The sequence below is a fragment of the Sorghum bicolor genome, chromosome 10 (genome assembly GCF_000003195.3).
Source record: "Sorghum bicolor cultivar BTx623 chromosome 10, Sorghum_bicolor_NCBIv3, whole genome shotgun sequence".
In the NCBI taxonomy this organism is placed as follows: Eukaryota; Viridiplantae; Streptophyta; class Magnoliopsida; order Poales; family Poaceae; genus Sorghum; species Sorghum bicolor.
In genome coordinates this window covers 53302441-53374373 of record NC_012879.2, presented here as the reverse complement: position 1 = coordinate 53374373, position 71933 = coordinate 53302441, and the positions used below count along the sequence as shown (strand labels likewise).

Sequence of the window (71933 nt, the reverse complement as noted above, 5' to 3'; positions counted from 1 at the left end):
GGAAACAGCAACGCTACCGAGGGTCATTTATTTTGCCGAGGGCCGGATTTCGGGCACTCGGCAAAGGATATTTTTGCCGAGGGCCAGTCCTCGGCAAAGAGCGACCTTCGGCAAAACCTCTGAAACCTGTCATGTTTAAATGCCACTGGTTTAATCCTCGCGAAACGAGACTCACCCCTAGTCTTGGGCTAGTCGAGGTGCGAGAAGATTCTGTATATCCGGGAAAGGATATCTACATTGTGGCTCAACAGGCCGTGCAGGTGTATTACACGAGATATGCGAATCAAGCCAAACAAGAGCTTCAGGGGTGGGCTATTGTGCACCAGGTTTCTCCACACGGGAAACTCCCAGCCCCAAACGATGACGATTACAACTTTAACACAAACACATATGATGGAGAGTTCTATCAAGAAGATGGGCTATCGGGGACACTTCAGATACTCCTACCTCAGGCCCTCGAAATGGAAGAAGACAACGAAACGGTTGATGACGAGGATGATGGAGACGTGGTGCAAAATGCCAAGGACATACAAATGCTTGAGCGATTACTTGTCGCTGGTGATGAAGACGAAGACGATGACGTAGGACCTTCGGATAGTGTCGTTTATTTGGATAATATTGACAGTGATGACGAGACCTATAATCCCAACCACGAGGACTATTCGTAATACATGTAATACTATGTCTTTTTTAAATTATTGACATTTTTGTTTTGTTTATTTATTTTCAAGTCTCTAATATGCTTACTAATAAGTCTTGTTTCATTCTTTGTGTGTGCAGGTGTTTGATCAAAGATGGCGAGCAGGCGGCCACGACGTGACACACCCTTGGCCTACGCGAGACGCCCTTCCCTCACTGGCGAGGCAGAGTCGTCAGGGGCAGCCACCGCAGGACGCCGCAGGAGGGAGAGGCCTTCCACGACGAGTACCAGCCAGGGGCGTAGGAGGCCGCGGAGTCCCACCCCAGACCCCGTGGCTCCGACGCTGGAGGAGGAGTACCAGGAGGACGAGGACCAGGACGAGGACCAGGTCGAGGGCCAGGACGAGGGCCATGACGAGGAGCACGGCGCGACGCCCGAGGACGAGGGAGGCGCGGCGTCGGGTGTCTACCAGCGAGGTCCCGCGAAGCTCCCTCCATACCCACTACCTCAGGTCGGGCACTGCTTCGCCCTGTACCGCCCAAGTAAGTAAATCTAAATGATGTCACAACTACCTCATCTGATAGGTTTGAGGGTTTAGAGAGAAACTGACTATTTATTCTAACTTGTGCAGGTCTTGGGATCTGGTGTCGGGTACTCCCGTGCGCGCTCCCCCGACCATCCTGGGTACCCTGTGCCGGAAGTACTTCCCCGGCCTCGTGGAGTTGGCGTCGGGGGCCCGCGAGCCGGCCACCACGGGACAGGTACGCTTTAGGGGAGGACGACACGTACCGCAACCCCAGGAGAGGATACTGGCCGAGTTTTGGGTAAGTTCCTTTCGCACAACAATAATTCATCAATTACATTAAAATCTATTTTTTTAAAATAATGATTGGATGTATTATCTTTTGTGCAGAGGTACTTCAGGGTGGAGGACGAAGACGTGGCCCTGGCTGAGTCTGTGGCGCACGCCTCCTGCAAGAAGTATGTCACCGACATGCACCACGAGGCGCGCGTCCAGGCAGTGATAGACTTCTACGCGTCGGCGCGTAGTATGACTATCACGAAGGCTCAGGCGCGGACGATGACGATGACCCAGGAGCAGTACCTGGAGGTAGATGAATAACATTTAGATTGTCTCTTTTTTTAATTTAATATATTCAATTATATCTTCATATCTGTCAAACACTCATTGTCTTGTAGGTGATTCCCTGGTGGTGTCGGGCGCATGCCGATACCTGGGCCGCGATCGTGGCTAGGTGGTTCACGCAGGACTACCTAGACAGGCACGAGTCTCAGCGGGCACTGCGTCTGCAAAGACCAGCTGCCACTCACCACCAAGGCAGCAAGAGCCTTCCCGCCTTCAAAAAATCATATGTAAGTGATTTGTCTTCTATTTAGTTTCGCGTTTAATGTATGCTTGATTACTCACCCTCTGTCGCTTTTCTCGTAGGAGGCTGCGCACCCGGACGAGGAGGTGTCCATGTTCACGGCTTGGGCTGCGTCTCACCAGACTGCAGGCCAACGCACCTGGGACGCAGCTGCCCCTCGCGAGGCGTACTCCGACCCCAACGTGTACGATAAGGTCCAGGAGTACACGTCGGCGGTACGGGAGCGGCACGGGCCAGAGTACGACGTCCGCACCGAGCCACTAGATGCCGAGGCCGTCATGAGGCTCGGTGGCGGTAGGAAGCACGGCCGGGCCTGGATCGCAAACGCCGCCATCGACCCCAACACCACCCCCACTCTCAGCCAGCTCAGAGCACAGAGCACGAGCTCCAGCCAGCCCATCCGTGCACGGCCGACTCCGACAGTGAGCATGTTAGCTTCGCTCCAGGTAATTCTAGGTTCACTCATAGTAAATTAATATTCTCGCAACTGAATTACATTTGCATTACTGAAACATTGGAGTGTAATCTTGCAGGCCGACAACGCCCAGAAGACGGAGCAGATCACGACCCTCACTGCTCGGCTGGAGGCTGAGCGTCTCGCGCGAGAGGCCCACGACCAGAGGATGGCTGAGATGATGAGGGTCCTGGCCGCTCTGGGGCAGCATACAGGTGTGGACGTCACGATGTCAGCTCCAGCGCCTCAGCTTCCGACGCCGTTTAGTTCTACTGTAAGTGTCAAAGTTAACTTCTTTGTAACTGTAGTGCAGAAATAATTACTGCAATCTCACATAAACATCTAACTGTTTGTGCAGCCTCAGTCGACAGCGGGATCCAATAACCCGCCTCGTACGTCACCGGATCCTGGAGCCTTCGACACACCACCCTCGACGCAGAGGCAGGACGGTTGGGGACGATGGTGAGTTCTCGCAGCCCTACGGTGCGTACGTGTCGGCGGTTTGGAACTTTGGTTCAATTTGGTGAACTTGTGGACTACTGGTGTATATATATATATATATATATATATATATATATATATATATATATATATATATATATATATATATATATATATATATATATATATATATATATATATATATATATATATATATATATATATATATATATATAATGTTCGTGTATACATCATGTTCGTGATATATATATGTGATGTTCGTGAGATGTATGTGCTCGTTGTGGACTCTCTGTGTGTGATGGTATATATATGTATCTGTCTATTGTCTGGATGCAAATAAATAAAAAAAAAATTTAAAATTTCTCTGGTCTTTGCCGAGGGCCTTGACCATAGCCCTCGGCCCTTTGCCGAGGGCTATGGTCAAGGCCCTCGGCAAAGAATTCTCCAGAAAAAATAAAAAAAATGTACTTTGCCGAGGGCCTGCATGGTAGCCCTCGGCAAAGAATTTACCCAAATAAAAATTAAAATATTCTTTGCCGAGGGCCGAACGTTGGGCCCTCGGCAAAGACGCCGTCAGTTGCAGCTACCGGCCTAACGGCATCTTTTTTTCGCCGAAGGCCGGCGTGAGCCCTCGGCAAAATCTTTGCCGAGTGCCCGACAAAAGGCCCTCGGCAAAGACCCCTTTGTCGACGGGGAATTTCCCGACGGCTCTTTGCCGAAGACAGCCCTCGGCAAAGACTTTGCCGAGGGTTTTATAGCCTTTGCCGAAGGCCGGAAGCCCTCGGCAAAGATCCTCTCTGCAGTAGTGAGAGCTTTTCTCTAAAAAACATGACAATCTCTCAAATTATACTTTGACCATTTATTTAAACTATACTGTTCATACTTATAAATTTGTGATAATTGGATGGTATATTTAGTAACAAATCTAACCATATCAAGTCTGCATTATAAATTTATAATGATTAAAAATTATTCATCAAATTATTAGGTCAAAGATTTTAAAGTTTAAATTTTGATATGTGTACGCCTCATAAAAAGACCAAAGGGAGTACGAACTAACTTTTAATCACTATAAGTTTAGTTCCAGGCAATCTAAACGGGTGGATTAATTTTTAGCCTAGTCCAACTAATTATTAGTCCATCTTAGTAATTTATGTATTCAAACAACATAAAAACTTTTTTTCCTTTGAAAAAAGAGTTTGAAGCAGAGCTCCCAGTATTTTTATTGCCTAGATAGAAATTCACTCCCACAAAGTGTCAAACGAGGATTTTTTTAGACCGATCTCTGCCCTCAATGCAACTTTCAACTGAACCAGACAAAAGGGTAACTCCGTTCGCCAAGGAGGGCAATGCTTTGGACACCGGAACCTTATACAGACTGCTGAAAGCCCGTGGGCAGCAACCGGATGACAGAGCGGTTTTCGTCTGGCAGAATCATGCACCACCGCGTGTACAAATGTTTATGTGGTTACTCACTCAAAGGAAGATCCAAAGCCGAACTAATCTGCTCCGAAGGCATGTCCTCCCAGATGCGACTTGTGAGGTCTGCAATGGAGCGGATGAATCACCGGAACACATAATTGGAGGTTGCACCATCGCAAGGCAGTTCTGGGATAAGATAGGTCTTGGCTCCATGAAAACATCGTCGATGGAGGCTATACACAACCTTAGCCCGCCACTTGGGATGCCCAGCCAGGGTTTCTCAGCTTTTTTAGCGCTTGCCTGTTGGCAGCTATGGAAAACAAGGAATGCAGCGGTCTTCCGAAATGAGTTCCTGGGACTCAACCAAGTAATAGCAGCTTGCAAGGCCACAACAAGACAATGGCGCTGCAGGTTCCCGCGACGGAAGAGGGGAATCGTGGATCAGTGGTGCCTTTTCCTGGACTTGGCCAACTAGTACTACATACCTCCATATAACTTAACCTTGTAAACTACCTCTGCTAAATCACCACCTGGGTGATGCTTTTCTTCTTTGTAATGCTCTACTCATTGTAAACTTACCATGGGCCATTTGGGGGCCATATAGAATAAAATTCAGGTGGGGAACGCCTCCCCCCCCCCCCCTGACCATCAAAAAAAAAGTGTACTAGAGCCACCTAACCAACTCAGCTAAAGGCATATTCGCAGCATAGAACTAAACTTTACTGCCTAAACTTAGTTGTTACTACTTGAGGATCTAGACTAGCTGTTAGTCTAACCTGTTTGAGCATTTTACAGTCACGCCAATTGCTTCCAGCTTGCCACTGGTACAGGTATCGTTCTCTAGGTTGAATGCTGGTTAACTACTTTAAGAAATGCTAATAAAACCCAAACTAAAACTAGCTCATAAAAACATCAATTTGCACTCATTTACTTCTGGTGTATTATCCAAAATAAAATATTCCTAGAAATCACTCTGAACCTGTACCACCTGCAAAAAATATCATAAAATGCCATTTAGTCCCAACACCCAAACTGGGATCACAGTGAGAAAAATCCGGCATCACAACCAGAGTATTAGATATTTGCCTCCTGGCTCTTAAATCCTAGACAGAATTTCTGGAACTCCACTCTTTGATAGAGGATTATCGATTATGAGTGGGTTCTCTTGAAAAATGCATTTTGGTCCTCCTAAATCCAAACTAGAAAAATAGATAGTTCAGTGCAAACATGCCAGGTAGCTGAAACAATCATAATTAGTAGTTCCATATGATTGCAAATGAGCAAAACAAAATGATCCTCCTACATCAATTGGACGGGAAGTAGGGATTAAGTTAACCCAACACTAAAGTTTCTCAATACTATTTCCCAAATCATTATTTAAAATAAACAGGAGACCATGACTGCAATTGCTGTGGCTAAAATAAGTGGTGTGACACAAAATCTGATACCCAAAAAGGCACAGAGGAATGGTGATCTCAACCCACAATCCCCATTTTGCACACATCTATACCGCAAACCAATAACCCGATCATGTTAATGAACAGAGTTCTAAATCAGCCAATAAGGTTGTCTAAACCTTCATCCAATCATCCTAGTACTGCTGAAATAAACAATCTAAAACAAACCAGAGAGGAACCAATGATAAGTGCCTTCACCCCAACAGGCCTATAAAATACAGAGTAAGAGCTATGCAATCAAGTCCAATTTTAAGATAGCAACAATTTATGGGGATCATATACAAGGTCCCAAATTAAGTTCAACAAAGATCCAGTGACAGCTACTTCTCATGATCTAACATTTTAGTTTCAAGCCGTACCTGCGAGCTCTGCACTTGTGAGTTGAACTTGGAGATATTGGACTCCTGCAGCACCTCACCCTGCAAAAAGCCAACACTAGGAAGAACTTCGCCATGCAATGTGAAAGCGTTGTATGACTTATGAATTCTGAATGGAGGTTAATATCAGCATTCAGGGTTTCAGCCTTTCAGGCTGCTGAAATTCTACATGTTTTTTATTTTATTTTAAAAAAAGAGATATCGGCAGCTTAACTGCCAGCTTTAACCGTTTGCTACTAAAATGTGTGGCATAATCAGCTCTTAATTATTACTTTGCAAAACATGGTTATTTTCAACAAGAGTAGATCTATTTCACTGCATAAGTACTGTTATTTTATTAGTAAATGAAAACAATCTATGAAACATGTTGTAGCTGAACAATGTTTGAAAACGGAGAGAAGCCTGACCATCTTCAGTTGCCATAATCATAACCGCTGATGCATGAAGATGAACAGGTTTACTCGTTTTTACTCTAATATTGAGTTTCCATATAAATCTAGAGGAAATAATAATCAGCTACTGGTACAAATCACACCAGTAGGAAGTTCTGCAGTACTTCTTGTCCTTTTACTAAAAGCTAAACAAGTCTGCACTAATACTCCTTCCCATTCACTGTTCACTCACAGGTATGTAAACAAGAAATTTAAACTGCTAAAGCTGCTGGTGTCATATAAGACTTGCAGTACTCCTTTTACTAGGAGCTAAACAAATCTGCACTAATACTCCTTCCCATTCACTGTTCACACACGTATGTAAACAAGAAAATTAAACTGCTAAAGCTGCTGGTGTCATCTAAGACTTCAGACCACACAAGGCAAAATTGAAGCTACCTCAGCGCTTGTCGGTTAATCCCCAATCGAAACGGTTTGAGGGGGATTTTGACTTGTAGATGATAAAATCCCCTTAATCCTCTCAGATCAGGGATTAACCAAACATACACAGGACAATAGAAAGCTGCTCCTGCCTGGAAAACTACAAGCTGCTTGTCTGCGGCCCTACTATTGCTGTACGGAAAACCATACACACAGAAAAGAAAGAGGTGTAGATTAGAGGAGCAATTACATTTTGAGAGTATATGGAATGGAATGACCAGTCGGAAAAATTTTAGGCGGCTGACACAGCTAGACAAATTTATGAACCAACCATGCTCTTTGTAAAATAAATCCATATGCAAACAAAACAATTAACATTCTACAATTTTACACTTATATGATATAAAGGAGACAAGAATTTGAGATCACAGGTCTGAATAGATCACTACCACCAGGATATGATACAAACTCCACCAGGAAGCGTCATTGGTGTTGAAGTCAAGGATGTTTGAGTTTTGTATAATTAAAATAAAAATGCCATTACCTTTCTTATACACAAGACTATCAATAGAGGTACAAGAATCATGAACTGAAGGTTCCTTCATGTCCTGCACTACTTTTATTTGGCTCGGAATATAGTAATAAAACAACGGCACTAGTGTCGCACTTATTCTGTTTGTTCTAGTGTTTCATACAAAAAGATCTCGGCTATCAATCTAATTTCAAGAAATAGCAGCATTTCTGTCATGTGCGGCCACACCTATACAAGGAAATGGCACGCCCGGGACACGCGCGGGGCTGCGGCCGGTGCAGCCACACATGCAGAGAGCGCAGATCAGGAAGGCACCCAACAGAAAGTGGCTAGATGGAAATAAGATCCAATCGTGTCTGTAAATTTAGGACCGTTTAGCTCTAGTCTGTTAGGGGGTCTACGGCCTATTTATACTTGTAATTGGGACCTTGAGAAATAAGCAAGAATTATCTTCAATCTACCAAATCCTTCCCTGCTGAAACTATTGGGCGCTGAGGAGGAAAACCTCGCCCCTAACCACAGAGCGCAGCTACGAGAACTACGTAGCTGCGGTCCTCCTTCTCTATCCCTCAACGCCCTTGACGATTTCGTTAAATAAAAAATAGATGAAATACTATAGTTTAAATAGTCCATGAAAATAATATCACTAGATAGGTAAAACATACAAAGAAACTAGATCTATCTGACATAACTTTGTCTACGATCACAACTTTAAAAAAGACCCCCTCCACCCCCACCCCACCACCCAAGAGGGGCTAGGTTGTTTTATATAAATCAAAAAATGACCAGCAAAATTCAAGCAGAGAGGAACACATAGGTCAGGGGTTGGCAAGGGTGGCAAATCCGCACCTCCCACCAAACTTAACACCAAGGCCTCCTTTGGCAGCCCAATATCCCAGAGGGATCCAGGCCTTTTCCATGGGCCAATCTGGCCCGTGGCAATCTCCCCTGGGCCAAAACTGTGCGCTCTTTGGCAGCCCATGAAGTCCAGGATTGCGGCCCGCTTCCCTGTGTTTTCCTCGAGGAATAAATCCACGACTCATTGCGTCAGGAGAGTTTCCCCGTGCGACGCGAGCCTCGCGGCTCGTCTTCTTCCACTCGCGAGGTCGCTCGTGAGGCCGCCGTCGTCACCCAGGTGCTCCGGTCTCCACCGACGAGCTCCATCCAGATCGAGATGGGGAAGCGCCCCGCATCACGTTGAGACGCCTCTGCCTCGGCATCCCGTCGACGCCGCCGCTCCCCGTCATCCCCCATCGACAGCGCCCCCGGCATCCCATCGCCTACGCCTCGGCACCCCGTCTCCTCCGCACCGGCTTCCCGTCGCCCGTGCCATCTCGTCGACTTCTGACTCCCGACTCCACAGGTGAGCTCGCTTCCATCTACATCTCTCTGTACCGCATCTAGGGTTTCCTCACCTGTTTCTTGTGGATATTTTGATGTGCGTGCACGCCAGCTGCTGAACCTCCTCCTTCTCCCTGTACTGCGCTAGGCAGATGCAGCACTCCTGCACTCGCAGTTTAGTTCACAGAAAGTTCAGAAACTCGCAGTTCAGAAACTCGCAGTTCAGTTCACAGAAAGTTCAGAAAACAATGTTGTGCTGCCTATGCCGCATGACTTTAAGCAGTTCAGTTCACCAGTTTGAACATGACAGCGATCATGATAGTACTATCTGGCTATCTGCAAAGCCAGGATTAGTCTCCTTGCCTGCTCGGTTGTCGGTCACAAGAATAGCATGATGAAGCGGCTAAAGTTAGTTTAGCCTTTCCTTCACTTATTTAACGTGCATGTGTACAATTATTGCTAGTTTACTAATTAGAACTAGAAAATTAGCCTAAATAGACTGGCTGGTTAAAGATTTGGCAAAAAAAATCGTCCATCTATTAGTCCTTTCCTTCACTTTGTGCATGACCATTTGCTGCCTACAAAGCTAGTTTAGCCTTGCATCACAGATTCACAGCACAGTACATAAACTACAGCACTTGGTTCTATTCAATGGTCATACCTTTAATTTAGGAACGAGGAGATTACGGAGGTACTAGTAGTAGAAATTGAAATGTCAAAGGAACAGGAGCTGCAAGTTTATTCAAATAATGTTTGTACTGAATGAACACTGCAAAAGAAAAGAGAGAGGGATCAGAGGGGAGAAAAAAACAGTGCCTGAAGCAGCCAAGGAGTTTATTCAAAGATGCTGCTGCCGCTGGCATGCTGATGGTCGATCGGCTGCTGGTTGCTGGTTGCTGCAGCCACACATTCATGAGATCGATCGGCTTGCATTGCTGAATGCTAATATTCTTTTTTCATCAGACGGGTTTAATTAGTACTAAATCAATACCATGCTCCAGAGGGGACTGACCGTATTGCCGGTATCTTTAATCTGTAATATAAGAGCTTTTTCAGAAAAGTAAAATTTATGATGAAAATTGCTAGCTAAAGTTGCCCTGGTGAGAGTAGACTTCAATTTATATTCTGACAAGTGCAGATATGATGCTACTTAACCACAGTCAGCACAACTTCCTTGCATTCTCAAAATGCACAAAAGGCTTTACTGTTAGTATATAGTAACACTCATTGCCTAAGATTCAACAATGATTCAATCTGGTTTAGTTATGTGTGCCTTGCAGTAACAGCAAGTTGTGGTTCAGACAAATTATGTGTTTCACTTTGTAGATTATTTACGGTTTATGGATTGGGACTTATTTAGCTAATATTCCTATTAGTATGCTAGTCACTTCTTTTTGGGTCTTGTATGTTTGATTATGCAGTTGTATTGACTTCATAGCTTGACGAGCATTGCAGCATTGCCTGCAAATATGTGCATAGTAAACCTGTGGGTTCTATTATTTGTTTGTATAGTTTTGGAATGTTAGTTCCCCCTCTTTTTCTATCAGGCAATTTAAAATTCACTGAATCTAACTTACATGATTTCTTTCGTGAAGGTTCAACTTGACTAGAGGCAGGCCATATCTCCGAAGAAGGCAGAAGATAAAATTACCAAAGGTGAGACAACATAATTAGCAATGCTTGGCCACATTTGTTCTGATAGACCTGCATTCTACTGTTTTAGGATTATTCAAAGCATTACATGATTCTTTATGTGGTTATTTCATACATTTATTCAGTGTTTCTGCACTGTGTCAACATGTGTACTGAAACATCATTAGATGGTTGAAACATCAGTTTTGAAATCAGCATGCCCACTCTATAGTACACTGCCAAAAGAACTCTTATCTTGATGCCACTATGTGCAAACTAATTATGTCTTGTGGAGCTTAGATGACTAAGCTGCAGCTGCACCAGTACTTCACAACTTGTCCACATTTGAAACTTGCTTGTTGTGGCATGCCACATGTTTACCCTTGCTTCAAGTTGATGTATCCTAGCAACAATAGATCAGTTTACTTTAGGTATGTCTCTAACTACTAATTTTTTCCTTGTTTACCTGCAGGGTTCTAGTGTGGAAGCAAATGCATGATTTAAAGAAGAAGATTGTTTTTACTAGTTGCAGTGTCTATGTGATAAGCTTATGCAAAGGAGTTCTTTTTTTTTCTCGAGAACACTGCTTATGAATGGAGTTGAACCATAATTCCTTTTTTCATATATGTCTTGGATATCTGGATGGAGATGATCTATGATTTGGTGACGAATGGATTAGCTAGGTTCAATTTACCACTGGAATTAATTTTTCAATGTATTGGACTATGTCAAATAATTTTGGTCTTGTGATTTTTCATGCATCATGTGCATGAAAATAATGTGGTTGGCATTTATCTGTGGTGATTTCATTATATTATTAAAAAAATATGTTTTTTCTTGATTTTCTAAGACATTGTTTTTTGTTGCATGTGCATCGGCAGAAGTAATTCCCAGTTCAAAAAAAAACTGTGTATTTCTAGTCATGAACTTTGTCTTGATTCCATTTGTGACGAACTGTGTATTTCTGCTCAAGTCACTCTCAGCTAGCACGTACTTTGGTTGGCTTTGCATGTACGTTGGCAGAAATCAATTGGCAGAAGTCAACTTCCCTGCGCGGGCACCTTGTTGCCAAATAGCAACAGGAAAGCTATCCCACACATGGTTTTCTGCCCTGGGAAAGAAGCGGGAACAGCAAGTCCAAAAATTTCCACCGGTGGGCAATCTTCCCTGGGAAAATTTCCTTTCCGTTGCCAAAGTAGGCCCAAAGGTTAAAAGCTACAGCTGGTTCAAAAGAGAACCACGACTGCACTAGAGAAACATGGGGATTCCATCCAAGATGGCCACCTCCTAGCTAGCCTGCTACAACTAGTGCAAATTTGTGCATACAACATGCAGGAACCATGAATTGGTTAGCAGCTGGGCACTGCAGAAACATCTCTTTTCCAGAGATGACGTCAAGGGGAAGACCCCCAGTCCCCATCGATGAAAGGACCACCATTGTTGATGAAATCCTGCTGAAAGAAAACCAGTTCAGTTAGATAAACATCATATAAGCAGTAGTCATCAATTCCACATGCAAAGCCAGATAGTATAGAAGGAATAAATTTATAATAAGCTAGCAAATGGCCGAGGCCTACGACAGGGAGACCCTCTATCGCCGCTCCTCTTTGTCTTGGCCATCGATCCTCTCGTAACCATTTTGGAACGCGCCACCGACCGAGGGATTCTAACAAAGCTCAGGGGCCGACGGGCAAGGCTGCGAACCTCCCTCTATGCGGATGATGCTGTCATCTTCTTATCACCAACTGCAAATGATGTTGCTGCACTTAAGGAAATCCTTCACCACTTTGGCCAGGTGACTGGCCTTGTGACCAACCTTATCAAGAGTTTGGTTGCGCCGATCAGATGTAGTAATATCGACGTTCGAGCGGTTCTTGCTGACTTTCCAGCGGCTATTGTAGGCTTCCCTTTCAAATATCTTGGTTTGCCCCTCACTCTCAGCCGCTTGAAGAAAGTAGACTGTCAATCGCTTTTAGACAAGGCAGCAGGCCGCCTAGCACATTGGCAAGGGAGACTACTCAACCTTGCAGGACGCAACACTCTTGTGAAATCTGTCCTCTCCTCACAGCCTATCTATTTCCTAACTGCTCTCAACCCTCCAAAGGACATACTCAAGAAACTTGACTGCAAAAGACGCCGCTTCCTTTGGGTCGGGGCTCATCAAATTTCAGGTGGCAAATGCAAGGTAAATTGGAAGCGTTGTAACCGCCCTACCAAGCTCGGAGGGCTGAGTATCCTCGACCTCTACAGGTTTGCAAGAGCGCTTCGCCTGCGCTGGCTGTGGCATGGTTGGCGCTCTGAAAATAAACCATGGGTAGGAATGGATGTACCCTGTGATGAAACTGATCGACAACTCTTCAATGCAGCAACAAAGGTTACTCTTGGGAATGGTGCCAAGGCTCTTTTTTGGCATTCGGCATGGCTGGATGGCGCATCACCAAAAGACATAGCTCCAGACATTTTTTCAGCAAGCAAGAAGAAGAACAAAACAGTACAGCAGGCGCTGCAGGGCAATTCATGGGTGCAAGACATAAACATTCCAGCGATCAACACACATCAGAAGTTGACACAATTTGTCTCCCTTTGGGATCGTCTACAGCATATACACCTCAATGTGAACACATCTGACCATATTGAATGGATGCTAAACACCAGTGGTGATTATTCAACAAAATCAGCTTACATGGCTCAATTTCATGGATCGATAAACACTGAACTAGATACTCTAATTTGGAAGCCCTGGGCACCAGCAAAATGTAAGTTTTTTGCTTGGTTGGCTATCCAAGATCGTCTTTGGACAGCAGATCGCTTGGCTAGAAGAGGTTGGCCAAACCAACGGTTTTGTCCACTTTGTCATAGCACAGATGAATCAGTGGTACACTTGCTTGCACATTGTCAATACTGCCAAAGAGTTTGGTCTGCAGTAAGGACTTGGATCGAGGGACAGTTCCCTAACCCTTCAGGCTGGGCTTCCTTTGAATCTGTGAGCATTTGGTGGAGAGCGGTCAGAAAGGCTGAGGGCATGCCTTTTAAAGCCATCCGGTCATTGACAATCCTGGTGGCTTGGGAGCTCTGGAAGGAACGCAATAATAGGATTTTTCAAAGACGTCATTCTACTTCGGAAAGCCTAATTTCAAAAATCAAGGAGGAAGCGAGGACCTGGTGTCTGGCAGGTGCCAAGAGGCTCAAGGAGATCTTACCTCTCGAGTAGTCCTCTAGGGGAGCTCCTTTGACTTTATGTTTTTCCCTTCTTTTTGAATTTTCCTTTTGTTATAAACTTACTCTACTTCTCTATTAATATATGCCGGGCAGAGCTCCTGCCGGCCGTTTCAAAAAAAATAATAATAAGCTAGCAATTTAACATGCCTTATGGTCGAGTTATGCATGAACAAGCATGATGATTGATGAGCAATGCGCTAAGTACTAACAACTAGAAGTAATTAAACCAACATCAGTTAGGTAAATTCTTCATGTGTTAATTTACTTTTGCACAAAAATGTGGAATGAATTAAGTGAAAATCAAGACAGACAGATTTTATGCATAAAAAAGTGGAGAAAGTATCTTACTTGATTAAAGTAAGCAAGGAGATCATCCCAGTCATCGCTCTCCTCATTCTGTGCCTCACTTGTTCCCACGACGAATTCATTGATGTTATTCACTTGGTCACTAACAGCTTGCTGAATAGTGCTACCTACATGGAGGTTGTCACTTGCACCATCGCCATTCAGCACCTGGGTCGGCATGGCAGAATTGTTGTCTATCTGAAGGTCAGGTCTCGTGCTTGAAGAACTAGCCAAAGCAGAATTGCCAATCGGCATCGCTGTAGAGTGTGTGTTGTTTCCAAAACTAGATGTTGCCACCTGCTCTCTGAAACCTACCATTGGTACAGTGTTTCCCATGATTCCTGCAATTTTCCTCTTATACTCATTTCTGAAAGTTGAAATCTGTCCAGAGGAGCCTGCAAATCTTGACAACTGGTTGATCTTGAAAATGTTACCCTGTGAAGGATCTTCAGATGTTCCAACATTATGACCAAGATCAGAAAACCTTGACGGCACAGCAGCTTTCGAGGAGTTGCTAGGTCCTGCAATTTGGTGAGCTTCGCTGGCAACCTGGTTAAATTTGCCAGCAGAACATGATTGAAACTGAATCGAAGGCTGGTTCACCAAGTCAGGAGACTGCAATGGTAAATGACCAGGAGGAGCCAATATCTCACCATCTGATATGTCTTCAAAAGGAATACCTCTGCTTGACCCCAAAATCTTGCCAGGCAATATACTCGCATAGGAGCTGCAGGAACGAGACAAAGAAAAGGACATGTTCGAGGTCAATGGTGGACTGTCATTTGAGATATTTGCAAATGAACCCCCAGATATATCAACAAAGAAAGGTTTGCTTGCGTTCAACACCACACCATTTGAACTATTTGCAAAGGAGCTTCCAGAAGGACCAGAAGGAAAGCACTGGCTTGCACCTGGCAGCCATCCACTCGATACAGGTGCGTAGGACTTGCCAGAAGAGATGAATCTGCTGATATCCTGCACTGCCATAGGCACACCATCTTTGGGCAGGTTGACACAGTGGCCAACTGGTTCCATGTTTGATTGAGGAATGCCCAGGTTTTTCTGAGAGCTCATGACCTGAACTGACCCTGTGTGCAGCGAAGCTTGCGTTCCAATTGCAGATGAGGAATTCATTTTTGCACAATGGTTGCTTGAGCTTGGAGAGCCAATGAAGGATGGGAGGCTCATGTTTCTCCGCAATGCTTCAGTTTCATCAGCAAATGGATTAGAATTCTTAAGTGTGCCCTCCCTGAGCTTTCTGAGAAAGATTCGGTACTTCTGAAATCACAAAATAGACAAGTACATTTTGTTAAGAAAAAAAAGAGAAGGCCATAAAATGAGTGAAGTGAGCTTTTAATCATGGGGTGAGGCAAAAGAAATTCAGGAGAGAAAAAACTAACTCCAGAAGTGTAAATGTGTATAACATACCAAACTCAATACATGTGTGTATGCTAGTAGAGCTTTGTGTGTGGCAGACATGTGCTCCAGTTGAATTGTTGAAGTGTCAGACACACAAATTCCATTGACATAAACACAATATTGAGTTTGAGATGGAAATGGTGCAGAAACAAGTTCTATCGAAATATCTTTAACAATAGTATAGTGGATGGGAACACAAGCATAATGATTGAGCATAAGAGTAGAAACAAAACCTGCAGATGACTGGCGACATTCTGTTTAGTTAGGCCTTCCACATTCATGACTTCTAATATCTTCTTAGGAACAGCCCCTGCATTTACAGCAACAAAATATTTGTCAAGAGAAACAGATTTAACATAAGAATTATTGATAGATAAAGCCATGAAATGTGAGAACTTACTGTCCATGCCAATCTGATTGACAGCTTCTACAAACTTCCGGTGTAGTTCACCACACCACTGGACCCTTTGCTTCTTCTGGGTTGATGTGCTCTCATTGTCCTCATCAGCAACATCCACAGCCTTTTTGTTTTTCCTTGAATACTTCTTGGCGTGGTTTGCTCCAACCTTCTCAACATTATCACCATCCCCAGATGGAAACTTCCTATTCTTCACCACATGTGTCCATATGCCCCTAAGCTGTTCGAGGCGCACTGGCTTTACCATATAATCACAGGCTCCATGCTTTATCCCTTTGATTATAGTTTGTGTCTCACTGTTCGCGGATAGCACTGCATGACATAAGGCAACATAAGTCAATTATGGTATAAAGAAGTCAACAAGCTCAATAAACTAGACATTAAATGATCTAGCGGCCTTCATGTTCAGTTGACAAGGCATATTTTTCAAATTCAGCTTTTTTTAGGCATTACATGTGTCATTTACATTCATTTTTAAGCAATAAATGCAATTCTCTACCATTTCCACTTTTGTCATTCATAATTTCATAAAAGAAACTTTACAAATTTATTAGAATGGGGCATTGTTCACATCCTAATGGAAACAACTAGTTATCATGAAAACCAACGATAACGAGCCAACCTGCAATCCACAAATTCAAAAGTTATATGGGTTGCGCCTAGAGCTTACTAATCCATGGGAATGTATGAACCATACCCCAAATGACAAGATTCAATGTTAGATTGATTGCTCTATTACTTAAATATGAACAATCGGTAGCACATGAAACTACAAGAAACAATATTTAGTAGTTACTGATTGCACCTACTACATATGAACAAACAGTAGCATATGAAATGAACTACAACCAACAGTTCAGTAGCTAGATTGATTCAGCAATTTGGATTTGGATTTGATAAAAATATCTTCCACAGCTGAAATTAATGAAATTCACAAACTTTCGATCCAAATTGCAGTAAAAAAATTAGATGAAATCTGAAAATGTGAACTTCTACACTCCCACACGAAAAATGGGGGACAAAACTTCTACAGCACACCAAGACAAGGCACACATCCTGCTACAATACTACACAAACCCACCAAGGATGAACACATTGAACTGGGAGAGTTTGAACATACAAAGACACGATCTGGAGCAGTTGGCAAATTGTCAAGCACGACTTCACACGAACTGGGAGAGTTTGAACATACACAGAAGAAGTTAAGAAGGTGATTTTTTAGGTGCAGCCTAAAAAAGCCTCAGGCCTCGATGGCTTCACAGGTCTGTTCTATAAAACATGTTGGCAAATTGTCAAGCACGACTTGATGTAAGCCATCCACCAACTATACAACCTCAGAGCTTCACACTGGAACCTTCTCAATTCAGCAAATGTCATCCTAATACTGAAGAAAGGAGTCATAACAGCTGCTGACTATAGACTGATAAGTCTTATGCACAGCATGGCCAAAATAATGGGATAACTGTTGGCAAACCAATTGTCTCCGGATCTTAACAATATGGTCTCACATAGCCAGACCATCTTTATCAAAGGAAGGAGCATCCTAGATAATTTTCAGTATGGTGCAACAGGTACTGTCAACCATTTCCACCGCTTGAAAACGCCAAACTGGACGTTAGCAAGGCCTTTGACAGTATCAGGTGGGATTATATGTTGGAATTCTACATAGGTTAGGATTTGAACAATGCTGGCAGGACCTCATTTGCTTAATCTGGTCATCCACCTCATCTCGGATCATCCTCAATTGTTTGCTAGGATCACCCATATGGCACCAATGAGGACTTAGGCAGGGGGATCCACTCTCACCGATGCTCTTCATCCTAGCAATTGACCCAATTCGTAAAATATTTGAGAAGGCAACTGAACAAGGAATCCTATCCCCAAATGGATCCAACCCAATCCGGATAAGAACCAGCTTATATGCAGATGACGCATCACTTTTTGATAAACCCACACAGCAAGACCTCACAGCCGTCCAGAGGATACTAGCAGCCTTCAGGACAACAATCGGATTGGAATCAAGTATCATACGGAGGTATAATAAATTAGATGTGATGAATCTGCATTGATGACAGCATTCTCACCCTCCAAATGGGCTATTAAGCGTATAGATAGAATTAGAAGAAACTTCTTATGGAAAGGGGCAGATGATGCAAGGAGGGGCCACTGTCCAGTAAACTGGATTAGAGTATGCAGTTCAAAAAAAACTAGGAGGACTGGGCACTAAGAGCTTAGCTGCATTCAATAGAGCCTTGCGTCTCCGATGGGCATGGCTCAAATGGAAAGCTCATAAACCATTTGCTGGATTACCAATCAGCCTCAACAACACAGAAAAAGAGCTATTCAAGTGTTGCACAGAGATACATGTTGGCAATGGTTCAAAAAACAAAATTTTGGACAGACAATTGGCTCAAAGGCACTGCACCAAAAGAGACAAAGCACCAAAAGCTGCTTCAAGCTTGCACTCCGCAAAAACCAAAGTGTCACCAAGGCTCTCACGAACAGGACATGAATGTGCAGTCTAAGGTGGATGACCACAGACATAGAACTGTGCCAATTCGTGCATCTCTGGGCACAATTGCAGGATGTCACCCTGACTACAGTGGAGGATGATATAATTTGGAGGTTTACAACATCAAGATCATACACAGCTAAAATCAGCATATGAAGTGCAAGAAATTGGGAAACATCCAGACTTGGGATAGAACAGGATCTGGAAGCGCAAGGTCGAACCAAAATGTAAATTCTTTCTGTGGCTGCTCCTACAACAGAAACTACCAACTTCAGATAGGATAATCAAAAAAGTGGAAGAATAGTTCGCTCTGTGCCCACTGCCGTATCCCATCGCTAAGGCACTAGCAGACCTCACCTAGCAGGTGGTGTCTCTCTGTGCGCGTTTGGAGGCCTAAAATCCTAACAATCGACGACCACCACCGTCACCATAACCGGTACCCAGCAGATCCAAGCCGAGGGTGAGAAGTTGGCAGCAGATCGAGCAGCCGACAGACATCGCGACGGAGCCAATGGAGAAAATGCTTAGCCGTGAGGTGTTAGCAGTGGTGCGGCTGCAGGCTGCTGTGCGCGGCCTCCTAGCACGTCGGCAGGTGTGGGAGATGCGAGATCTGTAGCTGATTCAGCGTCGCACCCCTTCACAGATCCTTCAAGTTGTCCATTGCCATGCAGAGGACCTCGATCTCATCCACTGCGTCAGGGATCTTGAGCATGTGGTTTCCCCCGCGGGCGGCGGACATGCAATTTCCCCCACGGGTGGCAACCTCAGAGTCTGTAGTGACAAGGGTAGGGGAGGAGCACCGCTCCTCGCCGTTCTTCATCGGAAGACCTCTCTTCCCTACGTAGTGCGGAACAACAACCATCCAGCGCGGAGAAGGCATAGGGTCATAGGCAGGCGTGCACCACATAGCGCTGCCACATTCCACCACCGGTCACCACGATGGCGCCTCCACCAGTCGATGTTGTGACCACTCCCAGGTCTCGACACCCGCTAGATTGCACCATGGGATTTAGATGGCTGTACATGTGCAGGTCCAGCATGCGGATGGTGTCCACCTTATGTTCCGGAGGCAACAAAAATAAAGAGTCCAAATCTATATCGGGATGAGGATAATAAAATGAGCCGAGATTTGAATGGCCTATTTTTACAGTAGAAGCCTCTGGCTCCTCCTGTTTCCTCAAAAAAATGAACGCTAATGCACAAAACTACAAATAACAAAATTCAATATAGGGGAAACCGCAACATATATGTAACCTAAAACTGAAAACAGTGAGAGGTCGACTTGGCTATGAACAAATGGTGACACATACAAGTACAAAAACAATTTTACTTTTCATAGGGCTAATGAAAGCGCTGTAACGTATGAAACCAAAAGCAATATCATTAAGAGGTCAATCAACACTATCTAGTGCTTATGAACAAACAGTAACAGTCTAACGGACCAAAAACGGATAAAATTTTTAGTTCCCATATGCAGTGCTTACAAACGAACTGTAAGTATGAAGCTACAAATGACAAAAATAAGTAGCCAGCTCCACTGTACTTGGCACTTAGGAACAAACAGTAACATACAAAACTAGAACACAAACGGTAAGACAGTCATTGGCTTGATTGTATCTAAACATAACATATGCACCCCTGAAGTCAAGACTTATATTGATTGGCATATGTGCCATTTATTGATATCCTACTCAAACATTCATAACCAGCAGCTCTAGATACCGCATGCCAACCTAGTTATAAGCCACTCAATGCATCAATCCAGAATAACATCCAAAAATGGTAGTACTATAAATTCTCATAATTGCTATTCTCTCCATGATCAGAAGAATGTCATGCATAAAAATGGGGAAAATGAGTTTGAGCAAGGGCTTTACTGATGACTGGGAGATCCATCTCCAGGCCGATGAGCTCGAGGAGCTTGAAGCCGTCCATGTTGGGCTTGGGCATGGCGACGTTGCTGATCACCAGGTCGAACTGGTTCCCGTATTCTTTCCTCTCCCTGAGCATGTCCAACGCCGTCTGGGCGTTCGTCACCATTGTTGCTGTGTCCACCAGAATCCAACCGTAAAAATAAAATCATCCAAAAAAAATCATCGTCTGGCCTAAAATAGTATCACAACGGAATCGGGGCGAAATAGGGGCGGCTAAGAAGGCAAGAACACAGACCGTTGTAGTTGCAGTACTTCAGCTGCCTCTCTAGGATCTTGCTGCAGACGCGGTCGTGTTCGACGGCGAGCACGCGCAGCCCAGCTGGGAAGGTGTCCGCGGCCATTTCTTCCCCTATATCAAAAAAGTATACGATCAGTCCCATGAAAGCAGCCGCCGACCACCAAATCCCAGCAAGGAACCCGAGAAGACTCTAACTTGCTTACCTGCTGCAATGGATTCCGTCCGAGACGAACCTCCGGGGAGCAAACGGAGACAGAGAAAAACCGAAGTATGCGAGGCGATTTCCGGCTGAAGCGCAGCGATGTGGAATTTCCATCTCGGAAGGGGGATTTATAGCAGGGGCGAGGGGGATTGGGGGAGGAGCGGGGGTGGGAATTCGAATGCAGGCGCTGCAAAGATGGAAGGTGTTCATCCCTGCGAGCTGGAATTTCCCTAGCATTAATTCCTGCCTTCAGTTACCCTCTGCTTCCACCACCGGACTTGCTGGCATTGTTCGTCGCTTGTGTGCTGCTCGCTTCAGCTTCTTGATGGGTGGAAAACCAGCCAAACCACTCTAGAATCGCCCGCGGTTTAATCCCTGGAGCTTCTAGGTCTGCAGCGGCCGGACTCACCAGTCTTCGCCGCCGGTCCCGACGGCGAGGAGCTGCCGGGAGACGTGGATTCGCCGGCCATGGCGTAGGCGACGTGATTGGAGAGCTCCGACCTGCTTTCATGAGAGTCTCCATCCCCACCTATCTATCGTCCACCCTATTGGGTTTCTGTTGCTGCATCTGCTGCATGGAGGTGCCGGCGAGGGAGGCGAGGGGATCCTGGTATGGCAAGCGCTGCTGACCTGGTGTGGTCCACGCCGGTCAAACTGCCAAAATCTTTAGCTCATTTGTTTTTTATACTAAAATACTATTAGATTATTATTATATATTTATATTATTATTATATTTATTATATATGTATAATATACGTCCAAAAAATTATTATATATGTATAAAAATAAACAGGGAGTTAATGAATATATTTATAATCTCTATCTCTACGTCTATCTCTATCTAGCTAGCTAGCTATATTCTATTCTATATATATATATATATATATATATATATATATATATATATATATATATATATATATATATATATATATACCTAAAAATATCTTAAAGTCATCATTTGTCCAGTGATACCAAATTTTATCCCTACTCCCGCGCCCGATATGAATCATACTCCACTAAACGTTCACATGTCTGTGTGCTACCCGATTATGATACGAAAACTAGATCCACGTGTTCGCATCCGATATGAAAGTCCTTGAAGCTCATGTGTCCGTGTGCGGTCACTAAGGTTCAATTAAAAAATGTACGACTTTGGTGCAACCCACTGACATATGTTTATTATCTTTAGGGTAAATATTTATGAAGTACATATTATGTTCTGTTTGGCATAGTTTTAACTTCAAGATCCTTAGAGGAAATAAGTCTGTACGATAAATAAAAATAGTTTAAATATATATTTAATCTAAATTACTAACAAAAATTGCTTAATCAAATGTCTTTATCATACCCATAACTCTATAGCCCCAAAGGTTTTTAGAGCTATGAATGACCAACTCCAAGAACTATTGGAGCTAGAAGCCTAGAGCTATCCCAAAATGGGTCTTATAGCTCCAAGGCAATGTAAGGATCATTGCAACAATGTATCTACGATTTGATCTAATATCCTTCTAGAAGTTATTGCATGGAGAACATCTTCCCAATGAAAGATCTTGTCACTAATTGGAAGAGCATACACCTCACTGGAGTTCAATTTCAATCCCTAGTGGTGATGTGTACAATATGTTTTGTGCTCTTATTTTCTAAAGTTGAATCACTTTAGCACAATATTAAGATGCTTAAAACTAAAATGCAACTCCCATTCTATCATACACTTGATCACAACAAACTGGCTAAATGTGATTTCAATAGATAGGGTTTTTAAGTTGACATTAGATATGTATTAATAGAAATAAGAAACTACAATAGGGCTACCATCCATACATGGTAAATATTTAGAAATAAAGAGATTCAATGGTCTTCTAGCATGAATATGTAGAGGAAGCAGAAAACTCTAATACTCCATCATGGTTATTTGTGATATGTGCTTATTTTCATCACGAGCAAAATCTATGCCTATATAATTAGTAGAACAAATTGCTCTTGTCTAATAGCTTTTCTCATCAAACAAAATTCATCTACAATGATATAGGAACATTTTCTCAATCTTTTTCATTATTTATGTAAATATTCATTTAAGCCAATTAATTAGCATGTAAGTGATGCACGTGAACAACTGATCTTGAGCTAAATCGTTGTTCAGCCTACTTTTTGAGTAACAATGGGTAGTAGTACTTGTTTAGCATCTAATATTTAGGTGAAAATGTTGTTTCCTTAAGAAAATGTTAGAACAATATAAATTTTATTCTCAAGAAGGCTAATATCCAAGCACAAAGTAGAAATAAGCATACAAAAGTAATGGGCAAAATTAAATCTTGAAAAATAATAGAAATTATTATTTAAATGTAGATATATAGAGGACTAAGAGAGATGGTAGCAACAACCCATAATATTTTCCCAACATTGATATCACAAATGTTTGTTTGGTTAGTCTCTTCATCCTATTATATTTCATAGTAATTTGTCTATGATTTAGTGTATTTATATTTCAGAATTGAGACAAAACTATATATTTTAACACATAAGAAATTAAGTTTATGGGATGAAGATATTATATTCAAAGGTAAATAATCACAACAAGCTAGAAAATAGAGAAACCAGTGTTGGGATCAAATTTGCATCTTAAAAACAACAAGGTGCAAAAAAACATATTTAACGGAAAAGTACAAACAGAGTGTAGCAGTAACTAATAAACTTTGTTGAATAGTGTTATCACTAAAATTTATTAGTGACTCTCTTGTCCTTTTTATATTTCTCTTTCAAAGTTAAGATTGGATTGTATTGCCACCAAACAAAAAGGTTTTCCTCTTTTTATGTTTCATAGGTTGTGTAGTACAATGGCGCGCGTTGAAGTGGGAATTTGAGGAAACTAATTTTTAGAAAACTTTAGGATGAAAGAAACGAACTTTAAAGTATTACCCATATTATGTTAGTAGTGCAAATTACATGTAGGTTGAGAGGAAGGAAAAAAAAGTTGTATAGTACATGCAAATGTTGTATTTGTTGGAAGGAATTTAATGTCAATGGAAGAGAAATCTTTAAAATAGAAGAGCCCTCTTCGATAAAATGTCTTAGAGATTTGATATCCATTTTTGATGTAGTGAACCATGGCAACTTGATGATCATATATATTTCCTTTGGAGAACTGAGGAGATGCAAAGGATGTTATGGTTCCTATAAGCATGCAAGTGTTACCATTATTGTTAGATGAGAATATAGACATGCATAAGGAAATAAAATCATAGAAAATAGATAAGATAACAGTACATGCTTAGAAAATAAAGTATTACCTTGTATGCTTGCACCAAAGAAGAATCTATTTATTGGTTGGTAATGGTCCATGTGTTTTGTGAGGAGATAAGAAGAGTCCTCTTCGATGGGGGAAGAGAAAATTGTTGGTATATATATAGGCATCCTCATTCATTAGAATGGTGAAACGGCAGATGTAGGTGAAGGGTCTAGATATAGTTATGGAAGTGGAATATAGGGTTGAAAATTGGAAGAGAAACTTTCTTGCACATAATGAATCTTAATTGTGTGGGATAGGAAAGAGGCAACTTTGCAGAGTTGTATATCATGAATAGAGTGAATACTTCAGTTGTGCTTGGAAGACATGAGGGAGGTGGTTGAGATGATGTGGCTTAACGATTGATGGGGCCCTTATGATGATGTGGCCTCACAAAATCACAGAGAAATGTGGTAGTGGAATTTTGCTTTATAAGAGTATAGGATAGTGTTGACACTTGTTAACTTATAAAATTTATTAGCATTTATTCCTCCACCAGAAATGAATATCCACTAGAATAGGGTTATCACTGACAATTTCCACGAGTTGCGTATATTCTGTGTTTTCTAGGGATTATTTTAGAAAGTGCTGAAAAGAGGGATTTAAGTGCCAATTAACCATGAAACTTATCCGCGACGGAAGGAGGACACCGGAGGGATTAGGAAGACTCCAGAAGACTCTCGGAGCAAGGGGACCGGCAGACACCACCAGGTGGGGTCGGCTGGCCCCACCCTGGCGCCGCCTGGCCCCCTAGGGTTAAGGTTAGCTCTCCCCTTCTAGAAGCTTCCTCCACCGCCTCTGATGAGCCATCTCGACCTCTTGTTAAGTCGGTTTGATCCAACGGCGCGCGTTCACCCCACCAGGCTATAAATAGAAGGCAAGACCCCCTTGGAGAAGGCCAGATCAAGAGATGAAGAGCCAGAGCATTAGATAAAAGTCCACTAGATCTAGGCTAGCAATCAAGATAGAGATTAGGGAGAGATAGAGTAGAGGAGTAGAGATTCAAAGGAGTCCCGGCCTGTCGGAGCTTCCTCAGGAGCTGTATTCTTCGGGATTCGGCTCCCTCGCACGAAACCGCGTTCTGAGGTACTTTTGTATTTACCCTTCTGATTCAAGTAATCAACTTGTTTATATTCGTTCTTTGGTTTGCAACTCATATTATATTGAGTACTACGATTTGGGTAGCTCCTAGGTCGGAGTAGTGATTTGTAGCGTAGACGTGGTGTCTGGGCTATGGTTGCTTGTGAATGTCTCCTGATCAGCCGGACAGTGGTACTTCGCGTAGGTGACTTTATAGCTACGTTGATTCCTCTGTAGTCCATCCCGTTGGTAGGATTGATAGGCTTATAGGTGCCTGGTAGGGGATTACTCTGATTCTTTCCCTATTTGGGTTACTTGCCCGATAAGACGATACTATACAAAGTTTACTGGTTATTGGAACCAGAGTACATTAGTATTTTCTCATCATCAATAGTTTCTAGATTGTTTGTGCCCCCTTAGATTAAGAAATTATAGGCTAAGTCATAAATCACCTACTGTTCCTTTGGGTTCGATATTAAAACTAGGTTAATCTTGGTGAACTGCTGATCAGTATATATCTATGCGCTTGCGGATAATCTGATTATAATCATTATTAGGGTGCAGTTAATTTATACCAACAAGCATTTCTGGCGCCGTTGCCGGGAAACGGTTTGCTGATTTTTGACATAGTCTATCTTAGTCTATAGTTATCCTTTTATAAAAAATAAAAATAAAAATAAAATATATATACATATATATCGATAATACATAATGGAAATTGAATCTCAACTTTTATATCAATATGGAGCACCATCGGGATCGTACCTCCAGCGAAAGGAATCTTCTAAACCTATCGCATCATCCGGCTATGAGCTACGCCCGGGACTAATCAAATTAGTTCAAGAACATATTTTATCTAGTAATTCTAGCGAAAACCCCTATTCCCACTTAGCTGATTTTGAGCAGACATGTTCATATCTAAAAATTAAGTGCATGACCGATGAAACCCTAAGATGGAAACTTTTTCCATTTTTATTAACGGGTCAAGCTAAGAAATGGTATAATCGCCATGTTGAGGATAGTCAAGTAGACTGTGATATATTACGAAAAGAGTTTTGCATTAAATTTTTCTCAGTAGAAAAGGTCGCTAAACTTTGGTTTGAAATTATAGGATTCAAACAATTAGACAAGGAATCGCTAGGCAAGGCTTGGGATCGTTTTGATAGCTTGGGATCGTTTTGATAGTTTTGTAAACTCTAGACTTAATCTTGCTTTACCAGAACTCATGCTTTTACAACATTTCTTTTTAGGTCTGAATGATAAAAATTAAGAATATCTTAATTTAGCCTCGGGAGAAGCATTTATGTATATTACTGTTGATCATGCTAAAATTATTCTTACTAATATTTTAAATGATCTCCTTGAAGAAAAAGAATAGTTGTTAGAAGAAGAATCTCAGTTAGCTGAAAATAAACCTTTACCTAATTCATCTCAATCTATAGTTGAATTAGCTAATGAGACGAAGATAACTCCAAATTCTAAATGGATGTTTGAAATTGAAGATGATTTCTTTAATGATTTTGGTAATTTATCATGAACTCTACACAGAAAAGTTAGCACAAAATATAAAATATTATAATTTTTAATTACTCAGTGCTATAAATTAGTGCTATATATATAATACTGTATATGATTATTGTTCTATTTTTTCTAGATGAATTGAGCTTACTTTAGAGTTTAGAACAAGGCCTTAATTTTTGCCAGCACGGCCCTGAATGGAATGCTGCAAACATCTCGCTCAAAGTATTCTTTTCTATAATAGTACAACAAGTGTGTTTAAACCTGAGTTATTGTGTTATTATTTTTTCCCTGTTGCAGCATACAGACACGATTCTAGTAATTATTGCTAATCTGAGTGAAAAATAATATATAACTAAAAAATAAAAGATAAAATCAAAATAACTGGCCTGCCTGAATGAGAAGCCCAGTCGGCCAGTCTCAGATCAGCATCTTTATTGGGCTTATTCTGTTGCACAGTATTTTCCAATGGCTATGACACTAGCAGGCCCATTTGTGTCTCAACGAAACCTGGGCCTTATTCATGCTTTGGTGGTGAATACATGTGAATTCATCGCATAACGATGATGCAACCATTGGATCATCCGCTTAATCAGGCATACTTAGGCCCCTGGTTTGCCATCGAGAACCTGAAATAGCATTGCTAAAAAAAAAGGGAATAGCAGGGTCTGAAGTCTGGAGTGAACACATTCGAGCTCAGTGGTGGCGAGATGATATGGGAATATATTCTCGGTTTGCTTTTTGACACATTTGAGCTGCCTCCTCAGCAGGGAATAAAGGTAACTTCCGTCTGCTTCCTTGCTAAGCTTATACACTACACTACTACTACATGCCATGTGTGCTGTAGCAATTACGGTGTAAGTAACCCAGAAATTCTCCGTAGTACTTCCTCTGGTCAAGACATAGGCGACCCCTGCGTGGGTGAAGATTGAAAGGGGGAAAAACCAGTAACATGATTAACCCACAACTTCAGTTACTGTTACTTCGTTGTAACTAGAAGTTAGTTCGAAATGCAGCTCAACCTCTGTTGCAAGATGAATCCTATATATGTACAGGTTTCCTTTATTCAATCTGAATAACAATGATACTAGGGATGAAAACAGTACGGATACGGATATTTTCTGCTGTATTTGATACCGAGTCTGTTTAGAGGAGTTTAAATCTGTATCCGAGTTCGGATATTCAACACCCATATCGTATCCGTATTTAAATATTCAAAATCGCTTATTTATGATATCAACATCCAATCGTATCCTATCTGGCATAGGTCATACTATGTGTATTCAAAACATGCACGTGTTCTAAATTGTTATTTCCTCCTTTCTTAGATAGGGATGAGAATAACCAAACTCTAGAGATTATAGATTAAAGTATTAAGATATGTCACGTGACGAACATATAATAAAATTTATCGTGAAAATATAGTTATGTGTTTAGAAAATACGAAACATCTTATAATTTGAAACGGAGTACTAGTTAGTTTACTATTTTGTAAAAAGAACCGGTTAGTTTACTATTTTATAAAAAATCAGTTAGTTTAATTTTTTTTGCAAGACCCAGTTACAGACGCAGAAGTCATATACATGAGCGTATACTCATCTCTATGAATGTATGCACGCACACCCTACCTTATGAGTACCTCTTAAAAACCGAGTTGGACCAGCAAATCTTGAGATTGACGAAGTCACCACAGGTGTCTTGCTGTCGCGCCGTTAAATCCTGAAATAAATCAAGGAAAAATGCGAGCCTCCTATGTCAAGTCGGGAATTTGAATCTGAGTGGACAGGTTCTACCACAAGGAACCCAACCAATCGATTTATTATTAGTTCGCCAGTTAGTTTACTAATATAGGCAGTACTTATGTTATGAGTTTCTTAAAACAAGATTTTGCATAAACAATAAGCTCAATGGCTCCCTGTGTGTTCTTTTCTACTTGTGTGTCTGAGCGCGAGCGCAAAAAAGCATGACTTTTGTTTAAAAAAAAAGGGAAAAGGAAAGAAAGACATCTTTTTGAACATTTCTTTCCTCGATCATTTTGTTGCTTACAGAAGAGTAAGCAGCACTGCAGCAGCAAGCAAGCCGGAAGTTACCTTGGCAAGCAGATGGGTCCTTGTCCGTGAACTGTGCAAGGTTCTTTGCCCCCTAATCAGAGGATGAGATGAGAGCACGCCAATTCAAGCGCGCATAAACAAAGCCCACTCGGCGATCCAAAGAATCGATTCCCCCCGCAACCGATCGATCGCCAGCTTTTCGATTTTACTTACCACTGACACCGTCGCTCAATCAATCGCCTTTCCACACATGATCCATCGTGCTTTCGATCACCCCCTCTTCCTCCTCCTTTCATTTGCCAGTGGCTGCTCTGCTCAGCCTGAAAGAAAGAACCCAAGAAAGGTTGCCATCGGACACCTTCCTCTGAAAGAACTCCGTTCAGGTTCACCACTTCAGCTGAAGCTTCATACCATACCCCCCACGCTCTCTCAAGAAAGCCGCAGGCGCGCTGCAGGGTTTAGCTCAGCTAGCTCAGCTTGGTAGACCATTGGATTTCTGTCGACGCCGCTCGTATACCTTCCTTGTCGCCGGGTTCACCGCCGACGTGGCCGCGGCGGCCGCTTTGCTTCCTGGCGAGGCTTGCCACGATCCTCCTGCAGCCGCAGCAGGGCCGTCACGGCCATTGGCCAGACGCTTGCCTGCCCCCCCAAAAAGTTGCTCTGCTCGCTGCTGCTGCTGCTGCTGCTGCTGCTGCTAGCCCCCCCTGCATGACATCAAAGCCTCTGCTCTTCTGCTTCTGCATGACAACTTAACACATGCCGTTTGCAGATGAAGCAGCTTGTTGCATTAGTTGCAGGATTCTAGATATCATATAAGTGCCTCGCGCGCCATTGTTACCGAGCCATAGTGCTACAAACCAGCTTCTCAACTTCACACGCTTGAACAGTAAGTGCGAAAAATCTATCAGTAACGAAATCTATGGAGTTTGTTCATGGAGTTTTTCTGACCGATTTGTTATGTTTTTTTTTTATTACCCGGGCGGCAATGGAGATAGGTTCGGAGCACGCACGTACGTCAGTGCAAAGTCGGGGCTCGCAATGGCCCAAGCTGGGCACCGCGGTGATCCGCACCACGAGGACTTCCAGCTCAAGGACACCAACCCACTGCTGGGCGAGCAATGGCCCAAGGGCGCGGCGGGTCCGGCGCGCCCCTCTGGCGGCGGCGGCGGCGGGCTCGCCGGCTGGCTGGGCGTGGACAAGCCGTCGAGCACGTACGACCTCGTGGAGCAGATGTTCTTCCTCTACGTGCGCGTCGTCAAGGCCAAGGACCTTCCTCCCAACCCCATCACCGGCGCGGCCATGGACCCCTACGTCGAGGTCCGCCTCGGCAACTACAAGGGCAAGACGCGGCACTTCGACCGCCGCGCCAACCCGGAGTGGGACCAGGTGTTCGCCTTCTCCAAGTCCCGCGTCCAGTCCAACGTCCTCGAGGTCTTCCTCAAGGACCGCGAGATGCTTGCCCGCGACGACTACGTCGGTAAGGTCACCTTCGACCTCGCCGAGGTGCCCACGCGGGTGCCGCCCGACAGCCCGCTGGCGCCGCAGTGGTACCGCCTCGAGGAGCGGCGCGGCGAGGGGGGAAAGGTGCGCGGGGAGCTCATGCTTGCCGTCTGGATCGGGACGCAGGCCGACGAGGCGTTCCCGGAGGCGTGGCACTCGGACGCCGCGGTGGTGCGCGGCGAGGGCGTCGCCAGCGTGCGGTCCAAGGCCTATGTGTCGCCCAAGCTCTGGTACCTCCGCGTCAATGTCATCGAGGCGCAGGACGTGCAGCCGCAGGAGCGCGGCCGCGCGCCGGAGGTGTTCCTGAAGGCGCAGGTGGGCAACCAGATCCTCAAGACGTCGGTGTCGCCGGCGCCCACGCTGAACCCGCGGTGGAACGAGGACCTCGTCTTCGTCGTCGCCGAGCCGTTCGAGGAGCAGCTGGTGCTGACGGTGGAGGACCGGGTGTCCCCGCGCAAGGACGACCTGCTGGGCCGCGTCGTGCTGCCGCTCACGCTCTTCGAGAAGCGGCTGGACCACCGGCCCTTCGTGCAGTCCCGGTGGTTCGACCTCGAGAAGTTCGGCGTGGGCGCCGCCATCGAGGGCGAGACGCGGCGGGAGCTCCGGTTCGCCAGCCGCGTCCACGTGCGCGCCTGCCTCGAGGGCGCCTACCACGTCATGGACGAGTCCACCATGTACATCAGCGACACCCGCCCCACGGCGCGGCAGCTGTGGAAGCCGCCCGTCGGCGTGCTCGAGGTCGGCATCCTCGGCGCCGCCGGGCTGCAGCCCATGAAGACCCGCGACGGACGCGGCACCACCGACGCGTACTGCGTCGCCAAGTACGGCCAGAAGTGGGTGCGCACGCGCACCATGATCGGCACCTTCGCCCCCACCTGGAACGAGCAGTACACCTGGGAGGTGTTCGACCCCTGCACCGTCATCACCATCGCCGTCTTCGACAACTGCCACCTCGGCGTCAACAACGGCGGCAACAACGGCCAGCCGGCGGCGGCGAGGGACGCCCGCATCGGCAAGATCCGCATCCGGCTGTCGACGCTGGAGACCGACCGCGTGTACACGCACGCGTACCCGCTGATCGCGCTGCAGCGGTCGGGCGTGAAGAAGATGGGGGAGCTCCGGCTCGCCGTGCGCTTCACCTGCCTGTCGCTCGTCAACATGGTGCACCTGTACACGCAGCCGCTGCTCCCCAGGATGCACTACCTGCACCCGTTCACGGTGACGCAGCTGGACGCGCTCCGGTACCAGGCCATGGGCATCGTGGCGGCGAGGCTGGGGCGCGCGGAGCCGCCGCTGCACAGGGAAGTGGTGGAGTACATGCTGGACGTGGAGTCGCACATGTGGAGCATGCGGCGGAGCAAGGCCAACTTCTTCCGCGCCGTGTCGCTCTTCTCGGGCTTCGCCGCCGGCGCGCGGTGGTTCGGCGACGTGTGCCACTGGAAGAACGTGGCGACGACGGCGCTGGTGCACGTGCTGCTGCTCATCCTGGTGTGGTACCCGGAGCTGATCCTCCCCACCGTCTTCCTCTACATGTTCCTCATCGGGCTGTGGAACTACCGCCGCCGGCCGCGCCACCCGCCGCACATGGACACCAAGATGTCGTGGGCGGAGGCGGTGCACCCGGACGAGCTGGACGAGGAGTTCGACACGTTCCCGACGTCGCGGCCGCAGGACGTGGTGTACATGCGGTACGACCGCCTGCGGAGCGTCGCCGGGAGGATACAGACGGTGGTCGGCGACATGGCCACGCAGGGGGAGCGACTGCAGTCGCTGCTCAGCTGGCGGGACCCGAGGGCGACGTGCCTCTTCGTCATCTTCTGCCTCCTCGCGGCGGTGGTGCTCTACGTCACGCCGTTCCGCATCGTCGCGCTCGTCGCGGGGCTCTACGTGCTGCGCCACCCCAGGTTCCGGAGCAGGCTGCCCTCCGTGCCCAGCAACTTCTTCCGCCGACTGCCGTCGCGCGCCGACAGCATGCTCTGAAGCATGAATGCATTATGCATCGTCTGGTCACCCGAGAATGCTACAGATTCAGAAAACGCTCTGTTCTTCGGTTGAGAATGTTTGATTCGTTTTCCGCTTTATTATTTTATTATCTTTGCATTGAGTGTGAAAGCTGCTTTTTGGGTGTCTTGAGATTTGATAAAGTTCCAGTGTAACTATATCTCGAGAATAAGGATGAAATATGAATGGAGAAGCGCATTTTTTGAACCTTAAGGGTTTCGCACAGAGTTTGCAGGGGAGATTAAGTCTATTTTTTCACACATGAACTATTGCCTTTGCCTAGTTTCAAACCTCAACTACAAAACCATTAAACTTTGGAACCTCAACTATATAAAAATAATAATTTTGGCATCTCAAAACTACCTCAGAGGTCGCACTTAAATAGTTTGAGAATTTGGTGTTTCTGTCCCTGCTTAAGACTCCAATAGCGATTTTACCTTTATTATTTTAACTTTATAATTTTGCCTTTCTTATTTTGAAATGAAGTGGCCATTTGCCCCTACTTTGTAACACCGTGAAGCTTAGGTGAATTAAATGAAAAAAAAAAGAAAAAAGAAAAATCACCACTGTCACAATGTTTCCTTCTAGGCTCACGTGCTTGGCCTTTCCGCTCGAGCACGCGATGGAGTCCAGGGTTTGGTTGCCAGCGTCCTTTAGGCGGTGCCCCTCCAGGCGGTGGATCCCGACGCCTCCCCATCCTCCCCTCCCCCTCGTGACCCCAGCAGTAGTCTCTAGCTGCACCTCACAAGCACTATCGATGGTAGTTAACACTCATCATAAACCATCAATATAACTTGTATAAATGCTTGAATATGATCACCAACATAGATTTGGGCGTTTAACTGATAAATTCCACAAGTTTCATTGAATCCATGTCTCCAGCATGGTTTATTCAGAAAATGAGCAAGGTGGATCCAATCATCAGATCAAATCATGTTTATCTACGATGAAACCGACTTAGGAAGACTCCACAACACTCCAAAAAAGGGGAACCACTGCGGTCCAACCCGTATGGCTATTGGGTGGGGCCAGCCTCCCCTGGCCCATAGTCAACCTCTACCTCTATGATTGGTTCTTTCACCGTCATTGAGGTCCAATCTACGTCGTTGCTCAAAGTTGGTTCGATTGGAGGGCTCAGATTTGACGTTGTTATGGATTTATGGCCCCCACAGGGCTCCTAGTTCCCCCTTATATAAGCCCCCATACCCCCCTCCTGAGGCAATCCTCCTCATTCCATTATCAAGAGAGATCAAGAAGAAGAAGAACCTGAGAGCTCCACAAATATTCATAGGTATAGCTACCTAAGTTAGATCTAGAGAGAGGCAAGCTCCTTGCTTGGATTCCTAATCTTGTCAAGTGCTTGGCTTGATAAAGCCATTTTGTATCCTCTCATGTTCATATGTTTGCTACATTTACTATGACATTGTTCTTATTGATTCTATGCTTAGTATATCTAGAACTATCAATATGTTTGTGCATATGATCGCAAATCGCTCATTCTTGTGTACGTATGGGGTGAGCGCTCGATATTGTGTAAGTGTGATGCTTATACGTTGTTTACCTACAGATGCACCCTATATTCTACGCCATGTAGTAGATCACGAGTGTGACAATCTTGTTGAGTCCTAGTCTGCTCCCCAAATATAGGTCAAGTAGGACCTAGTTGCGAAGGAAAACAAGCTATGTTCTTAATTTTTCTTAGTGTCTCTTATGCTTAAAAATGAAGTTAACCTTAGCCATGATTATTAAATATAATTGTACAATCAATGTATGCTTTGACTTGTAATTAAGAATGACTTAGGAATTAGTTTCTCTATTGTATCTACTTAGTCTTACTAATACTATCATAATTAATACTCTAAGTGTTCACTGTTCATTTATTATACATATATATCATATTTATTGATTTACCTATGTTGTGTGTAGAAGATTGATTGTGGTCTATTTCTCCATCATAAGTATGAAGTTATCAATATATTCCCTTTGTTAGGCCTTGTTTAGTTCCCAGAAAATTTTACAAAAATGTTTCACATTCCCTGTCACATCGAATCTTTAGACGCATGCATGAAGTATTAAATATAGACGAAAATAAAAACTAATTGCACAGTTCGATTGGAATTGACGAGACAAATCTTTTGAGCCTAGTTAGTCCATAATTGGACAATATTTGTAAAATACGAGCAAAAGTACTACAATGTTGATTTCTTAAAATTTTTCGAAACTAAACAAGGCCTTAGCCCTTTCTTGAGATAAAAATATAAATAAAAATACCTGAAATATTTTGCTACAATGATATATTATTTGTGCGCTTGTAGAACTCTTTATATATATATTCTGAATCATATTAAAATAACACTAACACTTCTGGAGCCATTGCTAAGGACTTAAACTTATTAGTTAGTGACGTTAAAAAATATCATCAGACACACGGACGGCAACTGGCTAGGCCCTACCGCGGCCCGATGTAGGGAGGCGGAGCCACCCCGATGAGAGGTGACAGCACTCCGAGCCTTTCCCTATGCGACCCGGCCTCAACGGTGGCCCAAGCACGCCTCCACTTGCATCCACGGCGACGGCCCAAGCGCAGGCCCGTGCGGCCTCGGTGGCCGGCCGAGGGGCATCAGGAGGCCCCCATGGATGCACTCGACTCCGACGTTCTGGCGGCCTGCTGTTTGCTTTGGCGAGACCTTGGCGTTCCTGTGTCTGACATCTGGCCCTCGGAGGCTCGGAGCCACCACCCCTGCCCATTGGCTTCGATGCCGTGACGTGCAGGTGGGGTATGGACCATGGTCTGTGGTGGTGGGCGTGCGTCTGGTACAACATACGGGTAGAGCAGCCACGTGATGTGATATATAGTTTATTGTTCCTTGTGGAAAAAATAAAAATAAAAAAACGGTTGGAGCTATTGATTGGCACATTCTAAAATATATTCCTGCACTGATTGAATTGTATATTTCTATATCAAAATTGCCAAATTGCTGATATGAAAATAGGAGTAAAAACACAAATATCAAAAGAAAATAGGGATAAAAAGTCTTGGCAAAGTTGTCTTTTCGTCTAAATTAGGCCTCGTTTAGGTAACCCAAAAAACCAAAAACTTTTTAAGATTTCTTATCACATCAAATTTTGCGGCACATACATAAAGCATTAAATATAGACAAAAATAAAAATAATTGCCCAGTTTATCTGTAAATTATGAGATGAATCTTTTGAGCCTAGTTAGTCCATAATTAGGCAATAATTGCTAAATAAAAACGAAAGTGCTATAGTACTTAAAACAAAAAAAAATCAGAACTAAAAGTTTGTCTTCGTTGGCTTGACTCGTAATAAATAGATATTGCTACCGAGACGCGGAATAGATATTTCGGCGGAGTAAAAATGAATTAATAGATATTTTGGCACAATATTTGCTACCGAGAAAATAAATTAACTAAAAAAATGCAAAGCACTATTAATTCCTTTTTACTTTATGATCCCTTGACTTGACTTGTAATATAGGGCCCATTGTAATAACCCCCGAAATACTTGACTTGACTTAATTCGTTGACTTATAGATCTGATCACACGATATCGACGACGCGAACGCGATGGTATATCAGTCACGCACGCTCCACTCATCCACTTGACTCACCCAGCTGTCCCCAGCAGCCGAAGCTAACAGCCCCGAAAATGATACAGTTTGTCTGTAATTTGCGAGACGAATTTTTTAATAGTTAGTCAATGATTAGACAATAATTATCAAATACAAACGAAAATGCTAGCCAAAGACAAAAATTTTTACAAACTAAACAAGGTCTGAGTTCCTTAAAAAAATGCTAAAATTTATATTATCAAATTAGTATCATAGAATATTTTTTTATAAGATACTTATTTTATGCCATAGATATTAATACTCTTTTGTATAAGTTGGTTAAACTTACCGATTCTCTACGACTTCGACAGAGAGAGTATTTGCTACCGAGAAAATAAATTAACTAAAAAATGCAAGCACTACTAACTCCTCTTTACTTTATGCTCCCTTGACTTGACTTGTAAAGGCACGTTGTAATAACCGCCGAAAGAGACCTTTCATCATGGTCCTTTCAATTCAATATTTCAAAAGGTCCCTACAATTCAATAATTTCCAATGTCATGTGTGAACATGCTATCAGTACGCGGTAAAGTTTTCTTTACTATTGAGGGCATGTGCCCTCACTCTTCTACCATTGAATTCACTTTAAGAAGTATGCAAACACACATCTCAATACGAAACTGCTTTGAGATGTGTGTTTGCACACTTCTCAAAGCGAATCCAATGGGTGGGAGAGTGAGGGCATATGCCCTTAAGGGCAAAAAAAAAAAAAAAAAAAAAACTGCGTCCGTACACGTAGATCCTTAATTCGTTGACTCATAGACCCGATCACACGATATCGACGACGCGAACAGCAGCAGAAGCTAACAGCCCGAAAATAATGGCGCGATCGAACAGCTGCTGGCTCACCCTCCTCCTCGTCATCGTCTTGTTCCTCGCCCTCAGTTGCAAGTGCGGCTCCGAACCTGCCGTCACCGGCAACCTCGAAAAGCTGCTCGCGATCAAGGACGATTGTGTTAGAAAATAATTTAATAATAGATCGAACACGAGACATAAATTTTTACGTGGAAAACTTTTGCGGAAAAAAACCACGGACGCAGGTGGGGTATGGACCATGGTCTGTGGTGGGCGTGCGTCTGGTACAACGTAGGGGCAGAGTAGCCACGTGATGTGATATAGTTTATTGTTTATTGTGGAAAAAATAAAAATAAAAAAACGGTTGGAGCTATTGATTGGCACATTTTGAAAAATATTTCTGCACTTATTGAATTGTATAATTCTATATCAAAATTGCCAAATTGCTGACATGAAAATAGGAGTAAAAACACAAATATCAAAAGAAAATAGGGATAAAAAGTCTTGGCAAAGTTGTCTTTTCGTGTAAAAGTTAACACCGTTAGAGGGACTTTGCAATGCAGGGAGAAAGTTTGTCTTTGTTATGAAATCACAGGGGTAAAATCATAAAGTTAAAAAAAACAAGGGCAAAGTCACCATTTTGCTTCAAAACAGGGGTAGAAACGCTTAAACCCCAAATAGTTTTGATAGCAGAGCCGCAAAAGTTAGACAAAGACAAAAGTTGAAGGATAAAAAATATAGATATTTATGAAAATTTTATATATTAAATTTACTTATTGTTATATGTATTGAAATATTTATCTATACTTATTTGGATTTTCATATATTGTGTTTTTGTTCTGAATACAAATCTAAATTTATTTAAAATAATCTATAAGTTTGAGATTCTCTAATTTTGAAATTCAAATGAATCAAACTGATTGAATGAGCTCGGATGGAGAAATGATGATATCAAGTTATAGATCTTGACAAGTACACAACTTTATAGTTAACAACTATTTTATTTGAAATCATTAGGGTCTGAAAATCCTGTTTAAAGTTCTTGTAATTTTGAATTCAAATTTTTTAATTGATCAAATAGAGAATTAACCAAAAATAAACTTGTAGATCTTCGTGAGATATACATGTTTGTAGTTGACCACTATTTCAGACAAAATCATTTATGGTATCAAAATTCTGTTAAAAATTCTAATTTTTTGAAATTTAAATTTCTCAGAATGTTTGAACGGACTCATATGGAGAAACAACCAAAACCAAACTCATATGGAGAAATAACCAAAACCAAACTTGTAGACCTTGATGGAATATATGACTTCATAGTGGATGACCTTTTCATTTAAAACCATTTATGGTCTGAAAAATTTATTTGAGGTTCTCATATTTTAAATTCTAAATTTTTAAAAAATTATTCAAACGAACTCGGATAAAAAATGACAAAAACTAAATTTGTAGATCTCTATGAGATGTACAACATTGTGGTTGACGACTGTTTTGTTTCAAATTGCTTAGGTTCCAAAAATTATGTCTAGAGTTCTCATGTATCAAAATTCACAAATTATGAATTGTTCTAACGAGTTCGGATAGAGAAATAATCCAAATTGAAGTTGTAGATCTCAAATAAGATTGATTATTTGTTTTACAAAAATTTGGTAGCAAATTTAAACTATGATAATTTTAAAACTTCTTTTTTGATACAAATCCAATAAAGCGTAGATAACTATTTTAATACATATAAATACTCTACGTCCATAAAAGAATGCAATTATAGGAACCATGTTAGTCAAAATGGCTCCAGTTTAACCAAACTTATAGTAAATAACATCAGCATTTATGTCTCTAAATGAATTTTTTATGAAAATATATTCTATAACTAATCTGATGATACTTATTTTATATCATAAATGTTAGTATATTTTTATATAAATTTATTCAAAGTTGAAACATTTTGATTTTATGAAAAGCGAGAATTGCATTCTGTTGTGGATGAAGGGTATATTTATCAATAAGTAAATTTAAATATGAAATTTTTCTTAAATACCTAAAAAGGTACTTGATAAAGTTGATTTTTGTCTCTCAACTTTTATCTTTGTCTAATTTTAGCACCTCAGTTGCCAAAACTGTTTAATTTTTTAATTTTGAGGTGCTTTTGAGTAATGTTGTGATGGCACTGGTGTAAAAGTTTTGATACCGTAGTTATGAACAAACGTGCCCCCTATGTCCGTGAAAGCTTCGATTTCTACAATTGTCTTTAGTCATTTTTTAAAATTTTGACAGGGCCTGGTTTAGTTCTCAAAATTTTTTAAGATTTTCCATCACATTGAATCTTTGATGTATGTATGGAGTATTAAATATAAATATAAATAAATAATTATACAGTTTCGCTGTAATTTACGAGATGAATCTTTTGAGTCTAGTTAGTCTATGATTAGACAATAATTGCCAAATACAACGAAAGTGCTATAGTAGTCAAAGCTAAAAAAATTTACGAACTAAACAAGGTCCGAGTTTCTAGAAAAAAACGCTAAGATTTATAGTATTAAATCATTATTATTAGATTTATCATAGAATATATATTTTTATAAAATACTTATTGTATATCTTAGATATTCATAATCTTTTCTGTAAAGTTGGTTTAACTTACAGATTCTCGAGGACATAGAGAGTATTTGCTACCGAGAAAATAAATTAACTAAAAAATGCAAAGCACTATTAATTTTTTTTTTACTTTATGCTCCCTTGACTTGACTTGTAATAGAGCCCATTGTAATAACCGCCGAAAAACTTGACTTAATTTGTTGACTTATAGACCCGATCACACGATATCGACGACGCGAACGCGATCAGTGGCGGAGCCAAGGGGGGGCTGGCAGGGGCCATGGCCCCCCCCTAACATGTGTCAACAATTTTTTTACTAGTATAAATTTAAGATTTTTATTTATGTTAAGAGAGAAGTATTACAGTTTTTTGTCATATATACTTATTAATATTCTTAAGATAATAGAATTGTACTCCCTCCATTCTAAATTATAAGTAATTTCAAAAAAAATTGAGACTCAAATCATCCTAAATTTTACCAAATTATATAATAAGATAATGATATTTATTATTAATTATATTTTTACAGTATATCTATTTGATGACATAAATCTTTACAATTCTTTTTATAGTTTTGATCAAACTTGGGATACTTTAACTCTCTAAGATTTTTAGAATGATTTATAATTTAGGATGGAGGAAGTATAAAACATAAGTAGATAATACTATGAAACACGTTAGAAAAATTTGAGACGCATATCTTAAGGTTTACAAAATCATCTTAAACATCTTCTGTTAAGGGTTTATCGTATACCACCGAAAGAATAACACATTTGATCCTATACATATAGAAAATACGAGCACATGTGTCAAGTTGATGAATTGAGCTAGACGGTCACCAGTTGTGCTCAGTTTTGACAAATTAATTTTTTTGATTGGCCCCCTTATGCATGATTTCTGGCTCCGCCACTGAACGCGATGGTATATCAGTCACGTACGCTCCACTCATCCACTTGACTCACCCAGCAGTCCCAGCAGCCGAAGCTAACAGCCCGAAAATAATGGCCCGATCGAACACCTGCTGGCTCACGCTCCTCCTCGTCATCGTCTTGTTCCTCGCCCTCAGTTGCAAGTGCGGCTCCGAACCTGCCATCACCGGCGACCTCGAAAAGCTGCTCGCGATCAAGGACACGATTGGAGCAATCCTCCTCAGCTGGCTTCGTGTTCGTGGAACCCAGCCATCGCGACCGACCACTGCAGCTGGAAAGGCGTCAAGTGCGCAACCTCCCGGCGTCCGTGTGCGAGCTCAATAACCTGAACCGTCTCGACCTCTCCGACAACAACCTCACCGGCGCCTTCCCCACCGCCTCACTCTGCGCCTGCAAGAAGCTCCGCTTCCTTGACATCTCCAACAACGGCTTCACTGGAAGGCTACCGATCGATATCGACGCCTTGTCACCGGTGATGGAGCACCTCAACCTCTCCACCAACAGCTTCAGCGGCGAGGTGCCAGCAGCGGTGGCACGGCTCCCGACGCTCAAATCCCTACTTCTCGACACCAACAATTTCACCGGCTCGTACCCGGCGGCTGAGATAAGCAGGCTCGCCGGGCTTGAGTTTCTCACGTTGGCCGACAACGCGTTTTCACAAGCGCCCGTGCCGCTAGAGTTTGCCAAGTTGACTAAGCTCACCTTTCTCTGGATGGGGAGAATGAACCTCACCGGGGAGATTCCGGAGGCGTTCGCCGGCCTCACGGAGCTCACGCTGCTCGACATGGCGTCAAACAACCTCACCGGTCCAATCCCAGCGTGGGTGTGGCAGCACCGGAAACTCCAGTACATCTACTTGTTCGAGAACGCCCTCTCCGGTGAGCTCCCACGTAACGTCACAGCGGTGAATTTGATTGAGCTTTGTGTGGGAATGAATCCGTTGACCGGGGAGATTCCGGAGGCGTTCGCCGGCCTCACGGAGCTCACGCTGCTCGACCTGGCGTCAAACAACCTCACCGGTCCAATCCCGGCGTGGGTGTGGCAGCACCGGAAACTCCAGTACATCTACTTGGACGACAATGCCCTCTCTGGTGAGCTCCCACGTAACGTCACAGCGATGAATTTGATTGAGCTTGATGTGTCAAGGAATCAGTTGACCGGGCAGATACCTGCAGTCTTTGGGAATCTCAACAACCTGGAGCTGTTGTCTCTCCACACAAACCAGCTCTCAGGCGAGCTCCCACCAGAGCTTGGTAAGCACTCGCCGCTGGCCTACCTCGTTGTGTCCAATAACAACCTCTCCGGCCCGTTGCCGAAGACACTCTGTGCTAATGGGAAGCTCTATGGCATTTACGCTTTTAACAACAGCTTCTCAGGCGAGCTCCCTGCGAACCTAGCCGACTGCATACTGCTGAACAACCTGATGCTCTGTGACAACCTTTTCTCAGGTGACTTCCCAGCGAAAATATGGTCGCTCCCCAAGCTGCAGAGGCTGATGATCCAGGACAACAGATTCACTGGCACTCTGCCAGCCGAGATATCCATCAACATCATACGGATTGAGATAAGGAACAACATGTTCTCTGGTTTCATCCCGTGAAAACATCGAGGATTGGGTGGAAATTGTGTCCTTAATAAAAAAAAAAGATGCTCATCATCTATCGTAATTTGTCTTTTTAATTTTCCCTTCAACCCACACATCAAACAGGGGATGTGAATTCCCTCTTCAATTCACTTTCTTATTTCCCTTCACAACCCAAACAAGGGATCGACTAAAAGTTACTTTCCTACCTTAATTTCCTTTATCAACTCTGGACTTGTTTAGTTCACTCCGAAAACCAAAAACTTTTCAAGATTCCCTGTCACATCGAATCTTGCGGCACATGCATGGAGCACTAAATATAGACGCAAATAAAAACTAGTTGTACAGTTTACCTGTAAATAGCGAGATGAATCTAATAAACCTAGTTACTCCATGATTGGACAATGTTTGTGAAATAAAAACGAAAGTGCTACAGTCTCAAAAACCAAAAAAAAAAAAATTTCGGAACTAAACAAGGCCTCCCACCACAAATTTCTATGCCTCTCTGACGTAGTTGCCAAACAAACCAGTAGGGTTTTAGGCACGACACTTGACTTTTAGTGAATAGAGAATTCTTTATGACCCCTTCGATATTTCAAGCCACCGATTATGATTATGATGTACCCCCTCCATCCTAAATTATAAGTCGTTCCATGAATTTTAAAGAGTTAAAGTATCTAAAGTTTAACTAAGCTTATATGACAATATAATAACATTTATGATATCAATTAAGTATCATTAGATTCTTTATTAATTATATTTTCATAGTATATCTATTTGATATCATAAATCTTTGGAATTTTTTGATAATTTTGGTCAAACTTGATATGCTTTTACTCTCAAGATTCTTGAAATCTTACTATTACTAATTAGAGGCCCTAACGGAGGCACCACGTTAATTCTCACCAGATGCGCTAGGAAAAAAGATAAATCCTTGAAATTCTCACAATAATCAGAAACATATAGCCTTTGATTTGGTGGAGTCTAGTCATCATCACAAATATTAGCCATTGGGCCTATTGTATTTTAAAGAACTACCCACCATTGCCATTGTGAAAAATACATAGTAACCCTCTAATTTTACATGTAAATTACCCCCCACTGCCATTATAAAACATACATAAAGTAACCCTCTAATTTTGCATGTAAATTACCCACCTCTGCCATTATAAAAGATATATTACCCATCTTTTCCATTATAAAAGATATATTACCGACCTCTGCTATTATTAAAGATAATTCAAAATAACCCTCTGATATGTATATATAAATTACCCACATAATTTAAAACCTCTAAATTTGCATTTAAATTACCCATGTTGGCCATTATGAAACATAATTTAAAATAACACCCTAACATTGCATCTAAATTATCTAACTTTTTCATTATAAAAGATAATACCCCGTAACAATAAATTTTATAAGTTATTACTTTAAGTAAGTTTAGACAATTTTACTGAAACATTATGTCATACCAATATTATTAACTTTATGCATATATGATATACAAATATACTACGCAAATATAATCCTATAATATAACAAAGATGCAAGCTGAGTTTCAACTTATGTGGAAACAATACTACTAGGATATAAACTCTTTTTAATAAAATAATCTTCAAATAAAAGATAAATAATAGGAGGATATCTAATTAACATGTAAAAAATGTAACAATTTGATTAAAAGTTAAAAGGTAAAGTACATATTTATGAAGATAAAAAAGTTTGTATCAAGAGTTTATATATCTTAAGATTAGATTTTAACTAAATTATGTCACACTAGAAAAATATAAATATTATAAATTCTAAAGGTTCATGCTGGAGCAAGGATGTTAATCCTCAGAAGACTTGATTTGGAAATAAAAGATAGATCATATAAATTCTCATAAAAACTAGAAACATCTTATCATCAATTAGACATGACCTAATCGCCATTGATAATAACAATAGCTAGGGAGCGCTCCACCCCTCTCTCCCCTCTCCGGCGATCATCGTCGTTCCCTCCCCCTCTAGCATCTAAAAAGTAGGAGAGATTCTTCGCGCTTGCGCGCTCTAGCGTTTGGTCCGTGAAGTTCCTCTGCATTTGGGCCATGGGGAACAGAAGGCTGACTCTGGCGGTTCCGCCTTTTGCGGTGGCTCCGCAAAAGGATCAGGTGACCTGGAGATCGGAGAGGCGAGGAGGAGACAAGGTCTATGCGGTGAGTACTCCGTCTCGTTCATCCAGTTCAGTTCGTGTTTCACCTCGGAAGTTAGAGATGGATTTGGAGGATTGGATGAGCGCGGAGCACTTTCCACCTCTGTGCTCGCATCGCAACATTATGAAGGTTGCGTTTGGTCTTCCAAAAAATTCTCTGCCTTGTGATGAGATCATGGAGAAGCGGCTGCAGAATCAACATCTTCCCCCAATTGCAGCGATAGTTTCTAGTTCGATTGTTGTGGGTTCTGTTCCGTTGAATTTTACTTGGCAGAGTAGAAATGCTGAGGAGAATGACATTTCTGAGAGTTCGATGGTTCAATCCAATGAGACCCTACACTTTTCTGGTAACTCTGGAGTTCCTGATCAGAATTTGGAATTCTCTCTATCCTCGGCAATGAAGCAGAGTAAGCCTGAACGAGGCTTCGAGGGGAAGACGACGACTTTGAAGGTGGGAAAGGAAAAAGCTAATGGGCCGGCCCATAAAGGGTTATCTGTTGAAGAGCTGTTTGCCCACTCCTATACCCCCCCGTCTGGTAACAGGTCCAACCCCCTCCCTGCCAAATCTCGCTCCCCCTCTTCCCGATGGGTCTGGGTCGCCGCCGCTAGGGTTTGGGATTCCACGGCGGAGCACTTCCCGGCGTGTGCGAGCGACGTCCGGAGGTTTGGATCCAAGGCTAAGTTTCTCCGTAGAGTTCAGCCATCATCTACTGACACCAGGTTGTTTGTAGAGGTTGTCCAGAGCTCAATGGAGAAGCGATTCTTCCAAGGGCGGGAAGGTAGAGATGCTGACCGGTTCAGGGACAATCGGGAAATGCAGGAGAGCTTCCAGCGCAGAGACGGTCGTGAGGGCTACCAGAGGAAGGGGCGTGAATCTTATCAGAAAGAGGGTCAGTCGCAGTCTGGGTCGCAAGCACAAGAGGGCCGTGAAATCTTTCAGAAAGATGGCTGGGGACAGCGTGAGATGCAAACTCAAGTCGATAGAGATCTCAAAAATCCTCGCCAGTTACCTAGAGATCGTGAACATAGAGATTTCCAAGGCCGAAAGCGTGTGGGCAGTCAACAAGATGAAAGAGATGTTCGTCAGATGACTGAAGCAGACCTTCGCTATAAGCTTGAGGACCGACACAGGGAGTCTCACCAAGGTCAGTACTCGGGACACCCGATGAAATGTTTCAATTGTAATCAAGAGGGCCACCATTGGTCGGTTTGTGGGAATCCACCGTTTTGCTATAGTTGTAGAGATGTTGGTCATAAATCTAATCAGTGCCCTATGAAAGCTAGCAAAGGTTTACACTTGTGTGGCTTTGGTATCCCGGGGCAGTTGTTTTACTCCTTGACCATACCAGAACCAAAAAAGGAACAGAGGCAAAACTCAGAGTCAGAGGCACCTATTAGAGCTATTGTGTCTGTGTTAGAAGGCAGAGGTACTAAATTTAGAATCACAACAGAGCTACAATATCTGATAGATTCTAAATGGAACTGGAATGTGATTAGGATTTCTGGCAGTGAATTCTTAGTGACTCTCCCTTCCAGACTTGCTCTAAATGTGCTTACTAAAATGGGGAACATCAAATTTATTACTTCTAACATTGTTGCTGTGGTGGAAGAAACTGATATGGAACCTGATGCTTTTCAATCTCTTCAGACAGTCTGGGTCAGAGCTGTGGGAATTCCAAAGATTGCTAGAACTGAGTTTGCAGTGCTAGAACTGGCTCAACTTGTTGGGGATCCTGAGGAGGTTCATTTGCCATCTCTTCAATGGAAATCTGTCTGGGTAAGGGTTGCTTGTAAGAATCCAAATCAGATTGGTGGAACTTCAGAGGTATTTATTAACAAACAAGGCAGGAAGATTTCCTGGTTCTACTCGGACAAGCTTAAGCAACTTCCTCCTTCCAAACCTGATGATGACCCTGATATAGATGATGATGTTGTGACTGATGAAGAGGATCCTGAGTCACAAGATAGCCATGGCTGGTTGGAGACAGGTCACCCCCATCCTCAAGAAGAACCTAAAACTGATAAGTCTGGGCCATCAGACCATAGAGGTAAAAAGCTTGCTGGTGGTTCTAAGGCTGTTCAGGAATACTCTCATGACTGTGAGGTCTTGCTAGGTTTTTCTGATGTTTTTCAGGAAATTAATGACTTAGCAATCAACCTTACTAAACAAAACACTGAGGGTGCTGTTCTGACAGATACTTGTGAGGAAAATAGGAATGATTCTGCAGATGATGTGATCTTAACATCTGGGGAAGCTGCTCTTAAGCTCAGTGAAAACCTTGGGTTAACAGACTTGCCTACTGCTGTATTAGAGGTTGATGTTTCTCAGAAGAAAGGAGAAATGAGTGAGATAGAGTTATTGGTCCACGAGAAGAATACCCTAGTGATGAATGAAACAATGAGTTATGCTCAAGCTACAAGCAAGAGGAGTGTCTCTAAGCCTGAAGATCTTGCTGAGGACACTTGCCAGCTGGATATGGAGGTAGAAGTAAAACCCACCAAGAGAATCTCCAATTTATTATGCAAGACTAGGCGAAGCGCTAGGATTAAAGATACTGAGGTTGATATGCAGGAGAAAGCCATGGCCAGGAAAGCTCTTGCTAAAGGTATATCTGCCCCCCCTATTCCCCCTTCTTGCCCTAACCCTCCTTGTGCTTTAGATTCTCTAGCTAAAACTTGTGGTTTTTCTCTGGGGAATGATGATTCAACTAGAACTGCAAACATTTCTTTAATTCAAGCTAAAGAGGATGCTTTGGCAGCCATCAGAACACCAAAAGGAAATTATCCTCAATTGCTGAGAGTTCTAATGGAGATATTCCTAGAGATATGCCTGTTATTGAGAGTTCTGGGTCACAACATCAAAATGTTTTAGAGGCCGGAGAAAATAAGGAAAATATAGTCCCTAACTTATTAGTAGCTGACCAAGGATGAAGATTCTTTTCTGGAATGTTAGGGGACTGGGCAATGCAGGGAGAAGGAAGCTGTTAGTAGAGATAATTAGTAAGTATTCCTTTGATTGTGTTTGTCTGCAAGAGACTATTAAAAGTACTTTTAGTCAGAGAGAGTTAGATAGATTTGCTGGTCAAAAAGATATGTTCTGGTCCTGGTTACCTTGTACTGGTCATTCTGGTGGGTTGCTGCTGGGTGTGGACAGAGAACTGGCAATGACATCAGAAGAGGTTTTTGGTAACTTTTTCCAGAGCTGCACTTTAACAATGAAATCAGATGGTTTTGTGTGGAAACTGGTTAATGTCTATGGACCAGCCCATGATGACAGAAAATTAGAGTTCTTGGAAGAAATTCAAAATTTGGTTCAAAATTCTGAGTTGCCTGTGTTGCTGGGTGGTGATTTCAATTTAGTTCGGAAGATAGAGGAAAAGTCTTCAGGAAATGTTGATCTTCAAATGATGGATGCCTTTAATGAAATGATTAATACAACTGAGCTCAAAGAAGTGATTAGGACTGGCAGTCGTTATACGTGGTCAAACAAGCAGAAACCACCTATCATGTGTGTTCTGGACAGGGTCCTGGTATCTAACTCTTGGGAGGATAATTTCAATATGACAGCTGTTCTCACGGCGCCGAGAGTAGGGTCTGATCATAACCCACTCATTGTAGATACTGGAGGTATTTGTTCACAACGCCAGTGTTATTTTAGGTTTAGCTCCCATTGGTTAAACCAGGAAGGTTTCAGAGAGTGGGTTTTAGATAAATGGCCTTCTAGATACAAACATAATATTCTGGATCATTGGCATATTACTTCGAGCAAATTGAGAAGAGCTATTAAAGGCTGGGGTCAGAATCAGGACAGCCATCAGAGAAGCGCTAAACAAGATATCATGTCCAGAATTAATCTCCTAGATGATTACAGTGAAATTAGAGATCTTAGTCTTGCTGAATGGGAAGAGAGATATTCCTTAGATAAATCTCTACAACAAATTCTGACTGATGAGGAAATTCAATGGCAGAAGAGAGGTGGGGAAAAATGGCTGTTACAAGGTGACTCTAATTCCAATTATTTTCATAAGTGTGCTACTGGTAGAAAGAGGAAAATGCAGGTTACTATGCTAGAGATTGATGGTCAAGAGGATATAGAACCAAATCTTCTGAAAAGTCATATTGCTGAGTATTATAAAACTCTGTTTGGTAGAGCTGAGGTAGCACAGATGCACTTGGACCTGGATATTTGGCCTGCTCATCAACAGATTCAGCAAGTGGACAATGAAGCCTTGATCAAACCATTCACTCTGGAAGAGCTAGATAATACAATCAAACAGATGAAGAATAATACTGCCCCCGGTCCAGATGGGTTCACAGTCGAATTTTATAAGGCCTTCTGGCCCAGTATCATAGAGGATGTTAAAGAAATGTTGGATAATCTATATGAAGGTCACTTAGAGCTTTGGAGGCTCAATTATGGAGTTATTATCTTAATTCCTAAGGTCAAGCCAGCTATCAATGTAAAGCAATTCAGACCTATCTGCTTATTAAATGTTATATACAAGATAATCACCAAGACTCTCACTATCAGACTGACAGCTGTGATTGACAAGATCATTAGCCCTTACCAAACGGCCTTTATCCCAGGTAGGAATATTTTGGAGGGGGTTGTGATTTTGCAAGAGATTTTGCATGAGTTGAAATCCAAAAAAAGCTCGGGAGTTATTTTGAAATTGGATTTTGAGAAGGCATATGACAAAGTGGACTGGAACTTTTTGGAAGAGGTCTTACATAGGAAAGGTTTCTCTGATACTTGGATCCAGTGGATCAGTAAGGCAGTTAGAGGAGGCAGAGTATGCATAGATTTAAATGGGGAGAGAGGCGAATTTTTTAGGAGTTATAAGGGTCTGAGACAGGGTGATCCTTTATCTCCCCTGCTTTTCAATCTGGTAGCTGATGCTTTATCAGTTATGTTATCTAGAGCTAGTGACACTGGAGTGATTCAAGGCTTGGTGTCACATTTATTAGATGGAGGTATTACACATCTACAGTATGCGGACGATACGGTGCTACTGTTACAGTTCTCTGTTGAAAATCTAACAAACGTGAGACTGATTCTGTCTTGTTATGAAGCTATGTCGGGAATGAAGATCAATTTTGAGAAGAGTGAAATTTTTTCAGTCGGTTTGTCGGTGAATGAGCAACGACAAGCAGCGACGATCTTGGGATGTAAAACTGGATCATTCCCTATGCAGTATCTTGGTATGCCGGTTAGTGACTGTAAAATTTCAAAAGCTCAATTGAGATATGTGAGTGATAAGACAGAAAAAAGATTAGGGACATGGCAATGTGATTATCTCTCCTCAGGTGGTAAATCCATTCTAATTGATTCGTCCCTGTCCAGCATCCCGATGTACACTATGGGGGTATATGAGCTCTATGAGGGTAATTACCAAATGCTTGATTCTATTAGAGCTAGATTCTTTTGGCAAGGTTCGGGTAAGAAGAGAAAATATCATATGGTTAAGTGGCCAGCACTTAGTAGACCTAAAGAGTTTGGAGGTTTGGGTTTTTTAGATGTGAGAGTGATGAATAAGTGCCTGTTGGTAAAATGGATTGATAAGTTAGAAAGGGGGAATGATAGTTTGTGCTGTTCACTGTTAAGAAAGAAATATTTGGGACAGAAAAGCCTTTTCCAAATCAAAAATAGGAAAGGATCCCAATTCTGGAGATCATTGCTGGATATGAGACAATGGTATCAAAAGGGGAGAATAGTTGAGGTCAGAGCAGGGCACCAAACAAGATTCTGGCATGATTGCTGGCTGGGTGAGTGTCCTTTAAAGATCAGATTTCATAACCTGTTTAAAATTGCTTCAGATCAGGATATTGAGGTTGGCAGAGCTTTTGATCAGGGTCAATGGAATATTTCATTCAGGAGGCAACTTAATGACAGTTTCAGTGTTGAGTGTCAAGAATTACTAGCTTTGTTAGAGGAGGTTCAGCTGTCAAATGGGACTGATGTAGTTCGCTGGGCTTTGGAAAAATCTGGAAAATATAGTACGAGCTCCTTGTATAAAGCACTGACGTTTGGAGGTGTGAAAGATACTAGAGCTATGCTGATTTGGAATAGTCCAATACCGTTAAAGGTTAAGATCTTCTTTTGGATGGCTTTGCATGACAGGATTCAATGTGGAGTTCAGCTGAAAAAGAAAAAATGGTCTGGCCCCGAAAATTGTTTTGTTTGTGACAAACTTGAAACGTCTGATCATATACTCTTCCAATGTCCCTTAGCCATTTTCCTATGGACTTTCTTGCGAGAATGTCTGGGATGGGAAGTGGCTCCAACAAGCTGCACGGCGCTGTTTTTAGAGATTGTGGAAAAGAGTCGAGGTAAGAAACAAGTGTTAACCCTTTTTATATCCGCAGGTGCTTTGTGGTCTGTCTGGAAGTCCAGGAATGATTTAGTCTTCAACAAGAAAGTCATGGCGTCACCGGCTGCATTGATCCATAAGACGCTGGTGCTAATCAAGTCCTGGCGCCCTCTGCTGAAGTCCAAGATGAAGCCAATGGAAGACGATATGCTGAATCTAATGTCGTCGAACACTGCTGCTGCGTTTTAGTTGTCTTGTAGTAGAGTTCTTAAGTTTCGCTGAGTTGGTGTGTGAGAAACTGGTTAGAGTCGTCTGTTTCTCTGTTACTCTTTCTAGAGGTGGTTCCTTTTTGGTTGGCACTTTGTCATGTAAAACTGGAAACCCCAGTTTTGGATCGGGGTGTTTGTTACGCTTTCTAATAAAGCTGGGTAAACGCCTTTGATCTAAAAAATAATAACAATAGCTATTGGTTTCTAAATAGTTATCCATTTCTTCTATTGCGTAAAATGATATAAACTAAGTCACAAATCTAATTCGTATTACCCACATATGTCGTTCAAACATGATCTAAAGTAGATCTAAATTTGCATTTAAGTACCGTCGTCCTCTTAATAAATTTACATAACTCAATTTTCATCTCATTATGAGAAAATACCTCCTAAAATGCATCTAAGTTATCAACATCTCCTATTACCCATTGGGTGTGCTCGCATGCACCCTCCGGGCTACCCATTGGGTACGCTCACACGCTTCCACGACCACTACTTAGGGCTCGAGGGCTCCCTAAAGCCCTAGGCTCTTGAGCAACATCTGCCCGAGTCCGACTTGAACCTAACACTAGCTTGGGCTAACGCTCGAGTAAGGGACCGACGTCCTGAGCAACAACCAACCTGCCATGCATCTGAGGCCTTGGTAGATACAGAGATCCTATAGCATCGGCCCAACCGATAGGTGTAGGGTGTTGTCCTCCGCTTCCTCAATAGAGTCATGCAGCGGGCGTGATACAACAAGACAAATGACTTCACCAACTCAAGTCGCGTATGACCCAGTCGTCAGCCCCTCAAGCTGGGGCTCCTTTGCAGCCAAGAAGTCCTCGAGAAGGCTCACGCAGTGGAGGCCAGACCACAGTAGGCATCCCTTGACGGTCAAGTGTTAGGGGCTTCAACGACATCAGGCGACTCCTGCAGCCCCACCAACTTCACGATAAGGCAGTGGTCCATCCACGCCACGGTAGCATCCTCCTCCACTCGTCGCATGAAGATAATTGATCAAAATCCCCAAACTGACTTGTACCTGACCTTCCTTGGCATATAAGAAGAGGGTCAGCTCCTAGAGAGATGGAGGGTGAACCAAGAAAACCCATTCGATAGATTAGACACTCGGAGGCTAATTAAACATGAGATCCATCAGTCGAGAGAGTAACTGAGAGGAACCATAGAGTGTTTCTCCCATAGCAACCCAGCAAGAGATAGGGTCGATCCCCTTACTTGCTAGGGAGAAATCTCACTACCGACAGATATAGGATAGCACCAATCGATCCCATATCAAACCCTCATTGTAACCCCTCATTTGGGTGCTTTCAAACACGAAGAACACCACCCCACTGCTGGATGTAGGGCACTGATGGCTGAAATGAGGATAAATCACCATGTTTGTTATGTGTTTTTGAGTACCTAATCCACCAGAGACATACACTTCTGACATTCGATGAACAACCAGGTGCTTGCCATAATTAGAAACCCACGACAAGTGGTCACCGGAGACCCCACCAGAGCTTAGTTTTCTAGGCTAACTTATGTGCACAATTCAAGGTGGTCAACTTAATGTCTGATGCTCATCGAATGTGCAACACTGGAGAATTCACACAGTACACAATTCACAATGCAGGTGCAAGAAGTTCAAAACTAACCACCAGAGTTGTCCACTATGAGCATCAGAGTGTGCGTCAAACTTTAACTCTAGAGAGGGTGTTTTGGTGCACTTTAGGCATTGACTGAAACTCCCTTGATTTGTCTAGTGCTATCACCAGAGATAACACTAGAGTGACTGACTATGTTAGTGACTATTTTTGTATCCATCGTAAGCTCTAGTGTAGCCACTAGAGGTCTTTGATGCCTTTATAGCTTATAGCACAATTGCGTAATGGCTAGTTTTGTTTGTGTGCTATAAATATCCCCTTTGGCTAGTCATGGCCACTCTCTTTGACACTTGGGTTGATAGATACACACATTGGTACTTAAGTAACACACTGCACTCACTAGAGATTGTATTTGTGTGAGATTGGGAGTGATCTAGTGCATTGCAATAGGGGTGTTTGTATCTTATTGCACTAGGAGATCGTTGTTCTGAGGATTCTCTTGTAGTCTTGACGGTTGCTTCCACCTAGATGCTTTGAACTTGTGGAGATCACTGAATACCACTTGGTGATTGTGCAGGGACTCCGATTGAAGGGTTTGTGCTCATCCCTGTGTTGGATCTAGCTCATGTTGATATTACAGAACAAGCCATGAAAGAATGATTGCTCAAGGTGCAATTTGAAGTTTTGAAAGTTATTTCTTTCTTTAGTTTGTTGCTTTCCTATTTTTGATGTCTTGGTTGCATGTTTCTATTTGTTGCGATGTGTTGTCGACGAGCATGTTGTCTACCACTAAAATAATAGTATTGTTATTAAATCATGGAATATAAGTTATGGCACTAGGAGATTGTTGTTCTGGGGATTCTCTTGTTACTCTTGATGGTTGTTTCCACCTAGATGTTTGGAGCTTGTGGAGATCGTGGAGTACCACTTTGTGATTGTGTGGGGACTCTGATTGAAGGGTTTGTGCTCATCTCTATTGGAGCTCGTGAAGAGTAACTCTAGTGGGTTCAAGAGGCATGGAGAGTATCTTGGTGACTCTCTGGCTTTTACATGAGTGCCCAAGTTGTTTATGTTCCCCTATGTTGGATTTGGCTGATGTTGATATTACAGAACAAGCCATGAAAGGATGATTGCTCAAGGTGCAATTTGAAGATTTAGAAATTATTTCTTTTCCTTAGTGTGTTGCTTTCCTGTTTTTGATGTCTTGGTTGCATGTTTCTTTTTGCTGGGATATGTGTTGTCGATGAGCATGTCGCCTATTGCTAAAATAATAGTATTGTTAACTTATGGAATAAATTCAAGAAATAGCAAGCCCCCATGACAAGATGACTTAAATCCATATGGATAGGTTCCACTACAAAAAACTTAACCAAAGCCCTACTTAGTTCCCTATCTTTTATATATTATTAATAATAATGGTCCAGTGAGAAGATGTATATGAAACAAGAAACATTTCATTACGTAAACTAAAGTCCAACAAAATTGTATTTTATATTTTATAATTTTTCTATGATTTACTATATTTTTTCAAAAGATTCAACCAAATAAATAAAAAAATAAAAAGATAAAACCTTCATAGCAAAAACTTTATAGTAAAATATACCATATTATATGTTCAATGTGTAGATTTTCTCATATGGAGTCCAACAAAATTGGATTTTCTATTTTATGATTTTTGGTGATTTATGATTTTTCAAATATTCAGCCAAAATAATTAAAAAAGAAAAAAAATAAAACACTATCACTGTAGCAAAACCATCATTCACTATAGCAAAACCGCCTTTAAAACCACTCGAGGAAGGTAAAATGCATGGTTTGAAAAGCAGAGGAAAGTGGTTTGCTTGGTTTTGGAGCTAAGAGCATCCCCAGGTTACCTAAACTCACTATCTATCCTATATTTGTGTAGTGAAGGCCAAAAAAACTCATTCCAACAGACTAACTACTTGACTACCTATTTTTGTTGACCCAACAAATTGTCCCTCCCACTACTCTACATCTATTGGGCTAAGAAATCTCACTACCTATTTCCTTTCGCACCTTTTCCTCCCCACGCTCGACAGTTCTCTTCCCCGCAGCTTCCATTCGTCGCCGACAGGGACCCGACTGAGCCTCCCCAGCGTCCCCGCATCCCTCCGTGGCAGCCCTCCCCGACGGCGGCCGACCCTAGATTTGGTTTCCACCGGCGTGGCGAGCCTCACGGAGGTGCCCAACAGTTCTCCCGACTTGCAGCCTCTCTCCTCGGCACCCAACCACGCCCTCCTGTGTGAGCCTCCCTCGCCGGTGAAGCCCCTCACCCGCGCGAAGTACCGGTGCGAGCGGCGGCGTCCATGTTGTGCCCCTGCGCGCAGCAGCCAACACCGGCGTGGTGACCTTCCCTCCCCGTGGCGACCTCTGCTCTACTTGCCTCCTCCCAATGCGGCCTTGCGGTCCTCCTCTCCGCCAGACCTCATCTACCCCAGTGCGACCTTTCCACACGGTGGCCTTTCCCGGCATAGGCGCATCTCCTCGCCGGCGTATAACACGAGGGAGATGATGACAACACAGCCCCACATGTCATCCACTCCACAAAAGAATTTAAGTAGCTTGTTTTAGGTAGTGCTGGTGGAGTTTAGAGTAAAATATTAGTAGAAAAATAGGTGGCTATCTAAATAGACATTTAGATAGTCTAATTTAGTTAGCACTGCTGGAGATACTTGGGAGGAAAATATTAGTAGATTTTTTCCTTTCTCGGCTGGCGAGATCCATTCTGCTCTAGTGAGTAGTGACCATAGTTGGCCCGTTCTAGCCCAAAGTAGGCCCATGACAGTTCCAACTACTCGAAAGAGAAACTAGTAGGGGGACTGTTTTTTTCTCTTCGAATGGAGTTGATTATTCAGATATACCAATAAATCGATAAACTGATTCACAAAAGAGAAAAGAAAAAGAAAAACTAGTGCTTTCGTGAGATTTCAGCAATGCAACAGGGATACCAATTTATGATCAATAATACATGCTGGCAGTTTTTTTGCTCTGTAGCAGATGAACGGAGCAGCTGACACACCAGGAACAACTTTGCTTACAGGCTAACAAGCAACGCGTAGTAGTAAATCGAGCTGAGCAGCTGACTGACGAACGCCCCGGCCAGTCAGCCACCTTACATCACTCAGCCGCAGTTTCTTCCACGCCGCCATTGTCGGGAACCGGCAGCGGGTCGAGCCTGGCCTTGACGGTGCAGACGAGCGGGCGCTTCCGCGGCAGCGTGAGCCCCGGACCTTCCTCCATGTCCACGGGCGCGCCGCCCACGGGCGCCCACTCGAAGCACTGCACCAGTGCCGCCAGCGCCGCCTGCACCACGAGCATGGCCAGCGACGCGCCGGGGCATATCCGCCGCCCGGACCCGAACGGCAGCAGGTGGAAGTGCTGCCCGCGCACGTCCAGCCCCGCGCTCTCTCCTCCCCCTTCACCCTCCAGGAACCGCTCCGGCCGGAACGCCAGCGGGTCCGGCGCCCAGCACACCGGGTCACGCCCGATCCCCCACACGTTCACGAACACCGTCGCGCCGGCCGGCACGTCGTAGCCGGACACCTTGCAGGGCTCCATGGATCGCCGCACCACCAGCGGGCCTGTTGGGTGAAGGCGCAGAGTCTCCTTGGCGATGGCCTGCAGGTAGGGGAGGCGTGGGATGTCTGACTCGTCGGCCAGCCGGGACGCGCCCACCACGGCGTCCACCTCCGCCTGAGCTCGCCGGAGGACGGCCGGGTTGTTGATCAGCTCCGACAGCGCCCATTCCAATGTGATCGTCGTCGTATCCGTGCCGGCCGCGAAGATGTCCTGCAAGATTTTTATAGTATAACATATGATCCGCCGGCAAACAATTTCATTACCGAGTCAAACGGTACACAGATTTTATTTTATTTTTCACGATCGGGCCATTCACCCGTATTTTACACAGATTTTATGAAATCGTAGCTTCCATCAAGTACATGGTAGGAAATATTTTTCTTTGTTCGTCGCTTAACCCGATATGATGCTTGATTAGATCTGCGCAACACTAAAAAAAAACGATGGACGTACCAGCATGAAGGCCTTGATGTTATCTCTGGTGAGCTGCATCTCGGCGGCCTCGTCCTCGTGCATGTCAAAGAGCATGTCAAGCAGGTCCTTCTTGTCGCCCTCGCCGGCGGCGCCGTCCGCCGCCTCCTTATGCCGCCGCCGCTGCTGCCTCTCAGCATCCCTGGCCGTCAGTATCCGCTCGATCATGGCGTCGAACTTGCGGTGCACCGCGTCGATGCGCTTGCCCAGGCCCTGCACGTCCCAATGCTTGAACACGCCGATGTAGTCCTGCAGGTTGAACACGCCCGTGATCTCGGCGGTCTCGGCGACGACGCTCCTCATCTCCTCGGTGGCGCTGTCGTCGCCGGTCCACCGCCGGCTCATGACCATCCGCGAGATGATGTCGCCCGTGACGCCCATGAGCACGGCGTTCAGGTCGACGGGCGCGCCGCCGCCGTCGGCCGCGCTGCGGGACAGGGAGCGCACGAGGCGGGACACCTCCTCGCGGCGGACATGGCGCAGCCGGTCCAGCGTGCGGCCGGCCAGGAGCTCGTGCACGCACGCGCGCTTCATGAAGCGCCAGTATGGACCGTACGGCGAGAAGGAGAAGTCCTGCCCGCCGTACGTCAGGCGGTGCACCGCCGTGGGCTTTGGGCGGTCCAGGAACGCCGCCTCGTGGGTCTTGAGCACCTCGCGGGCGGCGTCCGGGGAGCAGGCGGCGATGGCCGGCACGGAGCCGAGGCGAAGGTACAGGAGCGGCCCGTGGCGGGCTGCCAGCCGGTGCAGCGCCTGGTGTGGTAGCGGGGCTAGGAGGTGGAGGTGGCCTAGGACGGGCAGCGCGAATGGGCTCGGGGGGAGGCGAAGGCCGCCGTTGGCGCTGCCCCGGCGGCTCCGCATGTAGAGGACGGTGAGGCCGGCAACGAGGAGTAGAATGGGGAGAGCCGTGGGGTTGATGACGAGCTGATCTCGTGCCGTGGTCACTTCCATGGTGACTTCCTCTCTGCCTGCCAGTGTTGACGAGTGAGCTCTAGCCGCTAGGTGCTGCTTCTCTTATCAGATCTGTCTACTCCCTGGTTTATGGGTTATATTTATATAGTACTTCTCTTATATATGCTAATGATACTTAATTACCTGTGGATATATAATACTCTTTCTGTCCCTAAACAAATAGATTTTTAAAATTGTATTAAGTTCAAATTTTAAACTTTGGTTGAAATTTTAGAATAAAATATTAAAATTTTTAGTATCAAATTAGTATCATTAAATTTATTATAGAATATGTTTTAATAGAGTGCTTGTTTTATATCATAGACGTTGGCACTTTTTTCTATAAAAATATAGTTAAATTTAAAAAAAAATAACTTGCCTGGTTTCTAAGATTTGAAGGACGGAGAGACTACGTGAAGTTTTACTGCGAATTTATAATGTGTTAGAGACAATTGGTTACTGTTGGCACAGCAGATGCTTTGACCTGCACCCCCAGAACCAACCAGCACACGGGGAAGATGCCTTGCATGTGAACCAATTTCGATGATGATTTCAATATATGGCAGATCTTAGATGAATCCAACGCCTGTTTAGTTCGTTTTCAAGATTTTTCTGTCACATCGAATCTTACGATATATGCATTGAGCATTAAATATAGATAAAAAATAACTAAGTGTATAGTTCGCTTGTAATTTGCGAGACGAATCTTTTGAGTCTAGTTAGCCTAGAATTAAATAATAATTGTTAAATACAAACGAAAATGCTACAGTAGCTGAAACAAAAAAATTTCACCAACCAAACAACCCCCGAATAACAAAAATCTAAACTAAATTCTAAGACATCCTGATAGTTGTCAGATTCATGATCGTACCATATGATTTTACATCTTAGAAAGGGTCTTAATTAAGGTGTCCAATCTACTATTGTAGTAAATAAATCTATGTTTTTACAATTTTATGTTTTAGATTTTTATGATTATGGCCAGGATTTGATCAAGAATCCGTGGTTTCCTCTTCATCGAATAACCGCAATGCAATTTTTGTTTTATCAGAGCAAAAATACTATTTCTGGATACAAAATACTTATGGAGTTTTTTAAAAAAACTATGATTTTATAAAATACTATAGTTCTAGAGTGACATGAAAGTGTTTGTAAGTAATAAATTTTATGGTTTTAAACTCCATGATATTGCTAACAATGTAGGTTTTTTTAGTTTTAAAAACTCTGCTCTAGACATTTTTTTTAAAAAAACTGTAGTTTGACACATCAATGGGTTTTAAAATTACATGTAGTTTCTTTTTGAAGCAACGTCCAAACAATGGCTATTGGTTTGTTTCTAGCCGATGTTACCGCGTCGTTGTGTCCTATTCCTACTATCATCGCACCACAAACACATAATCATATATTATATAGTGGAAAGATTCAACGGAGCGTGATAGACTCATAGACAATGATATTAATACAATGCAATCACCTTTACTAAGTAGCAACTTGCGAGGCATCTGACTTTACATACATGGATCAAGCTTTGCGTTAACGTTTTGACCAGGTAAAATAATGCAGACACTTCTGCTCCGGCACGCATCATAATCCACTCATCATCGTCTTGTTTTATAGCGGAGGCCGGCTGCAAAGGCCGGCAGCTGCAAAATGTAAAATTGCAAGTGCAGGCAGGCTAGTTTGTATGAATGAACCTTAGGACTTAGTAGAGCAACTCCAACAGTTTTGTAAATAGGTTTGTCATTATTGTTTTTTGTCAAAACTCTCAAAATCTCCTATCCAACAGTTTGGCAATTGGGTTTGGTATTTATAGCAAGTTGGCAAATTCTACTCCTTTCTTGACATTTATGCACTCCTAGAATAGGCTTGGCATTCTGCATGCGCGTGCTTTTATAGCAAGCTGACAACCTGATGCTTCTTCGTTGATCTTCGAACCGGTAGAATTTTATTTTTGCCAAGTCAAAATTGCCAAACACTTGGAGATGTCCTTTTTGTTCTCTCCCCATATCGTTTTAGGAGTTGGTAAATAACAATATTTGCCAAACAAAATTTACAAAACTGTTGGAGTTGCTCTAACATGGTCCATGATCCATGTGTAAACTTGGTTAAGCATCTAGATTCAAATCCAATCGAAGCCATCCAAAATGAGTCCAACTATAACTGAGCAATTCAATCCAATCCAAACTAGTTGTTGACAACCAAAAGTGGCCAAAGCATATAATGGACTCTGTCGTCATGTTTATTTTGTCGAGACTATTAGTAAACATATTTGGATCATCCCATTTGGAAACAGTGTTTTTTTTGGGTGGGGAGGGGAAGGGGGGCGTGAGGAGAGGGAGAAGTGGTGTTTAGGGTTTAGGGTTTAGAGTTTCTCCTGAATTTTTGCTACACGTGTGGTCACATTAGCCATATTGATAAGCATTGTGGCATCTGGCTTGACCGCTCAAGAGAGGTGAGCCACAACAATTTTCACGGGACCTGCGGTTCATTCTCGAGAAGAAGAAAGGAGAGGGTTTGCAAGACTGGAGATCTTGGGGTGCGAAATCATGTGGTCCTTAGGTTGGCAGAGTATCTAGTAGTAGAAGCTCCAATGATTTACAAGGTGATTGGTGGTGCTCGTCGTGTTCAGGCAATGATGCCTTAACTTGGAAAAAGAATGTGGAGGACAAGGGTATGGAGAAGGAAGAGGAGGTCACAAGCCCACTAAAACTTCCACAACCTGTGAGTGGGAGTGATTCAGTACTCAGTAGCCACGAAATCCTTGTTGCCTGATGGGCATCTCTCTGAGAGCATTTTCTTGACATTGACTTCATTTGATCACCATTGACTCCGATTGATTTGAGAGATTTAGAAGGATTGAGATACAAATTTGGAGTCCTTGTTCTAGCAGAGAAAGCTAGGAGCCGATAAAGCTACATTTGAGAATTTGAAAACCTTTATTGGATAATTTCAAAGGATTTTTATTAAAGGGTTTTAGTTGCAACGGCTCTTGGTCGTGACAGGTGGCCTCCTCTAGGATGCCTGCCTCCTCAAGACTCTGGCCATCCTCCACCAACCCACCTCCTCCCTCCGAGGTCCCGCCTGCCTCCAAGCCGCCAAGTTGAGCAACCAATCCATAGTTCATTGCTCATCAAGTAAATGGTTGCTGTAGATAGTCAAGATTGCCAAATTTGTGGTAGTAGTGTAGACAGTAGTATTCTCGGTAGACCTCAGTGGTCTTAGAGTTGCCTTCTATTGCTGCTACAAATTCAAATTTGTTTCTCTTTATGATGGGAAAAAACAACAAAGGTTGCAGCAAAATGGGATCCTTTTGCCACCAAAGTTCTCAATGAAATGTGCATAGAAGAAGTGCTTGCCCATAACAGGCCACAACATTGCTTAAATAGTGTGGGTTATGTTGATTTATTAAAGAAGTTCTTTGACCGAAAAATGAGGTCATACACCCAAGACCAAATAAAGAACATATGTGATGTACTGAAGAAGAAATATTCACAACAGAAGACATTGAACATGAGAGCCACTGGTTTGGGAAGGGATCCTATGACCAGATGTATTTCTGCTAGTGAAGATTGGTGGGCAAAGCAAAATGCAAGGAGTAGTCATCATTTTGTATTCTGTACACAACTCTCTAGTTGTTATGTTTTGTGGTCCTCTAATTGTTCTCATTTATGTTTCAGCTATGCCAGTTGAGTAACTTCCAAAACTTCAGTACTTGAGCACGAGCACATGATGCAGATAATGTTTGAAGTTATTAGTGTTACACATAAGACTTCATATGTTCCTGGAACTGGTCATGCACAATGGAGAGTTCCGTCCACGCCATTATCAGCAGCAGCGGCAGTGGGAACCGGCACTGGGTGGAGCCTGGCCTTGACGGTGCAGACGAGCGGGCGCTTTCGCGGGAGCGTGAGCCCTGGCCCCTCCTCCATGTCCACGGTTGCGCCGCCGACGGGCGCCCACTCGAAGCATTGCAGCATGGCCGCCAGCGCCGCCTGCACCACGAGCATGGCCAGCGACGCGCCGGGGCAAATCCGCCGCCCGGACCCGAACGGCAGCAGGTGGAAGTGCTGCCCGCGCACGTCCAGCCCCGCGCTATCTCCTCTCCCTTCACCACCCTCCAGGAACCGCTCCGGCCGGAACGCCAGCGGATCCGGCGCCCAGCACGCCGGGTCGCGCCCGATCGCCCACACGTTCACGAACACCGTCGACCCAGCCGGCACGTCGTACCCGGACACCTTGCAGGGCTCCGTGGAGCGGCGCACGACCAGCGGGAACGCCGGGTGCAGGCGCAGGGTCTCCTTGGCGATGGCCTGTAGGTAGGGGAGCCGTGGGATGTCCGACTCGTCGGCCAGCCGGGACGCGCCCACGATGGCGTCCAGCTCCGCCTGCGCCCGCCGGAGGATGTCCGGGTTGTTGATCAACTCTGACAGCGCCCATTCTAGCGTGATCGCCGTCGTGTCCGTGCCGGCCCCGAAGATGTCCTGCGAGAGTTTATATTTACTAGATAAATACCTATGCGTTGCAACGGGAACATAAAATACCGTGATAACATTTCCTTCAGAGAATTCAAAAAAGATAGATAGTTAACTCTAATTTTGAATGGAAAACTAAAACATCAACTTTGATTATCTATAATGTAAGAACCTATATTGCAACTGTGATAATTAAATATAAATATAATATTACATACTCCATTCATACCCATAAAATAAGTCGTTTTAGATAATGGCACGGTCTTCAAAGTCTAACTTTAACTTGTTACTTTTATAAAAAAATATTTATCAAAAAGTGGTATAAAAATATTTTTCAACACAAATCTATTCATATGGTTTTTATATTTTCAACTCAACGACTTAAAAGTTATTCATAATTTATATTCCCAATGTTTAACCTAAACCTTGTCCAAAATGACTTGTTTTATGGGTATGGAGGGAGTAAGTCTTTAAGAACAAGTTACACATGTAGAGCATTAAATATAGATTAAAATAATAATTTTGCATAGTTTGTCTGTAATTTATAAGACGAATATTTTGAGCCTAATTAGTTCATGATTAGACAATATTTGTATAGATAAAAGAATAACTAATTATATAGTTTGTCTGTAATTTGCGAAACGGATTTTTGGAGCCTAATTAGTCCAAAACTTTTTGAACGAAGTGTTAAAACTTTGAACCTAAACCAGGCCTAAGGCCTTGTTTAGTTCATCCCAAAATCCAAATTTTTTTCAAGATTCCCCTTCACACACATGCATGGAGCCTTGAATATAGATAAAAAAATAACTAATTGCACAGTTACCTATAATTTGCGAGACGAATCTTTTGAGCCTAGTTAGTCCATGGTTGAACAATAATTATTAAATACAAAAGTGCTATAGTGTTAAAATAAAAAAATAGATCTAGGGCCTTGTTTAGTTCACTCTTAAATCTAATTTATTTTAAGATTTCTCATCATATCGAATCTTGCGGCATATAAAACATTGAATATAAATAAAATAAAAAACTAATTATATACTTTGTCTGTAATTTGCGAGACTTATTTTAAGATTTTCCAACATATCGAATCTTGTGGCATATAAAATATTGAATATAAATAAAATAAAAAACTAATTATATACTTTATATGTCATTTACGAGATAAATCTTTTAAGCTTAATTAGTTTATGATTGGACAATAATTTTTGGTCTTAGAAACTAAACAATGCCTTAATGGGTGTGTGCCCATGAGTTAGAGTGCATGAGAATCAGCACCTGCATAATGCATGGGAGTATAGATTTGCTGTTTAGTTCCTCACCCAAAAAATTTTTATCCATCCCATCGAATCTTTGGACACATGTATGAAATATTAAATGTAGATAAAAAATAAACTAATTACACAGTTAATCCTAGTTAATCCATGATTAGCCTTAAGTGCTACAGTAACCCACATGTGCTAATCACAGATTAATTATGCTTAATAGATTTGTCTTGCACGAGCTATGTAATTTGTTTTTTTATTAGTTTCTAAAAATCCCTCCCGACATTCTTCCGACATATTCGATATGACACCTAAAAATTTTTTTTGTCTCCAATCTAAACCGGGCCTGAGACGCGTGATTTTTCCTATCACCCATCATGTTGCTAGGCCTTATGCAGCAGGCCTAAGCACCACCATGCTAGGCGCTAGGAGGCAGCAGCAGGCCTCCAGCAGTAGAGCAGCAGCGGTAGCAGGCAACACAGGTTGTACAGAGGAGGCAGCCGGGGCGAGCGAGCGAACAGGCGGGTGAACGATTTGCTTTCGCCCTTTTTAGTAGTAGGATGATATGAGTCAAAACGTGAGCAAATTTTATGAAATCATAACACCTCAATGCACGGGTGGATTGAAGTCAAATTTCACTCAATCCATCTCAACCAAAGAAAAAAATAGCGTGCTATAGTAGCTGGACAGGTTTGCCGCTGGCCTTGTTTAGATCCAAAAACTTTTTGAATTTTAACACTGTAGTACTTTTATTTTTATTTGACAAATATTATATAATCATGAAGTAACTAGGCTTAAAAGATTCATCTCGTGATTTACAGATAAACTGTGTAATTAGTTATCCTTTTTATCTATATTTAATGTTCTATGCATGTGCCGTAAGATTCGATGTGATAGGGAATCTTGTAAAGTTTTGGGTTTTTAGATGTATCTAAACAAGGCCTAAGCTATTCGTATATTTGCACAACTTTTGTCACTGTTACATGCTATAGCGCCGCTTTAACAAATTTTAGACTAGTTATTATTTGCTACTAATTTAGTATTATGGACAATTAAGCTTTTTATGAACCATGTTGTAATGCCATTTAGTATTAGTAATATTATCTAGACTTATAGAAATATATTTGTATTCATCGAAATTCATTGTCATGTTTTTTTATCAATTACTAGTGTTTTTTATGTATTTCTTTTTATAAAAACACTATCTGTCATAGCTCCACTATAGCTAGTGAAAGAGAATTGCTGCAATTTTCAATAACCCGGTACTTTAAACTTTGACCATAACATATATGGATCTATACGAATTTGACTACATCCAAACAAGATCTTAATTTAAAAGAATCTTTTTTCTCCTCCTTGTTTCCATCCACGAAGTACATTGTAGGAATTAGTTTCCTACAATCACAATCTAGAACAGCTAGCTACTCGTACACAATATTTTTGCACTAAATAATATAATAGTATATAATAATGCATATATATGCATACTAGTACATATACTACATGATGAGTAGTACTAACTATTATATCTAGGAGTAAAAAAGAACATGGATGGACGACGTACCAGCATGAAGGCCTTGATGTTATCTCTGGTGAGCCGCATCTCGGCGGCTTCGTCCTCGTGCATGTCAAAGAGCATGTCAAGCAGGTCCTTCTTGGCCCCCTCGCCGGCGCCGTCCGCCGGCTCCTTCCGCCGCCGCCGTCTCTGGGCATCCCTCGCCGTCAGTATCCGCTCCATCATGGCGTCGAACTTGCGGTGCACCGCGTCGATGCGCTTCCCCAGGCCCTGCATGTCCCAATACTTGAACACGCCGATGTAGTCCTGCAGGTTGAACGTGCCCGTCAGCACGGCGGTCTCGGCGATCACGCTCCTCATCTCCTCGGTGTCGGTGGCGCTGTCGTCCCCGGTCCACCGCCGGCTCATCACCATCCGCGAGACGATGTCGCCCGTGACGCCCATCAGCACGGCGTCCACGTCGACGGCCGCGCCGTCGTCGCCGGCGCTGCGGGACAGGGAGCGCACGAGGCGGGACACCTCCTCGCGGCGCACATGGCGGAGCCGTTCCAGCGTGCGGCCGTCCAGGAGCTCGTGCACGCACGCGCGCTTCATGAAGCGCCAGTAGGGCCCGTACGCCGAGAAGATGAAGTCCTGCCCGCCGTACATCAGGCGGTGAACCGCCGTGGGCATGGCGCGGTCGAGGAACGCCGCCTCGTGGGTCTTGAGCACCTCGCGGGCGGCGTCCGGGGAGCAGGCGGCGATGGCCGGCATGGAGCCGAGGCGGAGGTACAGGAGCGGGCCGTGCCGGGACGCCAGCCGGTGCAGCGCCTGGTGGGGGAGCGGGGCAAGGAGGTGGAAATGGCCCAGGACGGGCAGCGCCAACGGGCTCGGAGGGAGGCGAAGGCCGCCATTGCCGCTGCACCGGCGGCGGAGCACGTAGAAAACGGTGGTGAGGCCGGCAACGAGGACGAGAATGGGGAAGGCTGTGGGGTTGATGAGTTCTCGTGATGTGGCCACTTCCATGGTGACTTCCTCTCTGCCTGCCCAGAGTTGACCAGCGAGCTCTAGCTAGCTAGCTGCTGCTTATCTTATCACATCATTCTACTCCCTATATGGGCGTTGTTTAGTTTACCAAAAAAACTAAAATTTTTTTAAGATTCTTCGTCATATCGAATCGTACGACAAATGCATAGAGCATTAAATATAAATGAAAATAAAAAATAATTGCATAGTTTGTCTGTAAATCGCGAGACGAATCTTTTAAGCCTAGTTACTCTATGATTGGACAATGTTTATCAATTAAAAATGAAAGTGCTACAGTGTTAAAATCCAAAAACCTTCGCCATTTAAACAAGGCCATAGATAGCTATGGATATATAATAGTGTGAAGTTTTACTACTAATTTAATGTGTTAGAGACAAGTGGTTGCATTTTGCAGCAGATGCCTTGACCTGCACATTAGAGCAAAGTACTAGACTACGGTGGGAGCAGGTACGGCAAAGACCGGCTCAATTGCCGCACAGAGCATCTGCACCCTGCAGTTCAGCATTTATATGCTAATTATTTTCAGCATGAAATCAAGAAGATGCTCGACGCAAAGATACAAAGCTTGTGTAGTGAATTCTTTTTGTTGCTTAGTGGACAGTTACAAAAGTTGTAAGAATCCAATGATGAAAAATGGATGAAGCTCGTGGGAGAATCTTGTGCTTCAGAACAAGTGACATGGCTGAAGATAGCTTTAGCGTCAAATGACAGTTGGTCAGGCTGAGTGAACTATAGAAGATGATAGCTGGTATGCAATCACATGATGACAGGTTGAATTAGTTGCACGACACGCCCCTCCGTCTCAAACTTACCAGCAATGAAGCCACGGCCACATCAACCAAAGAGTTTAGGAGACCAACATCACAAGCCCAAGGAGATTGCCCTAGTGGCCCTAGTGAAAGTGGCGACAACATTCAAAAGTCCGCAATTAACTAGAAGTATTGTTCGCTGATTCATTGTGAGAGAAAAATACTGTTGGCTAACAGAAAAAATACAGCTCCAAATAGAGATTGCTGCAGCTAAGGAACCCCATTGAGCTCCGTTTCATGTTGCTCAACGACTCACGTTGCCAGTGGGGAATCTAACTCACTTATGCTTAGGGATGAAAACGGATAGGATACAGGCGGATATCATGAATATCATATTTGTTTTCATATTTCTAGTCAGATTTGGATTCGAATACGAATAATATCAACCATGTCGGATAAAATAGAATTAAATATCAACATCATAAATATACGATTTAAGTATTCGGATACGGGTACGGTATCGTATGTTGAATATTCGGACTCAGATACAGATATATATAAATCTCTCTAAACGAATTCGGTCTCGAATATGGTCAAAAAATATCCTTACCGCTTTCATCTCTGCTTATACTCTCCTTGGCCTCAACAAATGTTAAGCCTTCCTATCCTAACACAACAGGTACGCTAGTTCAAATGCTAGGCCAAGCGACTATTGAGGCCACTACTCCACATTGAACATCCCCTACATCCTCAACATGCCATCAACTTGAGAATATAGAACTATCAATTCTCAATGGTGACCTCGGGAGCAACAACGAAGCTCACGTGGAAAAGGTGTCGTTTTTGGGAGAGTCTATATAGTTTGTCTGTAAATCGCAAGATAAATTTTTTAAGCCTAATTATTTTATAATTGAACAATAATTACTAAATAAAAACAAAAGTGTTAAAAAAATTTAGGAACTAAACAAGACCCAAGTGTCCGTGCTACGGGTCCAGACGGCCCCGACGCCCCGTGCCCTCTCGTCGTGGCTTTGGCCTTTGGACCACCTGTCGATGTCGTGCCCCACATGGACATTGGAGGACAGGGACACACTATGCCACCTTCGTCGGAGGATGGTGGCTAGGCTGTAGTACGTGAGTTAGCTAGTGCTCGCAAACTTCATCTAATCAATAACAAAATTTGTCCAGCAACCCTAGCTTCCTCCATAGCAACATGGGCCAGTGAAGCCACCAAGGGAGAAGAAGAGGCTGGACAAGCCGTCCCAGGCTCCCAGCACAGCACATGTCTCGCAGCTATTGCTTGGCTCTGGCTGCCACTACTACAAAAATAATTGACACTGTCCAAACGTTAATCGAGGTAGTCATAAAATTCAACTAGCTCGTAAAATACCTGACAATTAATGAAGGAGGCCGTTTTATTTACCGAGGCACCAAAAAATAACTGTCTTGCAAAATCTGTTAACAAAGTTGGTCGGTTTATTTACAGAGGCAGTTAGGAAATGCCCTCTCCCCCTCCTAAAACTGATTTATGGAGATAGGCTTTATAAGAGATCCACCTTTGACACGGTTCTGGCTGAACCGTACTAAATGGTTGTTTAAAAAATAGCTCCTTACAAAGAAGTCTGAAGAAGCTAGAACAATTTTTTAGAGCTAGAGCTGTTCATGCCCACAAATTTAAAATAAATTATTGCAAAACTGCCACTGTAGCCTTTTTGCCAAATGTTTTCTAAAATAACTTCCCCAAAACGACTTCTTTACTAGAAGCTGCTCCACAAGATGTCACAAGATGCATAGTTACATCCTAAAAAATTCCAAAAAATACAATCACCCACGTCAAATCAAGGATATAAATCTAGACGAGTAGGTTCCATCACAAAGAACCGAATCATGGAAGCTCGGTTGACTTTTTTACTTGTCCAAATTGGATCAGGTTGTGTCGAGTTTTGGATAATACATGTAGGCCACACATAACACGATAGTTATTGCAGACCTAAAATCAGGTCGGGTAATTGATGATCAAATCTACATAGAAGAAGAAACGTGGATTAATAAGCTATAAGACTGTAATTTAAGAATGATCAAGTGATTGATTGTTCATCATTTTTTCGTCAAATCAAGTGATTGGTTGTTCATCATTTTCTTATAGAATCAAATATTTGTTTGGCGCCATTGTTAGAGTCGCCGTACGTCATCGTTATGATTCCATCCTTTGTGTTGTGAGGCTTGGGCCTTGGAGCACTAGAAATTTGCAAACTCTGACACACGACGGTCGTGTGCTTGCAACACTACGTGACAGTCGTGCTGGCACCAACGTTACCACCTCCGATGAAGTCATCTCCCCCAACACTAGATCTCTGACAGCAGGTTGCTCCATTGGCGGGTGGGTAGGGCGAAGTGATCGCAGAGCGTTGCCGACCATGGTGTTGGAGCTGATGATTTGAGCGCAGCAGGGGGCGGGGAGTCTCATCAGCAGTTGGTTCGTGGAGGGGGCAGATTAGCGGAGGGCAGGGTCGATGGGCGAGGACGAAAGGATGGTGGTGCAGCGAGGTGGCTCGTTGCCGGTGGCTGCAGGTGGGGTACAGTCATGAGCTTGTGTAGGAGTACAATCTATCACATGATTATACTGTTCGCTTAAGCTTATCTATCAAATCAATCGTTCGTGGAAATTTGGTTATACCCAAACTGGCGAATGGAACTCGCAGCCCGTGAGATGCTCGGCGCGCGCACCATCTGCAGATTCGGCCGGCAGCCCAGCTGACAAGCTTGCGACAAGATCCCCATGACCCCATCCCACTAGCCCACAACATATCCCAGTATCCTACCGACTCTCCCGCTGGGGAAAATCTTGGCAACCAAAGCAAGCCCACATGGCGCAGCAGATGACAAAAAAAAAACACGGGTTCAACATAATCCATGCAGTCGTGCTCTATGAGTATATATGACACGTCCATGAGCCAATGCAAGAATTAAAAGCAGCAACACACATTGCACTGCGTCTTTATTCATTCAATTCCGTTGCTCACACGCAACTCCCACATAAGAATTACACTCCGTACATTGTTTCAAGTAAATATGAATTCATTTTGCGGAGCATTTTCTTTGGCATTCACCTGGATCGACATAGCACTGAGCTATATTATGGACACAGCAATAGCAGGAAGGAGTACTCTGATTTTGTCCGTGGCAATCATGAGTATAGATGCAATGTGAAGGGACATACTGGATATCCATTTCATCCATGGCTGCTCGGCCTATTTTTTACATAGGAAAAGAAAATCTGTTAAGTAAGTACGTAAGTACAAGCATAAACATATAGAATTAATGGCCCTAGAACACAAGCGTAAAACCAACATCATGGACATACTTGAATACAATAATCTTACAAGAAAGAAAATAGATTGTAGAAATATGTATTTTGGTAAGAACGAGAAAAAAAATAGCTGTTTTATACTAGTAATGAGCATTGGAAGTGACAATTTTATTTATTTCACTTACATTCTGCACGAATGGAAAAGCATCCGAGGAGTAGTAGCAATGAAAGAAATACTATTGCATCATTGCGGGTTGTGTGTTTCTCCATGCTCTGAAGAATGAATGTTTCGCCTTGTATGTTCTATGAAGATGTGTTATGCTCGAATGTGATGCATTGACCTATAAATTGGTCATATAAATAGGCTCTACGCACGCACAATATTTAGCAAAATTTGATCACTGCCAGGTAAATCATGAATAGAATCCTTTCTCTTCTCTATCTCTATCTCTATCTCTATCTGTATCTCTTCTCTACTCCTATAATCTCTATCTCTTCTCTACCCCTTTAATTAATCTCTATCTCATGGCTATCTCTTCTCTATCTCTATCTCTTCTCTACCCCTGTAATCTCTATCTCTTCTCTAACTTTATCTCTATCACTTCTCTACCCCTATAATCCCTCTCTTTTTTTATTTCTATCTCTATCTCTATCTACCCCTATAATCTATATCTCTATCTCTTCACTAACTCTAACTCTATCTCTTCTCTATCCCTTAATATCTATCTCTTCACTATCTCTATCTCCCTATAGTCTCTATCTCTTTTTTAATCTCTATCTCTATCTCTTCTCTAGCTAACCCTATAATTTCTATCACTTCTCTAACACTATCTCTATATCTACCTCTTCTCTATCCCTATAATCTCTATCTCTTCTCTATCTCTATCTCTAACACAATAAAACAACACTTATAATTATATATCCTAGATCCACCCCGTAATTACCTGCTTCGCAAAGATAAATTTTACCATGTCCACACCAATGTATGCACCCAGACATGTAGACATACATACCGGATCATCTCTCAGTCATTCTCTTTTCTTACTCAACCAAATCCAACGGTTAGGGTTCAATAGATCTGCTAGCTTTTCATGAAAGTTACCCACCTACCACTGGTCCCTCTACCAGTTGAGTGCATGTTCATTGCTATGGGTATACAATTTATATATGCATGACAAAGGTGATGAATCAATTCAACTAATAATTTATTTCCTCGTATAAACCAGATGATTTTAGGGAACTTTCTAAGCCACTGCTGGGCGTGTTATGGGAGCTCCTAAAGTAAGATGATGACGAGTACTAGGGTGTCTAAGCTCACAACAGGACTGCAAAAAATTGCTAAAGAATTGTTATCAAATAGACATGAGAGGTGCGGTTTGTTTTGTTTCAGTAGTCACTTGGTGAAAGGTCCAAACGGCTAGAGGGGGGTGAATAGCCTATTAAAATTTCTACAAACTTCACTAAGCAAGTTAGTAAAACAAATGACGAAGCAATTCTAGCACTAGCTCAACTAAGCTATGCAAGCCACCTATACAAGCTAGTACAAGGCTAAACACTAAAGCACAACAACAAGAGAAGGCTAGTTACACTCCTAAACAAGAAGACTAAACTAAACAAGCTACACAACTAGCAAGATATACAAGTAAGGGAGTGGAGAGTGATGGTTATACCAACGTTGTAGAGTAGAGATATATCCAACCAATCACTCACAATCACAATCACAATAGAATATCCTCGGCAAGAGATGACACAAGATTTTTTACCGAGGTTCACTTGCTTCCCGGCAAGCTACTCCTCGTTGTGGCGATACACCCACTTGATGGATCGCGAGCTAATTGGCAATCCAAAGCCAAACCCTTAGCAGGTGCCGCACATCCACTCACAAGATGGGGATCCTCCAAGCCACGAGCAATCCACTAGAGTAGCCAATTGCGATCTCCCGCGGGGAAGGCTCAAGAACCCCTCACAAATCACTTGGTGAGGCTCGAAACAATCTCCAATCACGAGCTCAACACCACCGCTGCTCCAAGCCATCTAGGGCGTCGGGAAACACCCAAAAGTAACAAGAAATCCGCAGCAAACTCAAGAATCAAGTGCCACTAAATGCAACTCTCAAAGCAATGCACTTGAATCTTACTCAATCTCACTAGGATGAGCAATCAAGCAAGGAGATGAGTGGAGAGAGTGTTCTCTAGCTCAATGTATGTCTCAAGTAATCAAATGTGCAAGAGAGAGAGCCTCCCAAAGCCGACCACCCTCTATTTATAAGCTCCTCAAAGAAACTAGTTGTTGGCCACTTCCACTAGGCTGAAAACGGGGGCACCGGACGCTATTAAGTGAGCACCGGACGCTCGACCCCCTGCGTCCGGTGCACTGGGGTTGGCCACGTGCCCGTCCTGAGTCCCGCGTGTCAGTTTCTAATGGCTACCTGCAACACACCGGAC

General features: G+C 43.2%; 5 protein-coding genes and 1 long non-coding RNA gene across 6 annotated transcripts; 2 read left to right on the top strand and 4 right to left on the bottom strand.

The window, feature by feature from the left end:
* Positions 11470–21274, bottom strand: LOC8067649 (two-component response regulator ORR25). The gene is made up of 8 exons (XM_021449899.1): positions 21214–21274; positions 20600–20713; positions 20308–20475; positions 16101–16230; positions 15901–15965; positions 15734–15810; positions 14085–15359; positions 11470–11968 (listed from the first exon to the last, which is right to left on the bottom strand). Exons 1-8 carry the CDS (start codon positions 21272–21274, stop codon positions 11912–11914), a joined length of 1947 nt encoding a protein of 648 aa, XP_021305574.1. The 3' UTR covers positions 11470–11911.
* LOC110430780 (FT-interacting protein 1-like) lies at positions 28969–32449 on the top strand. The gene is made up of 2 exons (XM_021448726.1): positions 28969–29625; positions 29735–32449. Exon 2 carries the CDS (start codon positions 29778–29780, stop codon positions 32217–32219), a length of 2442 nt encoding a protein of 813 aa, XP_021304401.1. The 5' UTR covers positions 28969–29625; positions 29735–29777; the 3' UTR covers positions 32220–32449.
* On the top strand, positions 40246–41924 carry LOC8067647 (probably inactive leucine-rich repeat receptor-like protein kinase At2g25790). The gene is given in 4 exon segments (XM_021450392.1): positions 40246–40388; positions 40391–40481; positions 40484–40768; positions 40919–41924. Coding segments are annotated over 4 exon segments (1374 nt in total). The 5' UTR covers positions 40246–40262; the 3' UTR covers positions 41791–41924.
* On the bottom strand, positions 55102–57215 carry LOC8082444 (cytochrome P450 93A3). The gene is made up of 2 exons (XM_002437236.2): positions 56189–57215; positions 55102–55945 (listed from the first exon to the last, which is right to left on the bottom strand). Exons 1-2 carry the CDS (start codon positions 57152–57154, stop codon positions 55274–55276), a joined length of 1638 nt encoding a protein of 545 aa, XP_002437281.1. The 5' UTR covers positions 57155–57215; the 3' UTR covers positions 55102–55273.
* On the bottom strand, positions 60605–65461 carry LOC8067646 (cytochrome P450 93A3). The gene is made up of 2 exons (XM_002437235.2): positions 64453–65461; positions 60605–61635 (listed from the first exon to the last, which is right to left on the bottom strand). The coding sequence occupies exons 1-2, from the start codon at positions 65407–65409 to the stop codon at positions 60946–60948; spliced, it is 1647 nt and encodes a 548-aa protein (XP_002437280.1). The 5' UTR covers positions 65410–65461; the 3' UTR covers positions 60605–60945.
* On the bottom strand, positions 69138–69803 carry LOC110430812. The gene is made up of 2 exons (XR_002448199.1): positions 69675–69803; positions 69138–69430 (listed from the first exon to the last, which is right to left on the bottom strand). It is a non-coding gene; the product is annotated as an uncharacterized LOC110430812 (long non-coding RNA).

Bases quoted from the DNA above. Each gene is read 5' to 3' on its own strand.
- LOC8082444 (XM_002437236.2), bottom strand. From the start codon at position 57,154: ATGGAAGTGACCACGGCACGAGATCAGCTCGTCATCAACCCCACGGCT. The intron at 55,946-56,188 runs GTACGTCCATCG...AAAATCTTGCAG, and splicing joins ACATCAAGGCCTTCATGCTG to GACATCTTCGCGGCCGGCAC.
- LOC110430780 (XM_021448726.1), top strand. From the start codon at position 29,778: ATGGCCCAAGCTGGGCACCGCGGTGATCCGCACCACGAGGACTTCCAG.
- LOC8067649 (XM_021449899.1), bottom strand. From the start codon at position 21,274: ATGGCCGGCGAATCCACGTCTCCCGGCAGCTCCTCGCCGTCGGGACCG. The intron at 20,714-21,213 runs GTGAGTCCGGCC...TTTTTGATATAG, and splicing joins GGGACCGGCGGCGAAGACTG to GGGAAGAAATGGCCGCGGAC. The intron at 16,231-20,307 runs GTAAAGCCCTTG...TATGTCATGCAG, and splicing joins GATGGATCTCCCAGTCATCA to TGCTATCCGCGAACAGTGAG.
- LOC8067646 (XM_002437235.2), bottom strand. From the start codon at position 65,409: ATGGAAGTGGCCACATCACGAGAACTCATCAACCCCACAGCCTTCCCC. The intron at 61,636-64,452 runs GTACGTCGTCCA...AAACTCTCGCAG, and splicing joins ACATCAAGGCCTTCATGCTG to GACATCTTCGGGGCCGGCAC.